The sequence below is a fragment of the Ornithorhynchus anatinus genome, chromosome 4 (assembly GCF_004115215.2).
Source record: "Ornithorhynchus anatinus isolate Pmale09 chromosome 4, mOrnAna1.pri.v4, whole genome shotgun sequence".
In the NCBI taxonomy this organism is placed as follows: domain Eukaryota; kingdom Metazoa; phylum Chordata; class Mammalia; order Monotremata; family Ornithorhynchidae; genus Ornithorhynchus; species Ornithorhynchus anatinus.
This window is the reverse complement of record NC_041731.1, coordinates 104,099,434-104,158,875: the sequence shown is the minus strand read 5'-3', so window position 1 is coordinate 104,158,875 and position 59,442 is coordinate 104,099,434. Positions and strand designations below refer to the sequence as shown.

Below are 59,442 nucleotides of genomic sequence, written 5' to 3'. Positions count from 1 at the left end.
CCGCCCAACCGCCTACCTGTCCACCCCGGGCGGGGGGCGGGCGGCCGGCCGGACGAGCGGGAGCAGGAGGAGCAGCAGGAGCAGCCGGAGCAGCCGGAGGCCCCGGGGGGTTTGGCCTCGCCGGGAAACTTTGCTCCGGACTTTCGTTCCCCCCAGGGCAGGCTGCACCCCCCGGGCTGGGAAACTCCCTTCCCCCAGGCTTGAACCCCCTCCCCTTGTCCCCCGGCCAGGGTCACCCCCACAACCGGAATCCCCCCCCGCCCCCAATCAGGGCCACCCCCTCCTCTCCTGTCTCCCCCACCAAATCAGCCCCCCCCCCAAACTCTCCTCTGCCCCCCCCCATCAGGGGCGCCCCCTCCCCCCAGACTCCCATCCCCCTGCCTCCCCATCAGGGCCACCCCCTCCCCCTAAACTCTCCTCCCCCTAAACTCTCCTCTCCCCAAACTCTCCTCTGCCCCCCCCCCCATCAGGGGCGCCCCCCTCCCCCCCAGACTCCCATCCCCCTGCCTCCCCATCAGGGCCACCCCCTCCCCCTAAACTCTCCTCCCCCTAAACTCTCCTCTCCCCAAACTCTCCTCCCCCCAAACTCTCCTCCCCCCAAACTCTCCTCCCCCCCAAACTCTCCTCCCCCCCAAACTCCCCTCCCCCCCAAACTCCCCTCCCCCCGCACCCCCCCCAATCAGGGCCATCCTCTCCCCCCAGACTCTCTTCCCCCTGCCTCCCCACGACTTCCCCTCCCCCCCCATCAGGGCCAACCCCTCCCCCCCAGACTTCCCTCCCCCTGCCCCCTCCCCTCCTTCTTCCCCCCCTCGGGGTCACCCCTCCCACCCCACCCAGTTTTCTCCCGGTCCCCACTCCGACCCTCCCTCGGGGTCCGGCGGGCAGACGGGGGGCCTGGAGGGGTCTGGGAAGGTAGAGGTGGGCAGGTGGGCAAGCAATAATAATAATAATGACGATGGCATTTGTTAAGCACTGACTATGTGCAGGGCACTGTACTAAGCGCTGGGGAGATACAAGACGATCAGGTTATCCCACATGGGGCTCACAGCCTTCATCCCCATTTGACAGATGAGGGAACTGAGACTCAGAGAACTTAAGTGACTTGCCCAAAGTCACACAGCTGACAAGTGGCGGAGTCGGGATTAGAACCCACGACCTCCGACTCCCAAGCCCGGGCTCCTTCCACTGAGCCGCGCCGCTTCTCTGCGGGCAGGCGGGCAGGCAGAGAGGGAGGGCGAAGAGAGTGAGCGCTCAGCCCACCCAGCTTCCCCATCGAGGGGAGGCCACGCTACCAACCTCTCTTGTGTTGCCGCAGACTGGATTGGAAGTCATCAAGTCCAAGTCATCAAGTCCCGGGAGGGAACGGATGGCCCTGGCCCGCTCGGAGCGACGACGGAGCGTCCGGCGAGGGGGAGTCGGCGGACATTTCTACCCGCAGATGCCGGTTCATTAACAGACGTAGAAACCCAACGAAACGGGACCCCCCCCATTTCCCTCCCCGGGCGACTCCTGCCTTGCTCCAACCCTGAGCGGGGTCTCTGGCTGTCCGAAACCCATTACCCTGTGCGTCGCGTCTGCCGACCGACAGCCTCCCAGGCAAGATGAGATGAAGTTTTTCATTTTTCCTTTGAGACTGCTGGGGGTGTTTTACTCCATTGGCCAAGCACCGTGCTAAGCGCTGGGGTGGATCCAGTTTAGTCAAATAGGACGCCAAACCTGGGCAGTGCTTGGGCAGCGATCCGTGGGTAGCGCGTGCCGAACTGGGAATGTGGTTTGTTAGTATTGGTGAGAGGAAGGCACCGACTACGTGTCCAGACACTGTACTGAGCACTGGTTAAGATGCAGGTTTAATAGGGTTGGACACGGTCCCTGTCCCGCGTGGGGCTCACAGTCTTAGGCCCCGTTTTACAGCTGAGGCGACTGAGGCCCAGATGTGGAGCGACTTGCCCAAGGTCACCCGGCGGACAAGTGGCGGAGCCGAGATCAGAACCCAGGTCTTTCCTACTCCCAGGCCCGGACTCTACCCGCCCTGGACCGCGCCGCTTCTCCACCTTATGATGTTACGGTTACGGGCCTCCTGCCGGGTTGGTGACCTTTGGCCACGGTGGAGAAGAATAGTGAAAGCAACATGGCACCCGCGGGCTGAGCCAGAGACCACATTCATTCATTCGATCGTATTTATTGAGCGCTCACTGCGTGCAGAGCACTGTACTAAGCGCTTGGGTATCCTATTTTGTTAAGGAGATGTACATTCCCTTGATTCTATTTATTGCGATTAAGTTGTCTTATCTTTGTCCGTCTGTCTCCCCCGATTAGACTGTGAGCCCGTCGGTGGACAGGGATTGTCTCTGTTGCTGAATTGTCCATTCCAAGCGCATAGTACAGTGCTGTGCACATAGTAAGCGCTGAATAAATACTATTGAATGAATACAATTCGGCAACAAATTAGAGACAATCCCTACCCGACGACGGCCTCACCGTCATGTTCTGCTCCCCCCGCCAATAAAGTCAAACTCTTCCCTCCAGAATGGTGAAGGAACCTCACCCCAGGAGAGGAAGCCGGAGCGTAACTGGAATTATGACCGGAGAAGAAGGGCGGGAGGACCTACTCCATAATAGTTCCTTTCAGAAGCAGGTGCCCCAGTGACTCACCCGGGAGAGCTGAAGGACAGAAACAGGGAAATAACCAGAAATTCAGATACCAAGTCATCTGGCCCTTAGAGAGTAACCTGGGGAAAGAAAATCAGCTCCTCTTATCACTGTTTTGCACCCAAATACCTGGGGGGCCTGGGGGCTGGGGGACATTTCTTCTGGAGAAACAGAGTAGGGCTTCTCCAACAGCTCTGTTATTCTCCGCAGTCAAAGAGTTTCAGAGGTTCAAGGAAGGTCAGTGGGCTTTCAGTGGAGCAACAGCTACTTGGGATTTCCAATTAAGTGCACAATCAGGCCGGGTGGGCATGTGAAGTGATGAAGTAGACGAACTGGCGATTACCGAATGAAAAGTTTCCATTTTGTAGAAGCTTGGGTCTTCTCGTTTCCGAGTTTTCTAGTGGAGAAGAAATAAAGCGGAGTAGTTTGGCCGTCCATAGGCGGTAGTCGTGAATTCGCAACCGCCGGGAAACATGCTACTTTCTCGCACGGTGATGGCATAAAGGGATTCGCTTCTTGGCGGTTCCCTATTCCCACGGAGATGGCCAGAGGTGCCCCCGAGAGCAACCGGCGTTAGCAGAAAGGGGGAAAGGTCGGCATATCGGTGGATGATTGGCACCCAAAATATAGACTCCTTTTTTTCCTCCTCTGAGGTAAAAATAATGCGAAACTCCTTCTTCAGTCCCCCAGATAACAGCAAAAACATGTGGAAGGCAGCGGTTACATAAGAATAGGGGGCAGGGAAAAGATGATGAGCTTCATTCTGCTTTACGGTATTTTGTTGTTGTTGTTTTTTTGTTTTGTTTTTTGCAATCGGGTGCTAAAATAACTGTGCAGTCGTGGGACCTGCGATTCATTGCTTCAGATAACTGTGCCGAAGGTAGTGTGCGAAAGTGAATGGGTAGCACACTGTATCTTTAAAAAGTCAGCCATGAAACAGAAGGCAGTTGGTGCAGCTTGTGTGTGATTCCTAACGTCATGTTGGCTGTGAGCCAGCCTGATCTTATTTCACTGTGTCAAATTGTACCTCCTTATTGAATTCCTTTGCCAGCCTACTTTATGAAAGAAAACATTGGGGTTTCTTTTGCTGGTCTTGATAAGCTTTTACAAAATGATATGTTTAGTTGCTTCTAGGTAGGTTTTCTTTTTACTTTTTCAGAAAAATGACAATGTAGTGTGATGTTGCAGAGTAGCATTGTGAGTGATTTTTTTTTTCTTCTTTCTGAGATGCTTATAAAATGGTGAATGTGAAACAGTTTCCAAATGAAATCCTCCTTCTGGCTTCGGTAGAGCAGCGATAGTATCTCGATGTCTTCTTTTTATCGATGTGCGCGTGTGTGAGTGTGTGTCTGTGTACCAATTTTTATCGAGGTTGTTAAATCTATTTCTAGCACAGTAATCCGAGTCGTTTAGCAACTGGAAGTTTTAGCGTCTGTGAGTGTGAGTGTGTGCACTGGGAGAAAAGGCAATCACATCAGAATTATTTGTTCAGCTTTGTTCCCCAGTATTAGTGATCACATCTTGTGAACATTGTCAGTGATACACTGCTCGTGTTACAATAATCCCTTTGGAGAAACAGTGAGGAATGCCAAGTGATTTAGGGAGTAAATGTATTAAATGTGTCTCTTAAAAACCGTAGAGGAACAAGCACTTCTTGGGGGTAGTTTATATCAGTTCTTATGTAGTATTTTTTTTTTTTTAATTCGCCCTGTTCATCGCTATCAACAGTGAAGGATTTTCTGTCGGTCACTTTCTCGCGTTTTCCCGAGCTCCAGTTCTTTAAATAAAATAGACTGCATTATACGAATAAGCCTTCCAGATGGCTTTGGCTACCTTGTACATAAATCTAATATCTGCCTGTTTTCCGTCTCTCTCTGCTAAGGGCTCTCTGTCATTTTTCTGGGCGTTCTGATATGCCAAAGCCTGGCTATCTCACAACCAGGCACCTGAAGCTTTCCTTAGGTACAGATGAAGTGAGGAATGTTCACTGACAAAAGTACCTTCACTAAACGTGGGATCATTGGGGTGGGGGCGAGAGATAAATAAATCAGTCGCAAGAAGTAAAAATATCATCAGCGCGCAGGGCTCCAGTGTGGGGAGGGAAGCGAAGAAGCACCTTTGATGCTTTTTCCTTCTTCTCTTCCTTTATGAGTTGCTGGGTCTTAACGGAGAGCTCGGGGACCAGAGGGAGCTCAGCGCTTGGTTCGACCGGGGTCAAATTGAATTTATAATTGTTTGCCGTCATAGCGAGGAGCACCGTCCAGATTGAAGACGGATAATCGATCTTCCTCACCCGCTTGGGTTTAATCGTATCTCTTCAGTTTCTGAGGGAAATGGAGACTTAATAAACTTATGTAATCCAGTGCGAAGCTGTTTTAATGCCAGAACATTATGTTTCTACTACAGAATGTATGATGTTCTTTCTCACTTGCTAAGCATTAAATACAAGCCTTTTTCCCTTATCGATTAGTTGCTGAAGTAAAAGAAACCTGCAGCCTCCCCATGCTATCTGTTGACATGGAAAACAAGGAAAATGGCTCTGTCGATGTCAAAAAGTAAGTGAATCCTGGGGTCCGGAGTTAAACCTGTCGTTGACATGGGGGCTTGGGGTTTTGGTTGGAAGGCCTCCAGGTTATCTACCCAAAGACCCGGCCCTGGGCGGGTGTTTCGATCGGGGCTCCACGTTAGCTCTGCTCTTGGTTTTGCCTTTCTGGAAGTCCAGTTCTGAGACAGGGATGCCTCAGACTCGAAAATGCTTAAAATGTGCATGCGTGCGATTCCTTGGGAACAAAGACGGTTAGGGATTTCAGTTCTGCATCTTGCATACTAAAACATAACATATAAAGCAAACACAGACTTGGCCTCAATTGCCAAGTTCACGAGGCTAAGTCGGAAAGCCGGAGAAAGGGGGTGGGGGGAGGGTTCCTGTGGGTTTTTTTTTTTCTTTGAGAGAAAAATCCCCTTTTTAACTCTCCAGGGAAAAGTCAACTGTGCCTTGGGGAAACAAACAAAATCCAAGATTCAGAAAGAAACTGAGTAGTTCCACAACTTGATTATGTGTTTTCATTTTATGAGATATGAGATAATGTGAGATTTCTGAATCCTGATGAAATATTGGGCTTTTTATGGGTTGTGGTCTATTTCTAATTCTATTCAGTGATTTTTAAACTTCTCTGGTGATCTTGCATTAAAGTAATCATAAGTTTGCATAATTCTTTTCAAGAAGTATCTCAGATTTCAGATCTGTACCATAGCGTAATACCCTCCGATTACAGACCGGTGATGCGTACACGAGCAGATATGTAATGATGGAGAGAGAGCTGTATTTCCTTTTCCAAAATGATGCTACCTAATAATGGTGAGCTTCGGGTATCGCTCTTCACCGTAGAAGCCGTCCTGAAGGTAGAGCCTAGGATCTTGATGTGCTGGTGAAAGGGAGAAATAAGTAACAGGAGGGTGGCTTCTAGTTAATTCCTTTCTCTTGTAACTTCTGTTTAAAAGTGCCCTGAAATTAAAGCCCTGGAGGAAAGCAGTGAAACGGTAATGGGAGCTGACACTTCCAAGTGAAAATACACTGTAGGTGCTGGGTATTCCCAAACAAAAGGCAATTTTACTTTACAGAGAAAAGTTATATCAAAATAAGGTCAATAAATACCGTTCAGCACCGCTCATTTAAAACAGTCTGTTAGTACTAGCCTCCAGGACTGGAGGCAGGGACTCGGAGGCGTAGCAAAAGAAATAGACTGCGCTTTTGTTCTCGAGTTAGATCTTGGTAACACAAGATATTAGATGTCAGGATTCCTTCTGTGGGCTGTAGGGATGTGCAAATCAGAGTTGGCAGTGATTTCCAAAGGTATGTAGGTAAGAAGCTACCCTGCTGAGCCCATATTTTAGAAGACTTCTTCCAGCACTACCCACCACATGGGACTTTCACTAAAAGTCTTAGGCAAATAACACTTGGCTGATATTTGATTTTTTTAAAAATATTTTTAGGTAGGCTTAAGCAGGACAACTTGCCCATAGATCTCTGAGGAAGCCCTATTCTTCCACATAGTTCCTTTGGGAAAAGTGTTTCCCAGCGAAAAGAGCAGGGGCCTGAAAATCAGTGGACCTGGCTGGGTGTCTGCTCTGTGATCTTGGGCAAGTCATTTAACTTTTCTGTGTCTCAGTCTCCTCATCTGTAAAATGTGAATTAAATTCTTCCTAGAAAGGCTGGGAGCCCCATGTGAGACAGGGACTATCCAATGTGATTATCCTGAATATTTTCCAGTGCTTGGCACACAGAAAGTGCTTAACAGGTGCCATCCTCATCATATCATCATGACTATAAAAAAGGCCCTGCCCTGATCCCTAAATGAGTTTGCTTGCTTCAGAAAGGCATGGTCCTGGCTATTGGGAACCTATCTTTGGATCTTTCCCAACTTGGCCCCAAAGTTAGACCTCTTCCGTCCCTTCCCTCTCTTACGCGTCGAGTGACCGACGGCGAAAACGACATGGGAGCGAAACGGTGAATTCTCAGAGCACGGATCACTGGCGGGTGGATGCTGAGAATTGAGCGGCCTGCCCCAGGTTGACGATCAACCCCCAGCCCCATCCAGCTCCCTGGAGACGGAGCCCGTGAATTGAACCACTGATGAAAGCTCCCTGCCTCGGACGAGCAACCACCCTCCCCGCCAGGCCGACTCATGAAAGCTCAGGGCCGCATCCACGGCTGGGCTCCCGCCCGCCAGCCTTCGGAGCGAGCGCCGAGGCCCTCTCACTCAGCGCCCGGGGGAGGGGGCGTGCGGAGAAGGGCCTGCTGCCCGTTCCCACCGCACTCTGAGATGGTCCTTCAGAGGAGCCCATCAGAAAACGAGGACGCCTTTCGTGCGGTCGGCTCTCGGGAGGACTGGCACGAGCATCCCTTCTAGACCGTAAGCTCGGCCTGGTGTCTGTAGGCTTGTTTTGGGCGGGGACTGTGTACTGCGTACGCTTAGTACGGTGCTCCGCACGCAGTGAATGCTCAATAAATACGATTGACTGACTGACCTTCCCAGGAATACTTGTGAGAGAAAGCCCTGATTGTGTTCAACTTCAGGTAAATCCTGAAATGGAGTCAAAGCTGCATCAACATGACACATTGTGCCTCTTGTCTTATACTGTTGAGTTGTTTCTTACCCACAGTGACTCCATGGACACGTCTTCCAGAATGCCCCACCTCCATCTGCAATCATTCTGGTAGAGTCAGAGGTCATGGGTTCGAATCCCGGCTCTGCCACTTGTCAGCTGTGTGACTGTGGGCAAGTCACTTCACTTCTCTGTGCCTCAGTTTCCTCATCTGTTAAATGGCGATGAAGACTGCAAGCCTCACGTGGGACAACCTGATTACCCTGTATCTCCCCCAGCGCTTAGAACAGTGCTCTGCACATAGTAAGCGCTTAACAAATACCAACATTATTATTATTATTAGTGTATCCAAAGAGTTTTCTCTCTGCGATCTTTAAAAGAAACAAATTGGTCCTTAGCCTCCTGCCCCTTCTGCTTTTCATTTTTCTTTTTTTAAGTTGAGCATGCAAAGTCTACATTAATCTGCTGGGAAATGGCTGGCTGTGGCCACAGTAGAATGGGTTTTTCCCTCCCTCCTTTCATTTCCGTCTTGATACAGAGGGTTTCAGTGACTCCAATTCTACCTTCTCATCCTCTTCTTTACTTTGGAACTACCTCACTCATGTATGAGTTTGTAAAAAGGAGAAATGGTGAGAGGGTATCGGGTCTCCCACGGCATGTTATTAAGTCAGGACAGAAGTCACACTTGCTTCCAGGCTTCTAGAATTGAACGTGGATTGGCTCGTTGGTTTTTGGGGGAAGGTCACATGGAGTAATATTTGACGGCAGCATCGCCATGTTAATAATAACAATAATAATAATGTTGGTATTTGTTAAGCGCTTACTATGTGCAGAGCACTGTTCTAAGCGCTGGGGTAGATACAGGGTCATCAGGTTGTCCCACGTGAGGCTCACAGTTAATCCCCATTTTACAGATGAGGTAACTGAGGCACAGAGAAGTGAAGTGACTTGCCCACCGTCACACAGCTGTTTGTTGCTCTTAGCCCGTGTTAGATCATGGTCTCCAACAGGTAATCTCCTAAACAGGAAAATCAAAAAGTTTGGCTTTCTGAAGCAGATTCACTGCAGAGCCAGGTTGGAGGTTTGGAGGTTAGTCTTTTATGAGAAACGAATGCGTCTTCTCACTCCATTTGACTCCCAAGAATGAATCAGGCACTTTTCACAAGCGGGGAAGCTCGTTCTATGGACTGTAGACTCATTAAGGGCAGAGAGCGTGTCCACTGATTCCGTGGTATTGTACTCTCCCAAGCGCTCTAGTACTGTGCACAGAAGAAGAGCTCAATAAATATCGTCGATTGATGGATCATGTAAAAAGGAAAGGACAAAAGACATATTCAGTGGGGTCAGAATCTAGCCTGGGCATTCCCATTTTCATGGCATTCTCTTTTGCTCTCTATATCAAGGAACCATAAAGAGGGAATTCCTGTGTAAATGACTGAAGGTCCTGAGTTAAGTAAAAAAAAATTATCAAGACCCATAAAAGAGTTGCAACAGGAAATAATGTCCGTCAGTGAAAGTGACAAGACTCCACAGTTCTCATAGCAAAAGGGTAGGAAAACAACCGCTCCCATTTTCATGCCATACATCTTCACTTACTCATGAGTGTCGAATGATATTCCCCCTCTAATTTTCTCCAAGTTTAGTCTTAAGCTTCAACTGCTTTTTTCCTTTGCTTTTGTGAAGCATCATTTCTTTTCCTGACAAGTAAAAACCATACTTTTCTTAAAAAAAATTTAAAAAATAGATTTTTTTCTCCTCCACTCATGGGCCATTCCTCTAGGAGGGATATATGCTGTAATTTTAAAGACAGTGTTAAAATTTAAAGTTTTGTGTGTTTGTTTTTTTCTTCCCCATGGATCTTGGGTACTTTTGGGTACGTTTGTTCTAAACTGCGCTTTGCTGGTGTTATGAATTTCAGAACACTAGACGGTGGTGGTTGGTGACATAGTTAAGGCACCAAAAGCGTACAGTTTCTCAACTGGAGAATTTGTAGCATTGGGTGGTCCTCCCCCCATGTCCCACATTGTCATCGTCTTTCTGTCCATCCTCTGCCCATTTCCTTGGAAAAGAACTTCTTGGTCAGAGAAAGATGTCAGTGCCGAGAAGAGACAAACATTCGACTGTGTGTTTTTGAGAGAGCGCTATAAACTGGAATTTCTCAGGGTTTAACAGTACCCTGCCACGTATGAGGCACTGTAAGATTTGAATTAGGCAGAAAATGGATGTCTCAAGTAAATACCCTATGACTAAGTGATAGCTTTTATTGCAGTTAACTTTTCCGTTTTCTTGCCTTAGGTGGCGAATTCATCCGAATGCATATTTTCATACCTTGGTGCACAAAACTCTGTTGAAGCATGCTAACCAAACACTTATATAATAACTTGGGATTGATAAGCTTGCATCTTTTCATTATTTAAAATTTTAAGATTACATTCCTGGCAGTAATATTCTCTGGGTCCAAGTCTGAATTTTTTTAAAAAATTCAATAAGATACCTCAAACTAATTCCACCAAGGGCATTATGACATCGTGTTTTAAACATGAAGTACAAAAAAAAAATTAAAGTAGTCCCTACAAACTGCACCTGCACTAAATCGTGGAATGCAATAGTCAGAGAGGTACTAGTAGAAAATGAGGCTGGTACCTGGCAGAGGACCTGGGTTTTAGTCCCAGCTCCGCCACTGGCCTGCTGTGTGACCTCTTACAAGTCACTTAACCTCTCTGAGCCTCAATTTCCCCACGTGTAAACCTGTTACCTTTCCTATCTCACAGGGATGTTATGAAGACAGAACTGAGATAAGCAATGTAGAACTAGAAAATTTAAGGCGTTTATTATTTATTATTATGCATGGTGTTTCTTGAATGACGTCGTCTTGTAGCCAAGTTCCTTTCTTTCAAGACGTAGAGTTCAGCCCGTTGCAATCGAAGCCACCCCCTCCCCCGTTCTTGACTCACACCAAGCGGGGTATATGGATGCCAGGAAGCTTTGCCCATTTCCTCAGAGCTGGGGACAAAGACGTTGCTAGGGCCGCTCGGTAAGAAGGGAGGAGATGAACCTCTGGGTATTTTCTCTCCTGCTGTCTGTTTTGTCCTGGAAACTGGCCTTGGGACTGGGCTGGGTCTGGAAAACATACCAGCTAATCCCTGGAGTGAAGATTTAAGTGTGGGTTGGGCAGAGGGCAGGGCAGGAAGGAAGTGGAGTGGAAACTTGTCTCTTTCTGACTGCTTCTTACGAGCTTCTCTTTACAGCTCCCAAAAACTGTCCAGAGCCCTTAAGGAATCCACAGCTCCAGTCCCCGAATGGTTCCCCGAGGCCGGGTCATGGTTTACGTTGGCCCGTGGGGGCTACAGCACAGTGGAATGTTCCCGGTATCACTGGGGGGGCCAGTTTGATACCTAGTTGCATTAATCGTGGGCAGGGAATGTGTTTATTGTTTTATCTTACTCTCCCAAGTGCTTAGTACAGTGCCCTGCACACAGTCAGCACTCAATAATTACGATAGAATAAAATAACAAGGCTTCCTAGTGCTAATCTGTTCTTTAATTGATTTCCTTTCCTACTAATCAATCAGTTTTATTTATTGAACGCTTACTGTGTGCAGAGCATATGATATAGCAGAGTTGGTCGACACATTCCCCACTCACCGTGATCTTTCAGTCTAGAGGGGGAGACAGACGTTAATATAAATACATTAAATTACGGATAAATACATAGTGCAGCAGGGCTAATGTTTTTGCTGGGTTTTTTCCATGAGGGTTCCTGTCCATCCCCTCTGGGCAGAGAAAAGAAAGCACTGCCCATCTCCCCTTCACGGTTACATATCTGTAATTGGCTCAACGTCGTGGGGTAGGTTTCATTTTGCAGGAATTTATTTACCAGGTGGGCTCTGTGTTTGCAAGATTGTTCAAATATATGTGTGAATTATTAATGGTTAATGCACCCAGAGTAATGTAATTTTCCTGTAACTTGGTTTCCCACTAACAGTGGAATCATTTGGAATTTAAAACAAGGAAATTAAAAAGAATCAGTCACTCCTAAAAGGAAAACATTTCTCACATTCATCAAAGTGATTTTCAGCTCTGAGGATGTCTACCTGGTCAGCATCTGCCAAGTCCTATTCTTCCTTTCCCTGAATTCTCTTTGAGGACCCAAGCTCTTCCCTCACCATCCTCTTGTGATAAAAATAACAATAATTGTGATATCTGTTAAGCATTTCCAATGCGCCAAGCACTGGGGTAGATGTATGCCATGCCATTTTTTGTTTTATCACAGCTCCAACCCACTGCTCCCTCCCCCAATTTGTTTTAATAATAATAATAATGTTGGTATTTGTTAAGCGCTTACTATGTGCAGAGCACTGCTCTAAGCGCTGGGGTAGACACAGGGGAATCAGATTGTCCCACGTAGGGCTCACAGTCTTCATCCCCATTTTACAGATGAGGTAACTGAGGCCCAGAGAAGTGAAGTGACTTGCCCAAGGTCACACAGCAGACAAGTGGCAGAGCTGGGATTCGAACTCATGACCTCTGACTCCAAAGCCCGTGCTCTTTCCACTGAGCCACGCTGCTTCTCTGTTTTAGAGAAGTTTGATGCAAACCCACAGGGGCATGGGTCTTGTAGGTTGAAATTTGTCATTTTCTGTATTGACTTTTACAAAACTTGAGTCAGAAAAGATAAGTAATCTTAGTTGGAGTGGGAGTGCCTGTTTCCGTCTTGTAATGCTAAGAAACCCCATGTAATATTTGCAGAAATTCTCCTTTTTGCCCTCTTGCCTCAGGTTGCCGTAGCCAGAGAAATTTGGAGAGTAGAGTGGACTACTGAAGCAATGTGGGGGGAAAAAGAAATTCAGCATCCGAACTTCCCTTGAAAGCTATCTACCCCTTAGCGCAGTGCTCTGCTCATAGTAAGCGCTCAAGAAATATGATTGAATGAATTGAAAGAATGAACCAAACACTTCCTACTCAGAAGTTAACTTGGGATTGGATTTAACATTCCTCCCCTCTAGACTGTGGGCAGGGAATGAGTCTCCCTACTCTGTTATATTTTACTCTCAACATACAAAGCGTGCTCACCAGACAGTAGGTAATAATAGTGATAATGATGGTATTTAAGCACTTACTATGTGCCTGGCACTGTTCTAAGCGCTGGGAGAAATACAGAGTAATCAGGTTGTCCCAGGTGGGGCTCACAGTCTTCATCCCCATTTGACAGATGAGACAGCTGAGGCACAGTGAAGTTAAGTGACTTGCCCGAAGTCACACAGGTGACAAGCGGCGGAGCAGGGATTAGAACCCACGATCTCTGACTCCCAAACTTGGGCTCTTTCCACCAAGCCAGGTGGCTGTGTGTGGTAAATGTTTTGGGTTTTTTTCAATAGCAAAAGTCCTCCTGCTGCAGTTAAATGCAGTCTGCTCTCAGGTATCCAAGGGCTGATTATCCACTCTGTGGATTATCTAAATCCCTTGCTGCTCCTCCTCCCTTAGGCCATTTGGCTATTCATGTTAGTCTGGGTGGGGAAAATTGGGGAGAGAAAATGAACCGCTATCAGTTATTTTACTAAAGTTAACAGATCCTTAGAGGTGCTGGGTAGAGCACACCGTTAATGACTAAAGTGATATTTTTTGGACAATCTGTGGATTTTATCTCATCTATAAGATATTGACAAGAATGAGATCAACCAGGAATGTCCTATTAAATGTAAGCCTCTTGATCCCAATTTTATTCATTCAGTCGTATTTACTGAGCGCTTACTGTGTGCAGAGCACTGTACGAAGCGCTTGAAAAGTACAATTCAGCAAGAGAGAGACAATCCTTGCCGACATCGGGTTTACAGTCTAGAATGGGGAAGACAGACATCCAAACAAGTAAACAGGCCTCAATAGAAATAGAATTACAGATTTATACATATCAAAACAAGTAAACAAGTATAAATAAATAGAATTATTGACATACACTGTACATAATTATGTAAGTATGTATAAGACCTCACATCCAGAAATGTATCTGTGAGATCTTCATTTATTATTACACCTCTCACTCATCCTTTGAGGTGTTTTTTTTCCCCTGGAGGAGTAAGCCCCAGATAATAATAATAATTATGGTATTTAAGTGTGTACCACATGCCAGGCACTGTTCTAAACGATGGGGTAGATGCAAGATAATTTGGTTGGATGCAGACCGATCAATCCGTAGTACTTCTCGGGGTCTATTGGATACAGAGCATCTGGGAGAGAACACTGGAGAGCATGATTCCAGTCCTGAAAGGGTTCACAATGTAACAGGGGAGACAGACACAAATTAGCTAAAGTTCAGAGGAGATACAAAAGATAACCGGAGGAAGGAAAAATGATTAAGCGAATAAGTAGTAAATAGCGGAGTTGGGGATTCAGTGTGTATCTAAAGACTGTGGGTGGCTGTGAAAACACAAGAGCTAAGATGGCTGTTGGAATAACTTGCGGAGGGGGAAATGAATCAGGAAATGCCTCTGGGAGGGGGTAGATTTTCAGGAAGGCTTTGAAGCTGGGAAGAGCTGTGATCTTGTGGATTTGAAGGCGGAGGAAGTTCCAGGAAGGAGGAAGGAGCAGAGTGGGAGAGGTGAGATTGAGGGAATGAGGTTTGCTTGTGAGAAGCAAAGACCACAAGCTGGAAAATATCAGGGAGTGAGAGCAGATGGGTAAGGAGAGAGCTGCTGGAGAACCCTAAAGCCAGAAGTTGTTGCAAACCGTGGAGGGAAATGGGTAGTTTTGGGGTGGGGTCGCGGGGGCGGTGGTTATGGAGGGACGAGATGTGCACCAAACTTAGTTTAACAGAGATGAGAAGCAGCACGTCTTAGAGGAAAGACCACAGGCTGGGAAGTCAGAGGAGGTGGTTCTAATTCCAGCTCCGCCACTTGTCTGCTGTGGACCTTGGACAAGTCACTTAACTTCTCTGTGCCTCGGTCCCCTCATCTTTAAATTGGGGATTAAAAACTTGTGTGAGCCCCACGTGGGACAACCTGAATACCTTGTATCTACCCCAGCACTTAGAACAGTGCTGGGCACATAGTGAGCGCTTAACGAATACCGTCATTATTATTATCATCCTGACGGGAGAAGAGGTTGAAGACACAGAGACCAGTGAGGAGGCCAGTTCAGAAGGCTGGTTGGGAGATGACAGGATCTTGAATCAGGGTGCTGGTCATTTAAGTGGAAAGGAAGGGATGGATCAAAGACCATCAACAAGGTTCTAACAATAAGCTGCATGTGAGGGTGAAAATAGGGTGAAGAGTTCTCAGTATTACTACTTAGTAATTGTATATTCCCCACTAGAACCTTTGTGATGGTAGTTTTCCTCCATTCTTCCACTAAGCTCATTAGCTTTCCCCCAAGTGCCTCACTTCCCGACTTCATTTCTAAAACCGGCACGCAGTTCTGAAACCCTTCTGTAATAGCCAAACCCAAGATCTCCCCACGAACTTATTGGCACACTTATTCAAGGAATTAATATAGTTAATCAAGAACTCGTTGTTACATGAACCGCCCTGTAAAAAGCGGCAATAGAGAAAAGTTTACTTCAGGCTTTCACCAGTTTATTACCAGTTTAGAAAGACCAAACAGCATCATTCCACTTCATCTCCTTTGAAAAAGATATTAAGCCAGCTAAATTTTAAAATTCGTATTTTTTCTTTGGAAAATATTGACAAATTTATCATGAATTCCTCTGCTAGCCTGTACTTGCTTCCTGACCTTAAAGTGGTTGTTTTTCACAGATAAAATAACTTCCAAAGGGCCACATTTTGGTTTCACGATGCCCCTAAGAAAATAAGATCCTGGTCAAAGTGTGAGATCCCCAAATTTATCTTGTCTTATGCCGGCGAGTAGTCTCTTACCCATAGCGACACCATGGCCACATCTCTCCCAGAATGCCCCACTCTCTATCCGCAATCGTTCTGGTAGTGGATCCGTAGAGTTTTCTTGGTAAAAATATGGAAGTGGTTTACCATCGCCTCCTTCCACACAGTAAACCTGAGTCTCTGCCCTCAACTCTCTTCCATGCCGCTGCTGTCCAACATAGGGGAGTTTTGACTCGTAGCAGATGGCCTTCCACTCGTTAGCCACTGCCCAAGCTAGGAATGGAATGGCTGTGCCTCTGCTTGACTTTCCCTCCCATAGCTGAGAGTGGTAGAGAACTGGGAACTCTCCAGGTGTGACCCTGAGAGGGGAACAAATTTATCATTGCTTACATATTTCGCTCTTTGCCACATGGACGGACATACTGAATTTAGAAATACTGGCTGAATCTTGGGTGCGGGGTAGTGCAGGTTTTGACTAACCCAGGACAAAACTAACACTAGGTATTAACTTAACAACCGCTGGGATTAACAATGCAGATAATTATATTATTATTATGTATTAAGTGCCATCTAGTCATTTCCGTTTCATAGTGACTCCATGGATATACTTTCTCCAGAAGGTCCTGTCCTCTCCCATGATCCGCAACCTTTGTAATGGTTCTTCCGTTATCGTTGTTATGGTCTCTATCCATCTAGCTGCCTCTTCCACTTTTTCCCTGGACTTTTCCTAGCATTGCTGTCTTAAAGCAGACAGACCATTCTAATATTTCCGGTTCTACCTTCTGCTTTTTCCATCTCAGAGCCCACCTTAGGAACTCCAAATTCCAGCTCGCCTGCCTTTTAGGCTCTCCTCCCCTATCCCCCTTCTCCTGTTGACTTGGGAAGTTCTGAGAAATAGCTCCGACCTAAGCAATTAAAAAAGCCAACTTGGGGGGGGGAGAGGTTATCAGGATCGTCAGGGTTCTTCTGTGTTCAGTTATAGTCAGCTGATTCATCCTGGTGTGTTTGTACTACTTCAGAGGATCAGTGTGGCCTAATGGAAAGAGCCCAGGCCTGGGTTCTAATTCCAGGTTTGCCATGTGCCTCCTGTGTGACCTTGGACAAGTCACTTAACTTTTTCATGCCTCAGTTTCTTAGTGCCTCAGTGCCCTCATCTGCAAAATGGGGATTCATTACCTTTTCTCCCTCCTACTTAGACTGTGAGCCTCACGTGGGACCTGATTATCTAGTTTCTACCCCAGCGCGTAGTACATTGCTTGGCACATAGTAATATTTATTGAGCAGTAACTGTGCAGAGCACTATACTAAGCATAGTGCTTAGCGGACAGGCTCCTCTTTTTCGAGAAGCAGCGTGGCTCAGTGGAAAGAGCCCGGGCTTGGGAGCCAGAGGTCGTGGGTTCTATTCCCCGTCCGTCAGTTTTCAGCTCTATGTCCTTGGGCAAGTCACTTCACTTCTCTGGGCCTCAGTTACCTCATCTGCAAAATGGGGATGAAGACTGTGAGCCCTTTGTGGGACCACCCGATTACCTTGTATCTACCCCAGCATTTAGAACAGTGCTTGGCACATAGTAAGCGCTTAACGAATACCAACAGTATCAGTATTATTATTATTATTTGGGAGAGTACATAAAGCAATATAATAAAGTTGGTAGAGGTGGCATTTAACAGATATCACAAACATACTTCCTAAGATATATCCTTATTGCTTTAATCAGTTGTAAATACTTTTGTCTTTCTCCCCCATTAAATTATAACTTCCTTGAAGGCAGTGAATGAATATCACTTCAGCTGTACTTTGTAAAGTGCTAAACACCTATTAGTCTCCATAATTATTACTGGCTGTTACTGAGTGTTATTAAATTGGAAGGTAACTGAATTATCACCTGGGGAGAGATTGTGTCCCTGCAAAAAAAAAACCCCAAAAAACAAAACCCAACAAAAAGTCTGTTGTTTCCTGCCGATAAGGTATAATCAGCATAGTCATATTAGTGATTGAGATAATAAAGATACTCGGACAACAATGCCTGTTTGATAGGCTCTTTGAGCTGATCAGGAACCAAGCCTGGAGAAAGTCTCACAGGAAACAAAAAGGCTTTTAGTTCCTCAAACAAGAGTTCAGCTGAGCTGTAAAAATTACGGTCAGAGCCAAGTGTGAATCCTCCATTTGCTCAGTTGAAAATAAAACCATTTTTGTGTGTGCCATTAAGAATTCTGTGGTCCTGAGGACTTTATTTCTTGGTTTTTCCAAACCAGCATTGGTTTTTGCAATGTAACTACCCCCATCACAGGGCCAGACCAATGGACCATGTGGGAGCTGTTTCCAGAAGCGATGAGGACGCTAGGAGAGCCCGTATAGCTGGTGCTTGTCCTCCTTTGACGGCCAGGCTACTGTGTAGAGATTTATCACTGGAAAGTGAATTTCATTCTTTCAAATACCTGGGCAAAAGCAGCCACAGAAAGAAAACCAGTTCCCTAAGAGAGAGAGAGGAACCGTTAGCCTGTTTGAACGGGCCAGACTCCGGCCCCGGAGAGTGACCGCGTGGTGCTGTTAGACTGGTACAAGTGAGAGTGCTCCGACTTTTTTGCTAAGTGTCCGATGTCACTGATGATACACTTACATGTTCTTGGGGAGAAGAGCTCAGGCTGTGACTCTAGATTGTAAACTCCTTGTGGGTGGGGATTGAGTGTACCAACTGTATTATATTGTACTCTCCCAAGAGCTTAGTACAGTGCTCTGCACATAGGGAGCTCTCAATAAATATCATTGAGGCGTCACTGACGCTGTCCTCTCCGCCTACCTCTCTGTCTCCTTTTTCTGAGTCTCTTTCGCAGGCTCCTCCTCTGCCTACTGCTACTACTACTAATAATGTTGGTATTTGGTAAGCGCTTACTATGTGCAGAGCACTGTTCTAAGCGCTAGGGTAGATACAGGATCATCAGGTTGTCCCACGTGAGGCTCACAGTCTTAATCTCCATTTTACAGACGAGGTCACTGAGGCACAGAGAAGTGAAGTGACTTGCCCACAGTCACCCAGCTGTCACGTGACGGAGCTGGGATTCGAACCCATGACCTCTGAGTCCCAAGCCCGTTCTCTTTCCGCTGAGCCACGCTGCCTCCCTACCCTGTAACTGTTACTACCCTGTAACTGTTGGAATCCCTCAAGGCTCAGTTCTGGGCCCCCCTCTCTTTTTCATCTCATTCATTCATTCATTCATTCAATAGTATTTATTGAGCGCTTACTATGTGCAGAGCACTGTACTAAGCGCTTGGAATGAACAAGTCGGCAACAGATAGACAGTCCCTGCCGTTTGACGGGCTTACAGTGTAATCGGGGGAGACGGACAGACAAGAACAATGGCAAAAAATAGAGTCAAGGGGAAGAACATCTCGTAAAAACAATGGCAACTAAATAGAATCAAGGCAGAACTCATTCACTTGGATGGCTTCCACGACTGTTCCTTCATGGATGATTCCCAAATCTACCGTTCCAGCCCTGACCTCTCTCCTTCTCTACGATCTAGCCTTTCCTCCTGCCTTTCGGATGCATCCACTTGGATGTCCTGCCGTCACCTCAAACTTAACATGTCCAAAACAGATCTCTTCATCTTCCCACCCAAACCCTGTCCTCTTCCTGTCTTTCCCATCACTGTAGACAACGCAGCTATTCTCCCATATGGAACCTTGGCATTATCCTTGACTCGTCTCTCTCATTCAACCCACGTATTTGGTCTGTCGCCAAATCCTTGTTGGTTCTACCTACACAACATTGCTAAAATCTGCCCTTTCCTCTCCACTGAAACGCTACCACATGAATCCAGTACTTTATCCTAGTGGTTTCCCATCCAACAGAAACTCCTTTCCATTGGCTTTAAAACAGTCAGCTCTCCCCCCCCCCCCCCGCCTTATTCCATTTATTTCCCATTACAGCCCAACCCACACGCTTCACTCCTCTAATGCCAACCTACTCACTGATGCTCAAACTTATCTATCTCACTGACGACTCCTTGCCCTCCCTCGTCCCTGGAACTCCTTCCCCCTTCATATCCGACAGACGATCACTCTCCCAACTTCGAAGCCTGATTAAAATCGCTTCTCCTCCAAGATGCCTTCCCTGGCTAAGCTCTAATTTCCCTTACTCCCAACTTCTTTCTGCCTCACTTGTGCATTTGGATCTGTACCCATTAGGCACTTAATATTTATCACATTCCCAGCTCCCCAGTACTTGAGAAGTAGCATGGTATAGTGGATAGGGCACGGACCTGGAAATCAGAAGATCATGGGTTCTAATCCAGGCTCCGCTGTGTGACCGTGGGCAAGTCACTTAACTTCTCTGTGCTTCAGTTTCCTCATCTGTAAAATGGGGATTGAGACTGTGAGCCCAAGCGGGACAGGGACAGTGGCCAACCCTATTTGCTTGTATCCACCCCAGTGCTTGATAGTGTTCCTGGCACATAATAAAGCGCTTAACAAATACCATAATAAAAATACTAATATTAATATCCAAGGGTTTAGGAGATAGCATCGATTGATTGGTGACACGTTTTACAGGATTACGGGAGAACAGATCAGATGTTCAGTACTTCAGGGATCTTGTCTAACCTCCCTAAATTAGACAGAGAAGGTAGTTTCAGGTCCTCTTGACAAGCAGCACGGTGTAGTGGATAGAGCATGGGCCCGGGAATCAGAAGGTCTTATCCCAGCTCTGCCACTTGTCTGCTGCGAGACCTTGGGCAAGTCACTTTACTTCTCGGTTACCTCATCTGTAAAATGGGGATGGAGACCGTGAGCCCCCATGGAAGAGGGAATGTGTCCAACCCGACTTGTTTGTATCCACCCCAATGCTTAGTACAGTGCGTGGAACATAATAAGTGCTTAACAAATACTACTATTATTACTGTTATTCGGAGAGGGTAGGGATGAAGATTCTGATGGCTATTATGCACTGACTGGGGTCATGTCTACTCTGTCTTGGTCTTGACAGGGTTCTGTATGTTCAGAAAACGGACAGATATAGAGCTCAGGATAGTATAAGTCCCAATTCTTTTCTCAGTGAATTGTTTCAGAGGGATAGTTTCGGGAGTGGTTTGTTTTTTCCAGTTTTGTCTCTCATTGTTGAAAATGGCTCACCAAAGTCACGAAGATCTCAGGAGACTCACCACAGACTAGAAAATAGACGTGTTAACTCAGATTTATCCAATTTCGAGTCTGGGGCAGCCATGGGATTTTAAAGCCAAAAACCACTAAACTATTTCCACATATGTAAATTTTCCACTCACTGTTATCATCTAAAGGTTCACTGGAAGATGAAGATACTAACCGCCCCTGGCATAGTGTCGGGGTCAAACAATGATGATAATATCATGAGAGGGTAGTGGAAAATTTTATGGAAAATTATAAAACCATTTGAAGAGACTAATCAGTATAGGATGGAAAAGCACAACCAGTGCATGGATGATACAGTTGGGGAATAGTTCACATTGGGAGAATTCCATTTTCTTCTTCTATTCCTATATTTTGGCATTTTGAATTGGCAGGACTGGGATGGTTTGAGGGGTCAAGGGAGGTCTTGTCTCTCTCAGCACTAATGCCTCCACGGAAGCTCACAGGACGCCCTACCCTCATGTGCCCCTACTTCCCCATAAATGGGGTTCGGTGATTTGGAACACTGTACGTGAATGATTACTTTGAAGATGGGGAGGCTGTCCCGGATTGGAAGGGTTTATTTGCAGTGAACTACCTAAGCTAATGTTGACTTCTGTGATGGGAGCTGCAGATTACACTGGGAAATAACAAAGAGGGAAAAGTCCAAGCAGTTTGGGACATGGGGCAGTAGCTTCGACAAAAGGAAGACTTGGCATCTCAAAAGCAGGCAGCTCTTTGGAGAAAATTGGAAGGATGGAATCAGTCCGGTTGGAAAAAGCGGTGTTGGCATAATAAGCAAAATGCCTAATGGAAAGAGCATGGGCATGGGAGTCTGACAACTTGGGTTCTAATCCCAACTTTACCACTTTGCTGTGTGTGACCTTGGACAAGTCACTTCACTTCTCTCTGTCTCAGTTTCCTCAATTATGAAATAGAAATTCAGTACCTTCCCCATCCTAATTAGACTGTGAGCCCCATGTGGGACAGGCACTGTGTCCAACCTGATAGATTGCATCTGTCGCAGTGCTGAGAAGAGTTCTCGACACATAGTAAGTCCTTAACAAATACCGTAAAAAATCATGGAGTAAACCAACGACCCCGTTGAGTGTGTCAGATCTGAGTCGTTTCACCTGCACGTATTGCAAAATTAGCCAGTGATCCTCTTCCCCACCTCACTTTAAAGGTCTGAAGATGACAAAGACAGAATGCACCAAGCCCATAGAGACCGGAGAGGCCCATTTTGCCTCCTGGAAGAGGAGGAACCTCCTTAGGAATGACTTGGCCCAAGGGCAGAGTGGGGCCTCCACTGGCTGAGGGTGAGCTCCTGGCCCCAGAGGACTCACCAGCGATCTCTTCCCGCAGGAGACAAAGCCGTAAGCCCAGGCGGAAGCGCTCAGCCGCTCCTCACACGCACGCTCTCATAGTGATTATCTCCATTTGCATTTTGTAGTTCAATAGAGAACGGGAGACCGCCCGACCCCGCCGACTGGGCCGTGATGGATGTCGTCAATTATTTCCGAACGGCGGGATTTGAGGAACAAGCGAGTGCTTTTCAGGAACAGGTAAACCTGGCTCGAAAGACGTGTGTTGACTCTTTGCCACAGACGGGAACTCACTCCTGCGTCTATAGATTGGGGAGGGGTGGGAGGGCGAGGGGGAATCGGATGTAGTTTTGTTTTTTTTTTTTACCTCCTTGCTCGATGTGCACCTCGCCCCTCGGGGCTTGAGGGAAATTGATCCAAGGGTACGGACTCTGAAGGAACTGGCTTAACTTGTGTGGCCACTTGGGAGTCAGGCGGGGAGGTGGTGGTGGGGGCTCTGATTCCAGCAGACAGTCATATTTAGTGAGCACTTACCGTGTGCAGAGCACTGTACTAAGCGCTCGGGAGAGTACACTATAACAGAGACATTCCCTGCCCACGATGAGTTTATAGTCTAGCAGTGGGCGAGGAGAGGAGTCTGGGCAAGGAGAGGAGTCCCGGGGCAGCGAGAACTCACGGTCCTAAGCTGCTGTATCGACCTTCCCCCTCACTACTGAGCCTTGCAGGACGGGAGAGAAGAAGAAAGGTGGTTTAACGGGCATTGGCCTTTATCTCACATTCAGCTAGTGAGATAGTGAATCGTTCAAGGGTTCGGTTCAGGATTTCGGATCACGTGTCCCAACTTTAAAGCCGATCGCCTTCATCGTCGCTGATCGTGGCCTTCCTTGGCAACCCCTCTGGCAGGGTTCGCTTAAAAATGGAATAGTCGAACTGACTTTCCTAATGAGGTGGAGGAGCTGAAGAAGGGCCCTGCAGCCTCCGATCTTCTACGTCTCTCAACTGCGCGTCTGACTTGGACGAAGGGGCAAGGGAGCGAATTCTCTTTGCCATAACTCTTAATGGGCTAATGGAAGAAAAAAACAGGTCCCTTTGACTTGACAGTTATGTCGGCCGAGTTAAATAATTGGATCCCTTGAAGTGGAATCCCTGGATCCTTTCCCTTTTCATTTGGAAGATTTGGAAAATTCACAGCTCGGGAAGGAATTATGGAAGGGTGACCAGCTGGACCCTATTGGTTTTAAATGCATGTTTAAAGCTACAGTATCCACCCGGAGTCTTATAGTTGAACAGCTTCATTTTAAAATGATTTTAAATCAACTCACAAATGTCCCGGTTATTTCAAGTCTCCTGTGCATTTTGGTACGCTGAACCGAGATGGCTACAGCCAGAGGGGGAACAGTTCTCGTAAACCACATCCGTTCCCCTCCGGGACCACCAACAAACCTTCCAGAAGCAGACCGCACTCAGCTTCGAACTTCGCCGAGAGAGAGTGTCGGGCCGGTCCCGAGGCGATGGGAGCCGAAGCGATTATCAGGCTTTCCTAAAACATTTCTTTTTTTTTTTCCTTCAGAAGCCCTTCAAGGCATGAATTTAGTCTCTTACTCATGGGTTAATCCAGCTGACCTTGGAGCCTGAGAAATGAAGTCTCAGTGGATTGGAGTTTGTAAGCAGGGCCCCGGCACGAGAATGATTCTCACTGTCTCACAAAGGCGGAAAACCAGTGTCCACTGGGCAACCCTCTGGGAGGGCTCAGCTCTGCCTTTTTCCCCCTCAGAGCTAGAGACGGGCCATTGGCTGGAGAAGGTCTTGCACTGCTAATTTATGTCTACGTCAAGTTCCGTGATGTTCCTGAACGTAGGAATTCCCATAATTCAGAGGCCTCCATTCTTCCATTAGCACAGAGGTTTTCCTGGAAACTCTCATTAATGCTAATGTCACTCCTCAACAGACAAATCCTCATCCACAGAGACTGCGTGCGGCCCCATTCCGACTAGTATATTTGACCCGGCATATTCTTTCAGAGGCAGCTTTGAATTCTAGGTCTGACCCAGCGGTGAGACCTCGTGGTTGGATTCCGTGTCCTTATAGCGTGCCAGTGGAATCTGTCCAGAAATTGATGCTGATAATGATGATGATAAACTGATCCACTCGGGATGGTACTGATGTCTCATCCGCCTTAATTTGGGTCAGGAACCCGATATCCGGTTTCCGCCTTCTGGACTGTCATCTGTCACTGGCTTTTAGATTAGGTCATACTTTGTATCTGTTTTTCTTTCTTCTGTCACTTTTTTCCCTTGCAAAGCACTTTCTGATCAGTGATCTCATTCTGTCCTCACAACGGCCCTGTGAGGTAGGCCGCCTAAATACCATTAGCCCCATTTTACAGTTGAGGAAACTGAGGTGGAGCAGCACGCCCATGGCAACCCAAGGCCCGTGGCAGAGTCGACATTAGAATTCAAGCCTCCTGACTTCTTGCTCCACAGTTCGATTGCTAGGAAATTACCGTAGCAACGAAATTCAGCTGTCACTGCAACTTATAACGAACACGAAGGTGAACACGCAAAGCCGTGTGGCGTAGTGGAAAGAGTATGGGCTTGGGAGTCAGAAGTCAAGGTTCTAATCCCCGCTCTGTCAACTGTGTGACTTTGGGCAAGTCACTTCACTTTTCTATGCCTCAGTGACCTCATCTGTAAAATGGAGATTAAGACCGTGAGCCCCACGTGGGACCACCTGATAATCTTGTGTCCCCCAGCGCTTAGAACAGTGCCTGGCACATCGTAAGTGCTTAACAAATACCATCATTATTATTATTAGTAACATGGTAGGTGGTAAGTTTGGCTTTCCGGAGGTGGAGGGATGCTGTGTGAATGAACTCTAATCTTTTCACAGCTCAGGCTTCTGGGCCAGTTGGTCAGCTGCCTGTCCAGGGATTCCACCCCTTCAAGGCACGGTCTTCTGCATCAAGAAGCTTCCGAGGCATCTGTGGAATACCTCAACCTGTTTAGATGAAAGAGCCCTCCTGAAGAGTTGAAGCAACAGCAGGCCTTCCAAAATGAGTCAGTGTGGCTACTGAATCAGGCCAGACTCAGCTTCGACTGAATGGCCACTCCCATTCTCCCAGAGAATACTATTGGGTACCATTCGTTCCCCGTGATCTCTAGGAGATGCCAGAAAACTGGCAAAAGGAGTCTAACTGTGGAGAAGAAACCTACTCCGATAGAGTGCGTGATTAAGATCCTGGACCCTGAGTTTTCCTCCATGTTAACTGAACAGCGGACAGAACCCGAGGCAGGAGGCAGTTGTGAGTGAGCCCCTCTGCTGTATGGGAAACAGCATGGCGTAGTGGATAGAGCGCGGGCCTGGGAGTCAGAAGGTCATGGGTGCTAATCCCGGCTCTGCCCTTGCTAATCCCAGGCAAGTCACTTCACTTCTTTGAGCCTCAGTTACCTCAGCTGTAAAATGGGGATTGAGGCTATGAGGCCCACGTGGGACAGGGACAGTGTCCGACCCAATTTGCTTGTATCCACCCCAGCGCTTAGTACAGTGCCTGGCCCAGAGTAAGTGCTTAACAAATATCATCATCATCATTATCATTATCTATTTGGAGCTGTTCTTTGTTTTGAAGATGACGCTACTGACCTCATCCATGTGTGCAAGTCCGACTCTCAAGAGCGATGTGGAAGCAACTTGCTCCTGTGCTTAGTTTACAAGAAAGTATAGAACTCAAGTGTTTAGTACAGTGCTCTGCACACAGTGAGCGTTCAACAGATACCGTTGATTGATCGATCCTCGTTGCGTGAGTGGATTTGCCCCACATCAGGCGTGCTTCTTTTTTTCAACTCTCCCTCCTTACTCTCCGTTCTTCATGAAGCCCCTGCTCTCGGAGAGCAATCCCACTCCCAACTTCATTCCACAGGCTGGTCTGTCTGCTACCAGAGTGAACAGAGAGAACCGCTCTGTCCCGTTCTAAGACATTTCGAGCTTTGCTTGAATGATAACCACAGTTCAATAACATCCCTTGGGAGGGATGGTCCCCCAAACCCCACGAGCGCAAGGATCTTTAATTTTAAAAAAGGAAAACTATGATAACGGGGAGATCTTAGGAAACAGCTGGCAGGAGTATTTTTAATTTTGCTTTTCATTCCCACTCCTTCCCTAGCTACCACCAGCACGCCCACTCCTGAACCTCTTCTAATGGTTAACTTTGTACATCAGTAATGTAAGTCACATCTTACAATAGTGTGCAAACTGGATCCAGGCAATAGAAAAGTGATTAGTGGGGTGGTGATAATAGTAATAATTGCAGTGTTTATTAAGCATTTATTATTGGCAAGCACTAGGGTAGATAGAAGATGATCGGGCCCTGCATAGAGCTCGCGGTTTAAGTAGGAGGGAGAACCGGTATGGAATCCTCATTTTGCAGATTAGGGAACTGAAGTAACGCTCCTTCTCTAAATGGTAAGCCATTTCTCTTTTTTTAAATGTGTTCTTCCACTGGCCCGACCAGAAAAGGGGGGCTTTGGGGGAAGCATGGTTCCCCGGCTAATATGGTGCAGAGTAAATTTTAGGTTTTCAACTTTTTATATCCCACTCTTTCACTGTATTCGTACGCCACTTCCGTAGCGCGACCTCTTCTGATCAGGACGACGGGTGATGATGACAGCACTCGTTGCCCAGAAAGGCTGGCAGCATTGTGGCACACATCGTGATGGCCAGCCCAGCATCGGGAAAGACAGTTCGCTATGTCAAGGGACGGCTCCCTGAATCGGGTGCTGCTGGGTGCACCTTCCCCCCGCCTTGGACTGGTAATTGTTGGGGGCGGGTTGTTGGAATCCGTCCTCCCAGATCTTTCCAAGGTGGAAGTGATGGTCTGGCGATGCCACACTGCCCCAGAAAACAACTGCCCTTGCCTGCGTAGGTTGTTTTCTGACTCTGGTCTGCCCAGTTGTGTGGCGGAGAACAACTGCATTTTTGTGTCACTATTGTTATTGGCCTAGCATTTTTGTCATTTCCCCTTGGTTTTCACAAAAAGTGGAAAAGGCTCCCCGACCTTTACTAAGTTCTCCGAGTATCCCTCTCAGTGGATCATGGCACAGCGGTGGTGTTAGCTGCTGATGAGGTCTCAGATATGCTGTTCTGTCATCCCGTGGACTGCTCCTGCTCCTCCCGCAAGCCGTCTTGAAGAGCAGGTGGCAGGGCATAGGAGCACCATGTGAGAGTGTGGATGACTCGGTGCAAACCCTCACAACTACCGTAAGAACCACTCGTTTCCTACTTGTGTTATGCCCTAACACAAGCATGAAATGAACTCGGGTTGGAACCTATCTTCCCCCTGAAGGGCAGTGGACATAGAAGCAGCGTGACCTAGTGGATAGAGCACAGGCCCGGGAGTCAGAAGTTCTAAACCCAGCTCTTCCACTTGTCTGCCGAGTGACCTTGGGCAAGTCACTTAACTTTTCTGCTCCTCAGTTCCCTCCTCTGCAAAATGGGGATTGACTGTGAGCCCTACGTGGAACAGGGATTGTGTCCAACCCAATTGTCTTGTATCTATCCCAGGACTTAGAACAGTGTCTTGAAGCAGCGTGGCTCAGTGGAAAGAGTACGGGCTTGGGAGTCAGAGGCCATGGGTTCAAATCCTGGCTCTGCCACTTATCAGCTGTGGGACTGTGGGCAAGTCACTTCACTTTTCTGTGCCTCAGTTACCTCATCTGTAAAATGGGGATTAAGACTTTGAGCCTCGTGAGGGACGATCCGATTACCCTGTATCTACTCCAGTGCTTAGAACAGTGCCCTGCACATAGTAAGCGCTTAACAAATACCAACGTTATTTAGACAGTGCCTGGCACACAGCACATAACAAATGCAGTTATCATTATTATCATCATCATAATACTTAGACTGCGACGTGTGGGACGGGGATTGTGATCAATCTAATTAACTTATACCTACCACAGTTCTTAGTACAATGTTTGACACACAGTAAATGCTTAACAAATGCCATTTTTTAAAAAAAGAAGAGGTATGCTGTGGTGTGTGGTGGTATTTTCCTGGGTACAAGAGTACATGTGTTCAAAAGATCCTCAGTGTGACACTGACACTTATGGACACGATCTCATTGTCCGTTTTGTCACGTTGTTGCCGAACTGTACATTCCGAGCGCTTAGTACAGTGCTCTGCACGTAGTAAGCTCTCAAAAAATACTATTGAATGAATGTTTGAACCAAAGGCAAGCTGCACAAAGGCAGGAGACACCAACGGTGTCCCTGCTGCCTCCTCGGCCGCCCGCCTCCGCAGCATGGCAGATTGGGATCTGGGCGGAAGAGGGAAAGGCTAGCCTACTGCCGGCAGGTCATGTCCTTGAGTGGTTTGCGCAGAAGTGGTGATGGGTTGGATTGAGCCATCCCCATGCTCTCGCCCGGCTCCACTGCGTCCAACGGCGTGTACTGTGAGATCATTGGCAGGGAAGATGGGTGAGTCTGTGGTTGTGGAACGGACTCTCTTTGAAAGACCATTTTCATCCAGAGGCCCAGCTTGGCCCCGACTCGATTATTAGGTCCCTTAAACCCAGATCTCACCTATTAAGAGAAGCAGTGGGGTCTGGTGGCAAGAGCACGGGCCTGGGAATCAGAAGGACCTGGGCTCCAATCCCGGCTCGGCCACTCGTCTGCTCTGTGACTTTGGGCAAATCGCTTCACTTCTCTGGGCCTCGGTTACCTCATCTGGAAAACAGGGATTAAGGCTGTGAGCCCCATGTGGGTGAGCCCGTTGTTGGGTAGGGATTGTCTCTGTCTGTTGCCGAATTATACTTTCCAAGCGCTTAGTACGGCGCTCTGCACAGTAAGCGCTCAATAAATATGATTGAATGAATAAATGTGGGACATGGACCGTGTCCAACCCGATTAGCTTGTATCTACACAAGTACTTAGTACGTAGCACTTAGCGTGCTCAGAGGAAAGAGGCCGGGCTTGGGAGTCAGAGGTCATGGGTTCGAATCCCGATCTGTCACTTGTCAGCTGTGTGACTGTGGGCAAGTCACTTCACTTCTCTGTGCCTCAGTTCCCTCATCTGGAAAATGGGGATTAAGACTGTGAGCCTCATGTGGGACAACCTGATTACCCTGTATACCCCAGTGCTTAGATCAGTGCTCTGCACATAGTAAGCGCTTAACAAATACCAACATTATTATTATTAAATACCATACATGCCATTAAGTAAGGCACTCACTTAGGCTATATGAGTTTTGGGAGTTCACATGGTTCTTCCAGGCATTCTACTGGGTGGGATAACTGGGCCGGCTGGGCCTGACCCAGTAATGATTGTTAGCGTGCAGATTTCAATGCCCGTATGTTTTTACGTCTAATTGGCTGATCCCAGGGAGCCTCTTTTGGCCTTAGGTGTCTCGCCTGTGGTGCGGGGGTAATGACGCTGGCTTGAAATGTATCTCTGCTCTGGGCATTAGGGCCCTGCCTTGGAATAAAATAAAATCATTGTGGTATTTATTAAGTGCTTGCTATGTGCCAGGCACTGTGCTAAATGCTGGGATCTTTATAAGCTAATGAGGCTGAACAGAGTCCCTGTTCTACATAATAATGACAGTAATAATAATAATGGCATTTGTTAAGCACTTACTATGTGCCAGGCACTGTAATAATAATAATAATGTTGGTATTGTTAAGCGCTTATTATGTGCAGAGCACTGATCTAAGCGCTGGGGTAGATACAGAGTAATCAGGTTGTCCCACGTGAGGCTCACAGTCTTGATCCCCATTTTACAGATGAGATAACTGAGGCACAGAGAAGTTAAGTGACGCCTGCGGTCACACAGCTGACAAGCGGTGGACCTGGAATCAGCATCCATGACCTCTGACTCCCAAGCCCGGGCTCTTAATAATAATAATAATAATAATGTTGGTATTTGTTAAGCGCTTACTATGTGCCGAGCACTGTTCTAAGCACTGGGGTAGACATAGGGGAATCAGGTTGTCCCACGTGGGGCTCACAGTCTTAATCCCCATTTTACAGATGAGGGAACTGAGGCACAGAGAAGTTTCCACTGAGCCACTCCGTACTAAGCGCTGGGGTGGATACAAGCAAAACGGGTTGGACACAGTGGGGCTGTCCCCTGTCCAACGTGGGACTCGCATCTCCATTTTACAGATGAGGGAACCGAAGCATAGAGAAGTTAGATGACTACGGTCGCGCAGCATACCAGTGGCAGAGCGGAATTAGAACTTGGGTCCTTCTGACTCCCAGGCCCGTGCTCTATCCACTAGGCCACGCTGCTTCTCTCAGCCCGGCCTCACCTGACCCAGGTGTGCAGGTAGGGAGCGTTCTGCGGGCACACAGTTCTTGCAGATCAGAGAGACTCCTGGTACTGGAGAGACAAGTCGGCATGTGAAAATGCATGACGCGTGCGTAGCGGCAGAGTCCGTGTTTATAATTCCCACCTATGTTCTCTTTCTCATGCATAGTACCGTGCTCCGTGCATAGCAAGCACTTAAATATTATTTCTCCTAGCGACCTGGCAGCATCCCAGCTGTTGCACTGCCCAGTCGAAGCCCAGCCCAGACCCGACCAGGTTTTGTCGAAGGGAAAGGGAAGGGTCAGGGGCGGCCCAAGGGCCACTCCGCAGGCTGTTCCATAGAGAGAGTCTTTGAAAGTGGCTCAGCTGAAGTTGGTGAGATCTCCTAGGAAACGCTGCTGTCGGCAGCGACGCCCAGAGTAGGCAGCCATTTTTAGGATTGCACATTCAATCCGATCCTCCCGAAGCAGGTTACAGAATTCCAAAAACTAAACCAAAAAACCCCACCCTGAAGCCGTTCATAGTTTGTCCAGAGCGGGAATCGGTTGCTTGACTGACAGCGGTCAGGGGGTAACTAGAATCCGGACTGTCGCGATGGCCGGGATTAGATGGTCAGTGTTCGAGACAGGAGCTCTGTGGCTAAGGCCTCCTCCCAAAACCCTCCAACCACCCACCCCCCGATACAAACCCAGGAGAAATTGTGCAATACTCTCAAATTGTGCTTTGAGAGGGTGAGGTTGAACTGACCTTGGCGAGATAACAACCGGTGGTGATGCCAGTTCTTGATCGGAGGAAGTGGATTTCTGCTCGAGGTGATCTAGATTTCAGATGACTAAAAAAAATTTGCCAGTAAAACAGAGCAGCTTATACTGGTTTCCGATCACGGCTGAAGAGGCGATATACCTTCTGGCCCAGGAACCCTTTCTTCTGAAGTTCTTTGGTTTCTCTCATGCTCGCTGTGAAACTATCATTATCTTCGGGGACCAAGAGAACCATCATCGAACCCATTTTCCAATATGGTTTCGCTTCTGAAATTTGTCTTTGAGGTGTCTCAAATCTCTACCAATGAGTTGCAAAAGTCAGAACATTCCTTTCCTGATCAGGTCAGCATGCCAATATACCACGTGCAGTGGCCTGAACGTGTCGAGTAGAATGGTATTTCAGTAGGAAGCTCCTGATTTGCATCAAGTTAGGTTTAAGCTTATCATCACCGCAATCTTTTAAAAAAAAAAATCATCACAATCATCATTTTTCTAAGGAGACTAGAGCAACCGATTTGTGGAGTTGCTGAGGTCACTAGTTCTTTAATCAACTAACATGAAACACCATACTGCATATCTTTGAGTTGGCTTTCTCCAAAATCGGGAGAAAGCTAGAAGAGCCAGCCAGTCAGCGACTTAGCAGAGCTTGGGCAGCAGTAGCAGGGATTGTGGTTAGCAACAAGGGATGGATATTTCCAGACCCGTAATTTTTGAAATGCTATTTATTTACTTCCTCTTCATTCTCTCTTACAAAGAATGACTTCAAATATTGGCACCCCTTAAATCTGGAGAATTTCTAACAAATGCAGGCACAGATGTGTTTAGAATGTCGTGTATTTCCAGCTCATAGAGGAAGTGGTGATATTTGAACCGTGCTGATAGGTTTCGTAGCATCCAGTGGATAAAAACGAAATGGCACAAAAGAACAAGTTCAAATAACAAGTAAACATCAGCCTCAAACAGTGACGACATGGGAGAGGAAAGGAAACAGAGCGGAAGAGATGAGTAAAAGGGTTTTTTGAATTTTGGTCGAAGAAAGATGAATTTTAAAATCTATGGTAGAATATATCTATATCTAAATAGGAAGCTGCCTTGGAATCTGAAAAAGGAAGCTATCACTCATTTTTGGACCGAAGATCATTAAAATGAAATCAAGTTCCATGCTTTTATGGCTTGTTCTCACTTCTGCTGCTGATGCTCATGTAATTGCATCCTGATCAGAAGAGTGTATCGGTTAAGCTGGAAGTTTCCTACCCTGCAGGGCACAGGGTAAAGACACATCCCTTTTTGATTGTTTTTCTTTTTTAACCGATTTTCCTTCATCATATAGCCCATTAGCCTTGATTACTTTTACGCATTATTTTCAGCCATTTTAATTGCCACTTATGTTTTAACGAGTTGTCATTTTTGACCTTTGGCCCAGAGGTGGCTTTTAAGAAGGTCACGATTTTAAAAATGGAAAAAACCCAAATGAATGAACTCAAGCGAGAACATATGGGTGGAAGGAGGAGATCCGGGTAATAACTTCGGCTCCGTGACCTCCTTTCTCGAAGCTCAGATGAACTTCCTGGGACTTTGGTTTCTCCCTTTGCAAGGCGGAGAGTAGTTTGGGGCAGAGGTGACTTCCCGGGTCATTTCAAGGGAGCTCAAAGCCTAATCGAAAGATCACAGGACTGGGAGCCAGGAGACCTTGGCTTCTCTGTGCCTCAGTTTCCCATATGTAAAATGGAGAGCCCCATGAAGGACATGGACTGTAGCTCTCCAGTATTTAGCACCGCGTTCAGGACATGCTAAACACCTAACAAGCTCCATAACTAGGACTGTTAAGTAAAGAGAATCGATTGGACTGTGAGCCCGTCAGTGGGCAGGGATTGTCTCTGTCTGTTGCCGAATTGTCCATTCCAAGCTCTTAGTACAGTGCTCTGCACAAAGTAAGCGTTCAATAAATACTAGTGAATGAATGAATAGAATGACATCTTTTAGAAGAGGATTATAAGTTCTGTGGATGCTTGATGTGAATGGGAGCTTCCTCTATTAATCGACGGTTGAAGTAACGGGCACCCACCGCCCCAATCAGTTCCTAAGCGGCACAAATGGAACTCCATCCCTCCCGTCTCTCCTATCGGTCAACGACTTAAAATTTCAAGGCCCCAACATTTCCACCAAGAGGAGAAAGGGAGGCAGCTCGCAGTGACCATTGGCTGGGAATTGTGATCTCACAGGCACCTGGTCAACAATGAACTATTGATGACGGGGAAGGACATCTCCCTAGAAGAGAATTTCACCCACAGAAACACATAAGAAGAGGACCTCAGGGTAACTGAGTCTTAGTAACTTACCGGCTGCCTTTCAGAAGTAAGGAGGAAACCCCGACAGCCTGAATGCTCAAACTACGTGTAGCTGGTGAAGATTGGATGTAGCTGCTGGCTTCAGGGTGGAGACATGGTGAATTATTATAAGATTTTGGGAGTGCCTCAAAATGCTTCCTCCTCTGACATTAAGAAGGCCTACCGCCAGTTGGCTCTGCAGGTTCACCCGGATAAGAATCCAGAGAACAAGGAGGCGGCGGAGAAGCTATTCAAAAAAGTGGTAGAGGCCTACGAAGTGCTGTCGGACGCCCAAAGACGTAGCGACTATGACCAGTCTAGACGAGGCGGTGTTTGGGAAGGCCAAGGAGAAGAGAGCCGAGAAGAAGGAAGACTCTTCGAAGATGATTTCACCAACTACGGTCCTGCCCAGGTCTTCGAGGCTGAGCTCTTTGGAGGCCAGAATCAGTTCTCTGGGGCCTTCATGAACCAAGGATTTGAGAGCCAACCCAGCAGGGGAAGTTTCTGGAATCAAAATGAGGGTAGCCCTTTCTTCCCCCCGATGGAGAGCACATTTTCCTCCTTTGTGTCCCTGCACCAGGGAATGGGGCCTTGGTCCTCTGGACATTTTGGACCATTTGTGAACAATGGTAGTGAGAACTTCAGACTGGTTACCACTAGCAGCCAGATTGTAAATGGCCGGAAAATCATTACCAAGAAAATTTTTGAGAACGGGAAAGAGAGGATTGAGGTGAAAGAAGAGTCGATGACCTATTAGCGCTCTCCACCGTATCTGGTAAGAAACTGTGGCCGTCTTAGAAAACTCTAAGCTCCTTAGGGGCAGGGAACGTGTCTGCTAATTCTCTCGTAGTCTCCCAAGGGCTTAGTACAGCGCAGAGTACTGCACATAGTAAGTGCACTCAATAAATACCATTGATTGATCTAAGGGGGGGAGAAAAGCTTTACTGGGGAGCATTTGTGAGGAAAGTAGGGAAGAGAGGGGAATTGGGGGTCAGAGGTGTCTGAACCGATCCTATCACCAGTAAACCCACTTGAAAGAATTGCCAAATGGCTCCCCATCCTGTCGTGTAGGATACACAGAGGAGTGACAGCTAAGATGCTTTTTCATGACAATGAATTTCAGTTTGGGTGCCTTCAAAATCCTTTTACTAAAAGCACAAAAGATAATGTTGCTCTCCCGTGGAGAATGAATACCGTTTTTTAACAGGGACGATTCTTTCTATTTTATCTGAGCCTGTAGCCTCGGTGTGCTTGCTGGATGTCAACTCTGAGAAAAGTGCCGCCCCACACCCAGCAACTAGGAGGGAGATTAGAGGAGAGGAGAAGTGTTGTTCAGTCTTTTGAGCAAACCCCTTTACTTTTTTTTTTTTTTTCAAAGTGGTATTTGTTAAACTCATTATGTTCCAGGCACTGTACTAACTGCTGGGGTAAGATGCAAGATTATCAGGTTGGACACAGTCCCTGTCCCCTGTGAGGCTCACAGTCTTAATCCTCATTTTACAGATGAGGTAAATGAGGCACAGAGAAGTTAAGTAACTGCAGATAAGTGGCAGAACCAGGATTAGAACTCACAGAGACTGTGTCTGACTTGGTTAATTTGTGTCTACCCCAGTGTTTAGAACAGTGCTTGCCACAAGTGTTTAATATTTTAAAGCACAAAACTAAAAAAACAGGTCATCCCAGGCCAGTGCTCTTTCCACTAGGCCATGTGGCTTGCTTCTTGCAAGTGCTTCATTCTCAAATTTATGGTCTCAGTGGAAACTTTTCTATGAATTTATAAGGCTAAATCTTTTGTGTTTTTTTCTTTTTAAAATTATGGGTTCCTGACTAGATCGTTTTCTTAATAACCCCTGGTCTGAGGTAAACAGCCCCATCTTTGCCAAGTGAGAGCCAAAGCAAAACTGGGGCATGGCACAGGTTTTTCCATTTTTGTCTGAAGTGGGAGTCAAGTTCGGTGGCTTTTGCAGAGGGAGTTGACTTTGGACAGAAGTTCTGAGTTGGGAGATGTGTTTACTTCCAAAGATCACAAAAATACTCAACTTCCAAGTCACCTGAGGGTGCTTCCTTATTGTCGGGCAATGCGGCCGCTTCATCCGTCCCGAGAATCCTCAAAAATACGCAGCATTCAGCAAAAGCAAATGGCCAAAGGAAAAGCTGGAAAGCCACTGGGATATTTACCTTTTTGCAAAAAAGGTTCCTGATGAGTTAATACATTGATTAATAGTGATGCTGGGAAGCTCTACGAACCACAGGTCCCTAGAAAATGAAGTGAGCGGGGTCACATGGCGCCTGGGTGGAAATCATTTCCTGGCTGAGTGATTTCCTCTCAGGTTTCCAAGTTAGCAGATTTGCCAGGTAAGTGAGGGCAGACGGTGGGATGGAGCAAGGGGAAGAAGGAGATCCATGAGGGAGGGAAATCTGTGGCCCCGGTTTCCTCTCAGATCTCTTGCCCTCTCCACCGTGGCTGCCCATCTCCTCCCCTCAACAACTCCTTTCCTTTCCTGCACTCCCCCAGGACAGACTCCCTTTCTAGACTGTAAGCTCGTTGTGGGCAAACGTGTCTATTAAGGTCAGCTGTATCACATTCTCCCGACTGCGTAGTGCAGCGCTCTGCACACAGTTAAGCGCTCAATGAATGCGATCGATTGATTCGACAGGGTGCTCGGGGACAAAGGGAGAATGACTTTGGGGTGGAGGAGATTGGGGCAGGAAAACCTCTGTACTGGAGTGGGTGGGGTACGTGGGCGAGGGGTGTCGGACCTGGTTCTAGGAGTCGGAGGGACCGTCAGAAGGGAAGAGGCTATGGAGAGGAAGGGGGTTTTGTCGGGGAGGGCATGTGATTGTGTAGTTTGATTGAAAAAAGATTGTGTTCCTGGAGTTTTGCCGTACAGCTCCGTAACTTTCAGGTAATGTCATGGCACCAGGTCTCAATTCCAACTTCTAAACATCTCATAAAGTCATGAGTTGTAGCTTTGTTTGTCCTCAGAATAAGAGACGTTCTTTGAGCTCAGCCCTGGAGTTCATCCATTATCACTTGGACAACCCCAAAGGCCACTCGGTGGTTGCCCAAATGTGGTCTTTCACAATTTTCCAGAGGTATAAGGGGAGCAGCAGTATCTCTGACCTCTCTCGGTGATGTCACCCTACCTGCCTGGCCCAGGCCTCCATCCGAAGCGCTGCCTTAGTGGCCTGATCTCAGGGAAATTTGCCCAGCTGTGAACTTGTCTCTAATGATTTTAGGTCAAAAAACCATTTTATGTAAAAAAAAAAAAATCAAAATCAATCAATGGTATTTATTGAGCACTTGCTAGTGATTCTTAGGTCGAAAAATACCATTGTATAAATAGTCAATCAGTGGTATTTATTGAGCACTTGCTGTGTGCAGAGCACTGTATCAAGTCACTGGGAGAGTATCAAATGAGTTAGGAGCACATTCCCTGCCCACAGCGTGCAAACGAGACATTTCCGACTGACAAAAAACATAGATGTCATGTTGCCTGAAATCATTTTGTGTTCTTGTCCTGTTATTCAGTAATCCGATTCTCTTTGAATAATTTTAGCTTTGTCCCACGGCAAGCTTTTCTGAAGCTCATAATGTGTGTTTATTATATCGCTCTCTCCCAAGCGCTTAGTACAGTAATCAGCACACAATAATCACTTAATAAATAGTTTTGACTGACTGACTGAATGCTACCCCCAAAGTCATGAAGGGAAGGGAAGAGTGATTTGTGTTCACCAGAGAGTCTCCGTTTCACTGTCTTGGCTGCTGCTGGTAGCAAGTTGGAACTCCGGGAGAGACGATTCCGGGAAGAGACGCTCTCTAGGCCGCCGATAGGTCGCTTTTCTGGAATGCTGAAGGCGGTTTTTGGCGAGTTTTTTAGGACTTAGTGACGTCAGTGAGGCCGGGGTCAGGAGCCTGACAGAGGTGCCCATAGAAGAAGCGTGACTTCTGTATGTAAGCTCCTAACGGGCAGGAACGTGTCCGCTAATTCCGTTGTCCCAAATACTTAATACAGTGTTCTGCACATACTAAGTGCTCAATAAATACAATTGATTGATTGATTAATGGAAAGAGCCCGGTCCTGGGAGTCAGAGGACTTAGGTTCTAGTCGTGGCTCCTCCACTTGCCTCCATGTGACCTTGGGCAAGTTACTTCTCTTTGCCTCAGTTGCCTCAATGGGGACTCAATACCTGTGCTCCCGCCTAGTTAGAGTGTGAGCCTCGCATAGGACCTGATTATCTGGCTTCTACCCCAGTGCTTGCCACATAGTAAGGACCTAACAACTTATTATGCTATTCCCTTCCACTCAAAGTGCAAAAGGTACAGCTTACTCCACAGACCACTGGGCCTATCCCCCGCCGAGCTAGTCTACTCACAGTGATTCCCAGGTGAATAACAAGTATATCTTGACACCCTCCCTTCAGGGAATCAAAGCCCTTCTATGTAGCTCAACACTCTGATCCTCATGACATCCCTCTAAGATTAATAGATGTAGGATACGAGGCTTATCCCCTGGAGAAAAACTCCAGGTGTTTGTTCGCCAAGCAGGGTATTTATCGAGCCTTGATTAAGTATAGAGCACTGTACTAAGCGCTTGGGAGAGTTTGGTATGAGAGAGTTGGTAGACACGTTTCCAGCCCACAAGGAGCTGACAGTCTAGAGGTTGGTGCTAAACTGTATTCATCTCTTCCATGTACATTTCCAGAGTAGAATCCCCAAGGGGTACATTTTTTCTCCATTGGTCTCGGCCCTCATAAACAGTTGGACCAGATGGTCTTGCGCTCTTTGACTGGCCATTTGATTCATCTACAGAGGTGGGACTTTTCAGAGAAGGAAATTCCAGCCCCGAGGCATTAAGTAATTTTCCCAAGGTGGCACAGATGGCATTTGGGACTGCCAAGATACAGTTCAGGGACTTCTCCATCTGAATGGGAGAAGAAGGAATTCTCAGCAGTCTCCTGAGCTGTCTAGAGTTCTCAGAGGAGCTTTTAGAAACACGAACACGTTCTCTCTCGCCTCTCTTCCTCGGCCAAACCTCTCTTTCTCTCTCCCTCTCTTTTCGCCCTTCCTCCTCCTCCAGGCGTTAGCACTTGTCTAGTCCCATTTTAGGAAAGGAAATGGAAACACTGGAAGAAGATTAGACTGTAAGCCCGTCAAACGGCAGGGACTGTCTCTATCTGTTGCCGATTTGTTCATCCCAAGCGCTTAGTACAGTGCTCTGCACATAGTAAGCGCTCAATAAATACTATTGAATGAAGATTATCAGAAATGGAAGCCAGACATCTTGGCTTCCTTTCACCCATTTTCCCCTACTTGGTCTTTTTAAGAATAATAATAATAATTATTATACTACTATTACTCCTAATAGTGGTATCTGTTAAGCAGTTACTATGTCTCAAGCACCGTACTAAGTTCTAGGGCAGTCATTCAATCATATTTATTCTTTCAATCGTAGTTATTAAGTGCCTACTGTCTGCAGAACACTGTACTAAGTGCTTGGGAAAGTATAACACAACAACAATAGATGGTGACATTCCATGCCCACAAGGAGCTCACAGTTTAGATAATCAGGTCCCACCTAAATAGGAGGGAGAACGGATATTGAGTCTCCATTTTGCAGATGAGGAGACTGAGGCACAGAAAAGTGAAGTGACTTGCCCAAGGTCACACAACAGACATGTAGCGGAGTCAGGATTAGAAGCAGGTCTTCTGACTCCAGGCCTTGCTCTTTCCACTAGGCCATGCTGCTTTCCTTTCTTTCGTTTCTTTTAGAGAAGCGACGTAGCTTAAAGAGCACGGGCTTATGAGTCAGAGGACCTGTGTTCTAGTCCCGCCTCCACCACGTGTCTGCTGTGTGACCTTGGGCAAGGCACTTAACTTCTCTGTGCCCGTAACCTCATCTGTAAAATGGGGATTAAAAGTGTGAGCCCGATGTGGGACAACCTGATTTCCCTGTATCTACCCTAGCACTTAGAACAGTGTTTGGCACATAGTAAGTGCTTAACAAATACCACAATTATTATTAATTATTATTTTGTCTTCAGAGGTTAAGTGGAAGCAGTTTCATTTCAAAATGTTTCCCTGATGTTTAGTGTCTTATATGTCTCCCCCCGATTAGACCGTAGCCCGTCAAAGGGCAGGGACTGTCTCTATCTGTTACCGATCTGTACATTCCAAGCGCTTAGTACAGTGCTCTGCACATAGTAAGCGCTCAATAAATACTATTGAATGAATATGTAAGTCATCGGTCTTAAACTAATAACTAGGTCATATTTCAGGCTATAAAGAAACAACTTTTATTATCTGAAACTTGGTTTCCAGGTTGCATATTATGAATCCCGCCATGAAGGGTACGATCACTGAGTGCGCAGCATTTAAACTGAATTTATTGTGAAAGGATTCCTTTGTGTAGACTTTTTCAACACCAACACCCATAGAATGAAGTCTTTTTGGCTCATTAATAATTCTGTTTTCCCCTGAAAAGTAAAACCTCTCCTGACTTTCTTCTGGAGGTTTAAGACGGCACGTTGACTCAAATCTCTTCTTTGTATTTCTAGGAAATTGATGGAAAATCATTGCTCCTGATGACAAGAAATGATGTGTTGACAGGACTTTCCTTAAAACTGGGACCGGCTCTGAAAATCTACGAATACCATGTAAAACCTCTGCAAACACAGCACTTAAAGAACAACTCTTCCTAGTGCACAGCGAAATTGGGACCTCAGACCTCAATGAATAAATCCTTAATTTGGTTTCACGTGATGAAACTTGGTAAAGAGAGCATATATGTATATATTTTAAAAATTTAAGCGAAATGAAAACTTTTATCCTATTGGATAGACTAAGCAATATACTTTAATGTACTGTACCGGGTTCAATCAATGTCCTGCGGGTTGGGGGTGGGGAGGGAGCTAGGGAGGTGCATGCCAAACTCTCTGCTCTGTGTGGTTTCTTTTCTGCATTTGCCAGTAGGACCATTGAAGTGATGAGGTCACAGTGCCTCGCGTGACAAGTGAAGGATGCGATTTCTTCGTGTTTGGTAGCAACAGGCCGTTTCCCGAGAAACCCTGAAGAAGTTCAGGGCATAAATGCCTTTCCTCACAGCCTCGGCCTGATTAAAAACGGGAAGCAAAAGCTAAAGGAGGAAGACATCATATATCCCTGATGTCCCCGCTCCTCGGAGCTCGCGTTCTGGCGACGGAATTGCCAACCCCCACCCTTTGTTGCAGAGGGCCTTTTATCTGACCTTATTAAGGTTTACGCGTGGTGTTTCGTGATGCTTACAAAGGGACGGACGGTGGCCTTTGAAACCGAAGATGGCCCTGCTGAGAGAGCTGCTCTTGTACAGTCTCATTTGTAACTTGTTTCTCTGGGCTTCGTGGGTTTTGATGGTTACTTCTAGGTATAATTGCTTTGAGATCATTTGGATTATTTGGAAGGAAATGTCTGCGCTTTATATTTATCTCTTTTGAAGAAAGAAATTTGCAGATGATTGTAAAACTATTCCGCATGGATTTTTTTTTTTAATTGTTACGTGGTGGGTTTCTTTTTTTAATTGTTTTAATGCTTTCTTGATTTCCCACTTGAATACCGGTTTTCAAGCACTTGAAAGAGTGATCTTGTTATATCTCTGTTTAAAGAGACCGTCAAACAATCTGCTTGCACCGAGCTATAGGATTGGTGCTCTGTGATCCTAATAAAGTCATTGCTTCTGTTCTGACCCGAGGCGGCTTTTAGTTTGGGTTAAGAACTGATTTTCCTTTCTAGCTCGAAGGGAGGACTCTGAGATACAGATGATGTCTCATCTATTCAAAAATCTTTTTCTGCTCTGCTTTCTAAGCTGAGGGATTTCGTTTGGTGCTGTTTTGTATGAATCTCGATCGGATATCGTGAAAAGAGAGGGTCTGTGGATGTCAGTTTGAGCAATATCGCAAAGCCAAGCCGGGGAAATGGGACAGACCACAGGGTAAGTGGACCACTCAGTTATATTGTCCTCTCCCAAGCACTTAGTACAGTGCTCGGCACATAGTAAGCACTCAATAAATACGGTTGATTGATTGATAAAACGTAGGTGTTGAGGACTGGTCTCTGCCTTGCTGTTTGCCTTACATTGTGACGTAGGGAAAGCACTTTACCACTTTAAGATGTAGTTTTCCTCTCCAGGAAAATGGGGATCAGAAGCCTTATGTCCCTTACCTCATACGATATGGTGAGGCCTGGTGAAACACATTTGAATTCTTTGAAAGCAACTGTCCGTACTTGATGTGGTCTTTCAAACGCCGTCTCCGTCGTCGGGTAGTATTTACTGAGCGCCTACTCTCTACCGAGCACTGTATACTAAGCACTTGGGAGAGCACAATAGAGTTTGTAGACATGATCCCTACCTAGTTGGGAAGATTGACACTAAAATAGGGGGACAGGGAGAAGGAGGTACTAGAGTATGATGATAATGTTGGTATTCGTTAAGCGCTTAGTATGTGCAGAGCACTGTTCTAAGCGCTGGGGTAGATACAGGGTAATCAGGTTGCCCCACCTGAGGCTCACAGTTAATCCCCATTTTCCAGATGAGGTAACTGAGGCACAGAGAAGTGAAGTGACCTGCCCACGGTCACACAGCTGCCAAGTGGCAGAGCCAGGATTCGAACCCATGACCTCTGACTCCCAAGCCCGGGCTCTTTCCATTGAGCCACGCTGATGATATGTTCACATAAGTACTATGGGGGCCGGGGGTGAGTACTGAAGGGTTTTGGTGGTGTTGAAGTGTTGGGAAGGATATAGAATAGAAAGATGCGAAATTAATTGGGAAAGTCCTACAGGAGGAGATGTGTTTTCAGAAGGATTTTGAAGATGAGGAAAACAGTGGCCTGCTGGTTGTGAAGGAAGGAGTTCAACGTGGGGAGAAAGGAAGTGAGCAAGAGTTTGGGAGGTGGAAGAGTCAAGAGTGAGACTGTAAGCTTGTTGTGGCAGAGAACGTGTCTGTTTATTGTTCTATTGTACTCCCCGAGCGCTTAGTACAGTGCTCTGCGTATGGTCAGTGCTCAGTAAATATGATTGACTCACTGAGGCACAGTGAGTAGGTGAGCTGGAGAGAAATCAAGGGAGTGGGTGAACTGGGATGTGGTGGGAGAAGAGAGTGGATAAATAGTGGGGAGAAAGCTGATGGGGTGCCTTAGAACCAATGATCAGGAGTCTCCAAATAATAATGTTGGTATTTGTTAAGCGCTTACTATGTGCCGAGCACTGTTCTAAGCGCTGGGGTAGACACAGGGGAATCAGGTTGTCCCCCGTGGGGCTCACAGTCTCAATCCCCATTTTACAGATGAGGTAACTGAGGCACCGAGAAGTTAAGTGACTTGCCCAAAGTCACACAGCTGCCAAGTGGCCGAGCCGGGATTCGAACCCATGACCCCTGACTCCAAAGCCCGTGCTCTTTCCACTGAGCCACGCTGCTTCTCTAAATCAAATCCAAATCAAAGGAGTAACCATTGCAGGTTTTTAAAAAATGTAATTTTAATGTTTAGCTCCCCCTGTAGATAGTAAGCTCCTTGTAAGCAGGGATCATGCTGACCAACTTTAGTGGACCTTACTTTCCCAAGTGCTTAGCACAGTGTTCTTCTCATAGTCAATTCCCAGTAGACCCCATCAATTGAGATTTTTAAGGAGAGGGGAGACACATGCAGAAAATATGTTTTAGGAGAGTGATCTGAGCAACACAGTGAAGTCTGGGCTGCAGAGGAGAGTGATTGAAGGTGGGTGGACTAGGGAGAATAATAATAATAATCATGGCACTTGTTAAGCGTTACTATGTGCAAAGCACTGTTCTAAGCACTGGAGAGGATACAAGGTGATCAGGTTGTCCCACGTGGGACTCACAGTCTTCATCCCCATTTTACAGATGGGGTGACCGAGGCACAGAGAAGTGAAGTGACTTGCCCAATGTCACACAGCTGACTAGCGGCGGAGCCGGGATTTGAACCCATGACCTCTGACTCCCAAGCCCGGGCTCTTTCCACTGAGCCACGTCAAGGCAAAGCAATCACCTGTGCCTGGACCGAGACGCTAACCGTTTGGATGCAGAGAGGAAAAGTTAGCTGGACTTAACGACAGACTGAATATTGGCTTTGAAATAGAAGGAGGGATCAGAGATAAGGTTCATTCACGGACCCGGGATGGCACTGTGTGGCTCTGTGGCTTGGGATTGGGATGGTATGAATTCCTCTAGGCTGTAAACTCACTTTGGGCAGGGAATGTGATGTTTATTGTTGTATTGTACTCTCCCAAGCGTTTAGTACAGTGCTTTGTATACAGTAAGCGCTCAGTGAACATTTTTGATTGATTAGATAGGAGGGAAAGAGCTGGGACACGTGGAACAACCTGATTATCTTGTATCTACCCTGCGCTTAGAACAGTACTTGGCACATAGAATTTAAGAAATACCATTATTCTTATTCTTATTAATAATATCTCCTTTATCCTGCCACCAATCCCTTGCCCACGTTCTTCGCATCGCCTCCAAGAGGCCTTCCCAGACTAAGCCCTTTATATTCCCCATCCGACCTCCCCTCTGCCCTGACTACGAATTTACCTTAAGCTCTTTGATACCTCTGCCCCACAATACTCTTGAATTTACCCACCCCTAATAATAATGGAATTTATTAAGCGCTTACTATGTGCCAGGCACCATACTAAGCACTGGGGTAGATACAAGTTAATCGGTTTGGACACAGCCCCTGTCTCACATAGGGCTGACCGTGTTAATCCCCATTTTACAGATGAGGGAAGTGAGGCACAGAGAAGTTAAGTAATTTGCCCAAGGTCACATAACAGACAACTGGCGGAGTCAGGGGATCTTTTGACTCCCAGGCCCGTGCTCTATACACTAGGCCATGCTGCTTCCCCCACTCTATTTCGTAAGCTCCTTGTGGGCGGGGATCATGTCCACCAACTCCGTTGTATTTTTCCAAGCGCTTAGTAGAGTGCCTTATATACAGTAAGCACTCAGTAAATACCATTGACCGATTGACCCATGGTACCAAGCCCTGGGGTAGATAGGGGATACGTGCGTAATCCACACACACCTGAGGGTTTCGGGGTCGGGAGAGGGGACGGGAAGAGGGTTGCTTGTCATTTGCCCTGGTCAATATTGCCATTAAGATGAACTGATTTGGGATTAATAAAGGAATTTGCTCAATTTCCTAGATTTTCATAGGTGTCTTCGGTCGGGTGACTGCTCTTACCAGATGGTTTTCAGAGTTACACAACTCTGTATACTCGGCTTGACGTTTTTTTATTGGAACATTCCAATCACATAACTATGGTATTAAGTGCTCACTGTGCGGGGGATCCAAAATAATCGGATCAGACGCGATCCCTGTCTCAACTAAGAGGGTAGGAGAATTGATATTTTACCCCCATTTTACAGAGGAGGAAACTGAGGTACGGAGAGGTTGTGTCTTGCTCGAGGTCACCCAGCAGGCCAGCGGTTGAGGGAGAATAACCTTGGTCTCCTGGCTCGCAACCCTGCAGTATTGGGATGGAGTTTGAAGAGCTGTTGCCTATTCTCTCCTGAATCCTCAAGGTGTGGAATTTTTGGTAGCAAATCTTCAATCCTCTTGTGATTTTTTTCCCAGTATTGTTGCTGCATTTCATCTTGGAATCACTTGGTACTCAGATCTTTTTGATCACCTGGTTTTCACGTTTGTAGGTTGGAGAGCTGAATGAGTCACAGCCTCCCACATTGAATTTCTCCTTTTCTCAGAGTAGCTAAATTAACCCAACTCATTTTAGAGGAAAACCGAGAAAATTTGGAGAGGGATGGAAAGAGGCTTTATACTGATCTTGATATCCCAACCCATTTCACGACTAGGTTTCCATTCTGTGAGCCTACAATTATAGTTTGTTTTTCCATTCTGATTGTCCTGCCCTTTCCCCGCCGAAAACAGAATATGCGTGTGCTTTCCAATAGAAAGTGAAACACAAAGCCTTTCAGCCTCACCTGCCTCACCCCTCTTACAATACAGTTGACTGAGATGGAAAAATGATCATTATTTTTCTCAACCCTCAAAGAAATCAAATTTCCAGAAGGAGGAGATTCTCCTGTTTCAAGCCTCTGAGAGGTATGCATTACTGGATCCTCTGAAATCAATGTCCACCCTTGCTAGCTCTTTGAGAGATTAAGAAATGAATGCAAAGTAGCTAGAATTTAGTTAAATCTGGGGAGTGAGGGTCAGTCAATCATATTTATTGGGCGCTTCCTGTGTTAAGAGCACTCTCCTAGGTGCTTGAGGGAGACTTGTCTTATGCTGTCGAGTCGTCGCCAACCCATGGCGATGCCATGGACGCATCTTCCCCAGAACTCCCCACCTCCATCTGCAGTCATTCTGGTATTTAACCACAAGATTTCTTGGTAAAGATCTGGAAGTGGTTTACCATCGCCGCTTTCCGCGCAGTCAACTTGAGTCTCCGCCCTCGACTCTCTCCCGTGCCGCTGCTGCCCGGCACGGGTGAGTTTTGACTTGTAGCAGATTGCCTTCCCCTCGCTAGCCAACTACCCAAAATGGAATGGATAGGCCTCTGCCTGACTCTTCCCTCCCGTGGTTGAGATCAGTAGAGGACTGGAAACTCTAATGGCGCGACCCTGAGAGGGGAGAGGGAGTACAATATAGCAATAAACGTGGACCGCATGACCAAGAGTGTGTGTATGTGAGAGAAAGAGAGCAAGAGATCAGCGTGCATCTATTTAGAGGGATAAGCAGACAAAAATGCCAACCTGATTATGACAAACTCCTCACATGTCCCTTCCTACATCGAGGCGGAAAAGAAGCGGCCAGTCAGTCTGGACCTCTGCCCCTCTGCCTTGCTACAACGGTCAGTTCCACTCTGGGCCCCGGTGGGAGTCGGCGGACGTTGGGGCGGCACTGAGGAGAAAGAGCCACCTTCATATCAGTCGGTGGCACTTATCGAGCACTTACCCTGGGCTTGGGAGAGTACAGTGGAGTGAAAAAAAACAATCCCTGCCTTCAAGGAGCTTACATTTAATGGAGAAGAGAGATGCTGAAATAAATTGCGAGCAGCAGGAAGTAAGAATTTAAAGAGTTGAATTTAAGTGCTTCTTTTAAGCCTCATCACAAGGTCGATCTCCCCTGCCGGAAATTCCTTAATTGAGTCCTCATTTCTCCAACTGCCTCTCCCTTCTGCTTCAGCCCTCTAGACTGTAAGTTCATTGCGGGCAATGAATGTGTCTGTTTATTTTTAAAATCCGCCCTTTCCATCCAAACTCCTTCCACGTTAATCCAAGCGCTTATCCTATCCCGCTTTGATTACTCTATGAGCCTCCTTGCTGACCTCTCTACCTTCTCTCTCTCCATACTCCAGTCCATACACCACTCGGCTGCCCAGATCATTTTCTATTAAAACATTCGGTCCATGTTTCCCCACTCCACAAGAAGCTCCAGCGGTCGCCCACCTACCTCCACACCCAAACAGAAACTCCTTACCATTGGCTTTTAAAGGACTCAATCTCTTCGTCCGCTCCTACCTTACCTCGCTGCTCTTCCTCTTCAACTACGACTTCACTCCTCTAGTGCCAATCTACTCGTCGTATCTCCATCTCCTCCATTTTGCCACCGATCTCTCACCCACATCCTGCCTCCAGCCAGCAACGTTCTCCCTCTCCATTCTCCCCACCTTCAAAACCTTAATGAAGGTACCTCTCCTCCAAGAGACCTTCCCTCACTAAGCCCTCATTTCCTCTCCTCCCACTCCCTTCTGCATCTCCCTTGCACTTGATTCGCTCCCTTTATTTACCTCTCCCTCATTCACCCAGCACTTATATATACATATCTATAATTCATTAATTTATATTAATGTCTGTCTTCCCCATTCTAGACTGTGAGCTCATTGTGGGCAGGGAATGTGTCTATCATCGCTGTTATATTGTGCTCTCTCAAGTGCTCTCATAGTAAGTGCTCATTATGTGTCTGTTTATTGTTGTACTCTCCCAAGTGCTTAGTACAGTGTTCTGCACATAGTGCTCAAGAAATATGATCGAATGAAGGAATAAATACAGTTGATTGATCCAGGAGAAAGTGTGGTAAAAAGAGACACTACTTTTGAAATTCTGTAGTGTCCGAAATCTCAGAAATCTGATTTGTATCTTTTCTTTTCTCGATCCCATTTGATTTTTCATAAATGTATGAGGAGCAGGACTGTCAGTAACAATTATTTGAGTTTGCACGGGTGGAAAAGAGCAGCATTAATAAAAGTCAATTAGGACTATCCTTTCATAATCAATAGTATCCGTCTATCTTTGTGTGCAGAGCACTGTATTAAGCATTTGGGAGAGTACGGTATAATAGAGTTGTTAGATACGTTCTCTGCCCACAAGGAGGTTTTATAAATGCACTTTGCAGGAATTGCTCCTATTGAATTTGGATTTTGGGAGGAGATTTAGTAAATTGATCCCGAGCAAACAAGGCACAGAGAACTTATTAGTGGAAAGGTGGTTTTGAATCTGAAGAGCACAAAGTAGGGCAACTCTCCCTTGGAGTTGGGTTGGAGAATCCAGCCAGCCTTAGTGCCTTTTCACTTGCTAAGCAAAAGACAGAGAAATTTAGTCCAATTTCATAGCAGTTGCTAGATGAATCCAGTCATTGGATATCTTGTATGATTATGGGTTTTGTTCTAAATATGCTCTGTATATGCAGTTACCTACAGTAAGCCCTTATGGTATGCGATTGTCCTATTTATTGAAGAAATTCAATTTTCACTGGTAAAAAACCAAACCAAAACAAAACCTGTGGTTTCTAGATTATGCCTATACATGGAGAGCCATCGACCAGAATTAATTATCTAAGGGTCAGAATCAGCCCTGGGGGTGATGTAATGGAATTTTCCATTCCTGGGCATTGCATGTTTTCATTGAAGACTTAATGTAGTTGATTTCCTAATGACATAATAATAATGTTGGCATTTGTTAAGCGCTAACTATGTGCAGAGCACTGTTCTAAGCGCCGGAGTAGATACAGGGTAATCAGGTTGTCCCACGAGAGGCTCACACTCTTAATCCCCATTTTACAGATGAGGGAACTGAGGCACAGAGAAGTTAAGTGACTTGCCCACAGTCACACAGCTGACAAGTGGCAGAGGAGGGATCAAACTGGTTGAGAAGGTTTCAGGATTGTTATTACTGTTTGTTAAAGTCTAGTTTGGGCATAGCACTGTAGTAGGTGCTTGGGAATATGCCAATATATAGACAGTCCCTGCCCACAGTAATAATAACTGTGGTATTCGTTAAGCCCTTACTAAGTGCCAGGCACTGTTCTATAAGCTATGGTAGATACAAGATAATCGGGTTGGAAACAGTCCCTGTCTCATGTGGGGCTCGCAGTCTTCATCCCCATTGTACAGATGAGGGAACCGAGGCACAGAGAAGATGTGACTTTCCCCAGGTCACACAGCAGACAAGTGGCAGAGCTGGGATTAGAACCCATGACCTTCTGACTCCTAAGCCCGTGTTCTATCCACTGGGCCATGCTGCTTCTCCATTGATTGGAGAGGGGCAGGCTTGGGCATTCTGATGGTCAATCGATCAACTGTATTCATTGAGCACTTACTGTGTGCAGAGCTCTGTAGTAAGCATGTGGGAGAGTACGATATAACAGAGTTGGTAGACATGTCCTCTGCCTACAACGAGCTTACAGTCTAGAGAATCACATGATTCCAAGGAGAGCATCACAAGAAAATCAGCTCCCAAATAGCCTGTTGTTGTGATGGACCCCACTCCTGGTACCAGCCCTCCTGAGAGCTCACCTCCTCCAGGAGGCCTTCCCAGACTGAACCCCCCTTTGCCTCTGCTCCTCCTCCCCTCCCTATCGCCTCGACTCCCTCCCTCTGCTCTACCCGCTTCCCTGCCCCGCAGCACTTGTGTATATTTGTACGTATTCATTACTCTATTTTATTAACGATGTGTATATGTATCTATAATTCTATTATCTATTTTTATGCTATCGATGCCTGTCTACTTGTTGTGTTGTCTGTCTCCCCCTTCTACACTGTGAGCCTGTTGTTGGGTAGCGATTGTCTCTATCTGTTGCCAAATTGTACTTTCCAAGCGCTTAATACAGTGGTCTGCACACAGTAAGGGCTCAATAAATACGACTGAATGAATGAAAGGCCTCCTGGAGGAGATGTGTCTTCAGTAAGGCTTTGAAGGGGAGCGGAGTAATTGTCGGACGGGAGGAAGGAGGGCGTTCCAGGCCAGAGGCGGGACCTGGGCTAGAGGTTGGCAGTGAGATAGACGAGATTGAGGTACAGTGAGAAGGGTAGCATTAGAGGAATGAAGTGTGAGGGCTGGATTCTAGTAGGAGAGTAGCAAGGTGAGGTAGGAGGGGACACGATGAAATGTTTTCAAGCTAGCGATGAGAAGTTTCTGTTGGATGTGGAGGTGGATGGGCAACCACTGAAGGTTCTTGAAGAGAGGGGAAACATGGCCCAAATGTTTTTGTCGAAAAACGATCCAGGCAGTAGAGTGAAGTAGGCCCTGGAGTGGGGAGGCAGGAGGCTGGGAGTTCAGCGAGGAGGTTGATATAGTAATTAAGGCGGGTTAGAGATGTGATAAGCTGCCGTAGAGGTAGAAGCCAGAGCATATTCGGTTGGGCCCTGAAAATCAGAGCTCCACTCAGTGCCCAGAAGTTCCTCTTCTGAACTGTGGGGATTTGGGGTTTTGATAAATAGTAGGAGATAAGCAACCCAGTGAAAAATCCACATCCCGGTGGTCCGCTCGGTTTTCGTTATCCATGTGGAAGTCTTTAAGTTTAATGTCATCTTTCCGAGTTAACGATAACATATTCAATCAGCAAATTGCTTTCCATTTCCTTTTGGGAAAGACTGCGCTCTCTCAACCAACAGGGAAGGGGCCGTTTGAAAATGGCTTCCTGGAACTCTTCGAATTACAAGCGTGCTGGAAGGCAAACTCAGAAGAACACGCTGGGCTAACTAGGCGTCTGAACACCGACCATCCCGCAGGTTTACATCAATCAGTACACCCCATAAACCCTTCTCAGAAATCCCACTCCTCCGAGGGGAAAAGACCGGGGGTCTTTATCCGACAGACAATTCCTCTCCCCCCTTTCAAAGCCTCATCATTTGAAAGTACATCTCCTCCAAGAGGCCTTCCCTGTTCAGCCCTCCTTTCTTCTTCCGCCTCTCCCTTCTGCATCTCGCTGACTTGCTCTCTTTATTCATCGCCCCCTCCCAGCCCCACAGCACTTTTTTCCATATTTGCAATTTATTCATATTAACCTGTCTCCCCTTCTAGATGGAAGCTCACTGTGGTCAGGGAATGTGACTGTTTATTGTTATATTGTATTCTCCCAAGCACTTAGTACAGTGCTTAGCCGACAGTAAGCGCTCAATAAATGCGATTGACTGAATGAATGGGGGTCGGTTAACCTTCTGCACCTAGTCTAGTCTGCCAGAGCTCACGAGCTATTCGAATCTACCTGGTACACGCCAAGTGGTAACTAATGACCAGGATGAGTTGTCAGCCTTTGGGGAGAGTAAATCATAACTTCCGGTCGCTCTTCGGTATTCCTTTGGAGTTTAGCTGAATTCAGTGAGGTAGCTCCTTCCTGAATAATAGCCTGCCGAGAGCGGCTAGCGTCTTTCTTCTGAAGAAGTCAGAACCAGCACCGCCTTAGTGGAAAGAGCACGGTCCCGGGTGTCAGAGGACCCGGGTTCTAATCCCGGCTCTGCCAAGTGCTTGCTTCGTGAACTCGAGCAAGTCGCCTTAACTTCTCTGGACCTCGGTTCCCTTATCTGCAAAATGGAGATTAAACACCCGATCTCTCTGCTAATTAGACTGTGAGCCCTGGTAAGCAGCATGGCTTAGTGAAAAGACCACGGGTTTGGGAATCATAGGAGGTGAATTCTAATCCCGACTCGCCACTTGTCCTTGAGCAAGTCACTTAACTTCGTTGTACCTCGGTTACCTCGTCTGTAAAATGGGGATTAAAACTTTGAGCCCCACATGGGACAACCTGATTACCTTCTATTTACCCCATCGCTTAGAACAGTCTTCAGTATATAGTAAACGCTTAACAAATGCCACAATAATAATAATAACCCAATGCTTTAGTATAATAATAATAATGTTGGTATTTGTTAAACGCTTACTATGTGCAGAGCACTGTTCTAAGCGCTGGGGTAGATACAGGGTAATCAGGTAGTCCCACGTGAGGCTCACAGTCTTCATCCCCATTTTACAGATGAGGTAACTGAAGCACAGGGAAGTTAAGTGACTTGCCCACAGTCACACAGCTGACCAGTGGCAGAGCCGGGATTCGAACCCATGACCTCTGACTCCCAAGCGCGGGCTCTTTCCACTGAGCCACACTGCTTGGCACATAGTAAAGGCTTAACAAATATCACAGTTATTTTTTTTCGGTAAATTTTACAGTCTACGTGAAGGGAGAGGGTTAGATCTGACTCTTGTCCTTGGTGCAGGTAGAGAAGAAGGGATCCAGAGCAGACCTGCCTGAGTCTGATATTCAGATTCCATCCAAATGATCTCCCTCTGCCCTCCCTTCAGCCCAAACCGGTTAGAGCTGGATTTTTGAGGTTGTCCATTCTGAACTCTCCAATTTTAAAAATGTTGTGATAGGATTAATTGGGAAAGAGGTGGTAAAATGACCGGATTTTGAGGAGGTGGTTTGGAGGAAGGCTTAAGGCAGACAGGGGCAAGACCTAAAAGTGTCAGGTGGGTGCAGAGAGGCAGAAAGAAGGAAAGTGAGGGAGGCTAGAAGAAAGAAGGGAAAAGCTGAGGGGGGGAAGGAGCTTGGCCAGGAATGTGGAGAGAAGAGTCAGGCCTGGACATCAGGAAACCTGGGTTCTAGTCCCTCCTCTGCCCCTTGCCTGCTGGGTGACTTTGGGCAAGTCCCTTCGCTTCTCTGTGCCACAGTTTCTTCACCTGTAAAATGGGGATAAAACATTTGCTTTCCCTCCCTCTTAAACTGTGAGCCCCATGTCAGGCAGGGGCTGTGACTGTTCCGTTTATAGTGTCTCTTAACCCAGTGCTTTTTTTAAATGGCATTTAAGCACTAATTACGTGTCAGACACTGTACTAAGCACTGGGGTGGATACAAAGCTAGTCAGTTTGGCCACGGTCCATGTCCCACATTGGGCTCACAGTCTTAATCCACATTTTAAAGATGAGGTAATTGAGATATAGAGGATTGAAGTGACTTGCTCCAGGTCACACAGCAGAAAAGAGGCAGAGTCAGGATTAGAATCCAGGTCCTCCTGATTTCCAGGCCCATGTTCTACTCACTGAGCCACGCTGCTTAGCTGAGTGATCGAACGTAGTCGGTGCTTATTGACAATTGAGATTGAAGGCCCATCTCCTCCAAGAGGCCTTCCCTGACTAAGCCCTCCTTTCCTCTTCTCTCACTCCCTTCTGCATCATCCTGACTTTGCTCCTTTTACTCATCCCCCGTCCCAGCCCCACAGCAATTATATCCATATCTGTAGCTTATTTCTTTATATTAACGTCTGTCTGCCGCTCTAGATGGTAAGCTCACTCTGGGCCGGGAATGTGTCTGCTTATTTTTCTATTGAACTCTCCCAAGCGCTTAGTACAGTGCTCTGCACACAGTAAGTGCTCAATAAATAAGATTGACTGAATGAATGACCATTGTTATCATTACTTTTATTAGAAGAGATGGAGAGAAAGGAACAGTGAGGACTTACCTCCTCCATCCTGACCTCCAGCAACTGAGCCCAGCGTATTTATCAGGACCACTGCCCTCGCTGCCTCTCTCCTCTGTCGCTGCTATCTAAGCCCGGTGTTTTTTGTTGTTCTTTCTGATATTTGTTAAGCATGTTCTATGTGCCCGGCACTGTACTGAGCACTGGAGTAGATACAAGCATTCATTCATTCAATAGTATTTATTGAGCGCTTACTATGTGCAGAGCTCTGTACTAAGCACTTGGAATGTACACTTCGGCAACAGATAGAGACGATCCCTGCCCATTGGGCTTACAGTCTAATCGGGGGAGACAAAAACAAATCTGGTTGGACCCAGTCCCTGTCTCACGGGGGACTCACAGCCTTAAACCCCATTTTACAGATGAGGTAACTGAAGCCCAGAGAAGTAAAGTGACTTCACCCAGCAGACACGTAGCAGAGTCGGAATTAGAACCCAGATCCTTCTGCCTTCCAAGCCCGGACACTTTCTACTAGGCCGCGCTGCTTCGCTTTGTGTGGTTCTGCCCAAGCCGATCAGCGGTGAAGGCAGGAGGGTGGGAGTAGGTGAGCACTGAGGCCCTCCAGCTGCAAACAGGAGGCCCGCTGCCCTACAGTGGGGTGACTGCAGGAGAGGAGGGTGGGACTGCTTGCATTTCCCCTCAAAACATCGGACATCCACTGGACCAAACCCTCCAGGCTTGGGTTCCAGAGCTCCAGGGTTCTGGAAGGTCTGGGCCTGCCCCAGGCAGGATCCTGGGCAGGCTCATTTGGCGGAGTCGATCAGTCAATCATATTTACTGAACACTTACGGTATGCAGAGCACTCTCCTGAGCGCTTGGGAGAGTACAGCAGAGCAATAGACACATTCCCGGCCCACAACGAGATTATAGTCTAAAGCGGGGAGACGGACATTAAAATAAATAAATAATAGATGTGTATATAAGTGCCAAGGGGCTGGGATGGGGGATGGATAAAGGGAGCAAGTCAGGGTGAAGCAGAAGGGATGGGAGAAGAGGAAAGGAGGGCTTAGGGAAGGCCTCTTGGAGGAGACGAGCTTCCATTAAGGCTTTGAAGCGGGAGAGCAAGAGGAGGAGCAGAGACTCAATCCTGGCCAAAAACACTGCTTTGGGCCCAATTTGTGACCTGCAGAAGGACTCATGGGGTCGTGGAGGGGCAGAGAAAAGGAAACCAAGGAAGTCAAGAAAGCAAACTCTGATTGCCGATCGTATCATAAGCCATCAGTCGGGGCTCGACCGACTCCGCTGGCATCGGGAGGGCCAATTTATGTTTCCATTAGGAAGGAAAGATTGTGTTTAGCAGAGTACAGAGCCCATTTGTGACCCCAAACTGAACCACTCAGAATACGAATTCATTTTCCCCAGGACAGCCTGACTTGGACACCAGATCGCCCTATAAGCAGATGAAATCCCGATGAGGTAAATGCAAACAAATTAGGAACTAAGTTCTCCGATAATACAAATGGGCTTGATTAGTCATGGAGAAGGTACTTGGCTAAATGCAGCCGAATTTTATCTGGGTCTCCAAAACATACGCAAAATTGGTTGAGATGCTTCGTGCGTTCTGAAAGGCTCCCACCCACTCTACTTGTTAGCGCTCAGTAATCAGAATGAATAGCAGAGGCCCCAGAATGCCATAACTCTGATGCCTCTCATGCCTTTTTTAAGTCCGGTGGTCATGTGTGCTCGTAGCCGATCGAGCACCTTGAAAAATGACAGTGCGATGCACTTCGGTAATTGGGGAAATTGAGTTAAATTCTGGTTGTTTTAAAGGAACCATTGACACTAATTGAATGTGGCGAAGAAGCTCCCACAGGTGCAGAATCCCCAAGTCTGGGTGGGATGGGGGGAGCTCTTCTCCCGTGCCATGAAAAATGGGGTCCAGTGCCAATTGCGAGACTTGCCCCCAGGCAATAGTATTTATTGAAAACCTACTGGAGGCTCAGGGCTACACTAAGCGTCTGAGCGAGTGAGTTACAAGACAATCCCTGTCCTCAAGGAGTATACAATCCGATATATACATACATGGGGAGTCTACATAGACATAAATAGGAGGAAGAAGGCGATGGATAATAGTAATGATGATAATGGTACTTGTTTAGCCCTTACCATGTGCCAAGCACTGGTCTAAGCACTAGGGTGGATACGAGTTAATCAGGTCGGACGCAGGCCCCGTTCCACATAGGGCTCTCGCTCTTAATCCCCATTTTACAGATGAGGTAACAGGCATGGGGAAGTGAAGTGACTTGCCCCAGGTCACATAGCAGACAAGTGGAATAGCTGGAAGTGGAACCCAGGTCCTCCTGGGTACAACTGGGATAGAGGACTGAGGAATGACGGACAGGGAATAAATAACTGAATGAGTAGAGGCAGTGTACATCTACCGATAGACGGTTAAGCACTTAGGGGGTCTGGTAGGTACACAAAGTTTTGGGTGCATGTTGGGTTGACACACTGAAGACGTGCTTGGTAATAGAGGTCTGAGCTCCAATTCTTTCCTCCCTCCAACTTCCCCACCCTGCAGGTTCCAGCACAGATCAAACATTGCCCACCTCTTTCCACTTCCACAGAAGGCCCCAGAAGCCAGGTCCTACTGACTCCCAGGCCTGTGTTCTAGCCACTGAGATACTTTGCTTCCACAAGTGCCTCAATTCCTCATCGGCAAGGGAGCGCTAGTGCTCGAGTCCTGGCCATTGTTTACGGAGACTCATACGAGCGGTGCCTGACTCTGGGTGATTGAGTTTCAGAGCGCGACCCTTCAACGTCTCTAAATTGACACTGCTTTAGTTTTACAATGCGTCACATTTGTTTTTACTCCACTGGCTCTTTCCCTGGCACTAACGTCGGGGTGTGGGCAATAGAGAACTGGAGTGGAAGCGAGTAGTAGAACTGGAGTGGAAACGAGGGGAGGAAATTTTTTTAGAAGCTTATGAGGTACGGGGAAATCGTCAATCAGTTGTATTTATTTGTGAAGCGGCAGGAAAGTGGGGCGTTGTGGGAGAGATGCGTCCATGGCGTCGCTGTGGGTCGGAGACGACTTGAAAGCATGAGACAAGACAAGCGTGGCCTAGTGGATAATAATAGTGATGGTATTTGTTAAGCGCTTACTATGTGCCAAGCACTGTTGTGAGAGCTGGGCACTGTTCTCAGCGCTGGATAGAGTCTGGGCCTGGGAATCAGAAGGACCTGGGTTCTAATCTTGGCTCTGCCACTTGTCTGTTGGGTGACCCTGGGCAAGTTACTCAACTTTTCTGGGTCTGAATTACCTCAACTGTAAAATGTGGACTAAGAGTATGAGCCCCAGGTGGGACGGGGACTATAACTAACCTGATTTGCTTGAATCCACCCTAGTGCTTAGTACAGTGCTTGACAAATAGTACTTAACAAATACCTGGGCTATTATTATTATTATTTAATGAGCACTTATTGTGTGTAGACCACTGTACTAAGTACTTGAGAGAGTACAGTATGATAGAGTTGGGAGCCATGTTGTCTTCCCACAAGGAGTTTATAGTCTAGAGGGGGAGATGGACATTAAAATAAATTATGAATATGTACATAAATGCTGTGGAGCTGAGGGTAGAGAGTAGATTAAGCGCTTAAAGGGCGCAAATCAAAGCGGAAAGGTGACACAGAAGAGAGAGGAAGTAGGAGTAGGGAACGGTGGGAAGCGTTTAAAGAGGGCAGGGGGTGGAGAGGAAGGAGTTGGGGAGAGGCTAGACGGGTTCGTTTGATTTCGGATGAAGTAGAAGTCGGTTCCTCTGGAGGGGACTTTGCGGTGGCAGGTTTGGCTGGATCACTGTGTGCTATCTGCATGTTGAGATTGACTGACAACCTCTGAATCCACCGAAAACTTCAGCGTAATACTCGTGCTGCGCGGACACATCCTGGATGCTTTCGATGTGACAGTTCTTTGAACCAAGACTGTCAAAGAGAGCCGAGGAGCAGAGATCTACTCCAGAGACAAGGAGTGTGAGGCATGAAAAGGATGGCCTATAACCCAAACGCTCCTGGAATGGAAGTTTCCGTCTTTCTCTCTATCACTGCGTCTCTCTCTTTCTGTCTCGCTTTCTCTTATGGTTTTTGTTAAGTACTTACAATGTGCCAGGCACTGTACTAAGCACTGGGGTAGATAGAAGATAATCGGGTTGGGCACAGTCCCTGTCCCACATAGGGCTCACAGTCTTAATCCCCATTTTACAGGTGAGGTTACTGCAGCACAGAGAAACTAAGTTACTTGCCCAACATCACACAGCAGACAAGGGATGAAGCTGGGAGAAGAACCCAAATTCTCTGACTCCCAGGCCTGGGTTCTTTCCACCAGTCAGCACTGCTTCTCCACTTCTGTTTCTCTTTCTGTCTCTGTCTCTCTATTTCTCTCTCTATTTCCCTTTCTCTCAATCAACAACAATTAGAGAGTACAATAAAATTAGTACACATGATTCCTGCCCTCAAAGATCTTACAATGTAATTAACAATCTTTCTCTCTTCCTCGCCTCTCTTTCCTCACGCTGGCTTCTGCTCTTCCCGTATTCCTAATGTAGAGTCTAAGCGTTCTCAAGCAGAACATTTTAAGAATCACCTGAAAGTGCCAGGTAAGTGGTCAGGCGAAGCACATAATAAATTTTAACCCCAACGGACAAAAAAACCCCTCCTTTCGCTGAAAGGAAGTAAAGAACCCCTATCCTTGGAAATCTCAGAGATCGTCTGCCACATTGCTTGAAGCACACCAAGGCAGTGAACTCCATGAACCGATTATGGATTTTAGAAACAGCCAGGATGATGAAAAATAAGCCTAAATCAATCAATGGCATTTGAAACCTGAAGGTTTCTATTTAGGAAGTTTTCGGGAACTTTCACTCTTCTAACTCTTCTGTAGAGATACAAAATTCAGTTGTCAGTTATTTGTATTTAAAATCCTCCCATTCCTCTCCATCCAAATTGCTAACCATGTAACTCTAAGCTTTTATCCTAACTCCCCTTGTTGACCTCCTTGCCTTCTGTCTCTCCCCGCTCCAGTCCAAACTTCCCTCTGCTGCTGCCCACATCATTTTTCTACAAAAATGTGCAGTCCGTGTTTCCTCACTCTTCAAGAACCTCCAGGGGTTACCACCTCCACATCAAACAGAAACCCCTTACCATCGACTTTAAAGCAATCAGTCTCCTTGCCCTTCCTACCTTACTTCACCGATTTCCTACCCACCAACCAGGCTGTACACTTCTCGCCTCTAATGCCAACCTACTCGTTGTTCCTCGATCTCATTTATCTCACCTCCAACCTCTAGCCCATGTCCTGCCCTGGCCTGGAACACCTTCCATCTTCATAAAGGACAAGTAATTATTCTCCCTACTTACAAAGCCTTACTGAAGGCACATCTCCTCCAAGAGGTCTTCCCTGACTAATAACCCTCAATTTTTCCTCCTCCCACTCCCTTCTGTATGACCCTCAAACTTGGATTTGCACCCTTTATTCTCCCCTCCCATCACTTATTTACATATCCATAATTTATTAATTTATATAATAATGATGGTAGTTCTTAAGCGCTTACTATGTGCCAAGCATTGTTCTAAACACTGGGGTAGATACAAGGTAATCAGGTTGGACACAGTCCATGTCCCTCACGGGGCTCACAATCCTGACCCTCAATTTACACATGAGGTAACTGAGGCCCAGAGAAGTTAAATGACTTGCCCAAGATCACGCAGCAAACATGTGGCAGAGTCAGGATTAGAACCCATGATCTCTGACTCCCAGGCTCATGCTCTACCCACTAGGCTGTGCTGCTGCTCATACTGTTCGCCTTCCCCTCTAGGGAATATGTCTATCAACTCTGTTATATTTTACTTTCCCAAGCCCTTAGTACAGTCCTCTGCACACCATAAACACTCAGTAAGTATGATTGATTCTTTTATCTGATGCTCGTTTCCCTCTTTTCCTTTTCAACTCCCGTCTGTGTCACCCTGACTTGCTGTCTTTCTTCATCTTCCCATCCCAGCCCCATAGCACTTATATTCATACTTCTAATTTATTTATTTATATTAATGTTTTTCTCCCCATCTGGACTATAAGCTCATTGTTATATTGTACTCTCCCAAGACCTTAGTACAGTGCTCTGCACACAGAAAGCACTCAGTAAATATGATTGACAGGCTGACTAATGGAGGTTTGCCTGAAATTTTCCTTGCCAAAATGATTTTAGCCACAGACGTGCATCTCTGCCATACCCAGGGAGGTAGCA

At 46.7% G+C, this 59,442-nt stretch overlaps 1 protein-coding gene across 6 annotated transcripts; it reads left to right on the top strand.

Annotated features, from left to right (window-relative positions):
- Positions 1 to 1,234: 1,234 nt before the first annotated feature.
- On the top strand, positions 1,235 to 41,162 carry SAMD13 (sterile alpha motif domain containing 13). 6 transcript variants are annotated; one of them, XR_005659967.1, is made up of 5 exons: positions 1,235 to 1,596; positions 5,120 to 5,204; positions 22,180 to 22,291; positions 40,000 to 40,213; positions 40,412 to 41,162. XR_005659967.1 is itself a non-coding variant. In XM_029062676.2 (4 exons), exons 2-4 carry the CDS (start codon positions 5,152 to 5,154, stop codon positions 40,141 to 40,143), a joined length of 309 nt encoding a protein of 102 aa, XP_028918509.1. In that variant the 5' UTR covers positions 1,236 to 1,596; positions 5,120 to 5,151; the 3' UTR covers positions 40,144 to 41,162. The 6 variants fall into 6 exon arrangements, 5 of the variants coding, with proteins under 5 accessions (XP_028918509.1, XP_028918511.1, XP_028918510.1 ...); XM_029062676.2 differs by having other exon boundaries at positions 1,236 to 1,596; positions 40,000 to 41,162; XM_029062678.2 differs by lacking the exon at positions 1,235 to 1,596 and adding an exon at positions 2,480 to 3,302 and having other exon boundaries at positions 40,000 to 41,162.
- Positions 41,163 to 59,442: the final 18,280 nt, after the last annotated feature.

Coding starts and splice junctions, on each gene's coding strand:
- SAMD13 (XM_029062675.2), top strand. CDS start 33,557: ATGGTGAATTATTATAAGATTTTGGGAGTGCCTCAAAATGCTTCCTCC.